Source organism: Haliotis rubra, unplaced genomic scaffold (assembly GCF_003918875.1).
Source record: "Haliotis rubra isolate DU_JTF1 unplaced genomic scaffold, ASM391887v1 Scf63, whole genome shotgun sequence".
Lineage (NCBI taxonomy): Eukaryota > Metazoa > Mollusca > Gastropoda > Lepetellida > Haliotidae > Haliotis > Haliotis rubra.
The window spans coordinates 1,291,899-1,363,987 of record NW_025767335.1 but is presented as its reverse complement, the minus strand read 5'-3'; the positions used below and the strand labels follow the sequence as shown (position 1 = coordinate 1,363,987).

General features: G+C 39.8%; 3 protein-coding genes and 1 long non-coding RNA gene across 7 annotated transcripts; 2 read left to right on the top strand and 2 right to left on the bottom strand.

Moving 5' to 3' along the window:
- The first annotated feature begins 11,716 nt into the window (after positions 1 to 11,716).
- LOC124256501 lies at positions 11,717 to 65,355 on the top strand. The gene is made up of 4 exons (XR_006892935.1): positions 11,717 to 11,777; positions 42,813 to 42,817; positions 57,026 to 57,030; positions 65,285 to 65,355. It is a non-coding gene; the product is annotated as an uncharacterized LOC124256501 (long non-coding RNA).
- LOC124256497 (von Willebrand factor D and EGF domain-containing protein-like) lies at positions 24,469 to 39,918 on the bottom strand. Of its 2 annotated transcripts, none has more exons than XM_046690485.1 (16): positions 39,777 to 39,918; positions 38,424 to 38,640; positions 37,616 to 37,779; positions 36,434 to 36,454; positions 35,994 to 36,247; positions 33,795 to 33,881; positions 30,999 to 31,340; positions 30,427 to 30,512; positions 30,119 to 30,182; positions 28,452 to 28,640; positions 27,255 to 27,502; positions 26,660 to 26,930; positions 26,240 to 26,422; positions 25,794 to 25,977; positions 24,943 to 25,132; positions 24,469 to 24,640 (listed from the first exon to the last, which is right to left on the bottom strand). In XM_046690485.1, the coding sequence occupies exons 1-16, from the start codon at positions 39,838 to 39,840 to the stop codon at positions 24,607 to 24,609; spliced, it is 2,598 nt and encodes an 865-aa protein (XP_046546441.1). In that variant the 5' UTR covers positions 39,841 to 39,918; the 3' UTR covers positions 24,469 to 24,606. The 2 variants fall into 2 exon arrangements, with proteins under 2 accessions (XP_046546441.1, XP_046546442.1); XM_046690486.1 differs by having other exon boundaries at positions 37,616 to 37,777; positions 38,431 to 38,640.
- Positions 47,950 to 54,699, top strand: LOC124256500 (pancreatic secretory granule membrane major glycoprotein GP2-like). Its single transcript, XM_046690490.1, has 4 exons — positions 47,950 to 48,157; positions 48,664 to 48,885; positions 52,485 to 52,649; positions 53,707 to 54,699. Exons 1-4 carry the CDS (start codon positions 48,100 to 48,102, stop codon positions 53,880 to 53,882), a joined length of 621 nt encoding a protein of 206 aa, XP_046546446.1. The 5' UTR covers positions 47,950 to 48,099; the 3' UTR covers positions 53,883 to 54,699.
- On the bottom strand, positions 60,558 to 70,851 carry LOC124256498. Of its 3 annotated transcripts, none has more exons than XM_046690487.1 (7): positions 70,591 to 70,851; positions 65,295 to 65,558; positions 63,894 to 63,969; positions 63,327 to 63,443; positions 62,705 to 62,776; positions 62,143 to 62,314; positions 60,558 to 61,583 (listed from the first exon to the last, which is right to left on the bottom strand). In XM_046690487.1, the coding sequence occupies exons 1-7, from the start codon at positions 70,718 to 70,720 to the stop codon at positions 61,290 to 61,292; spliced, it is 1,125 nt and encodes a 374-aa protein (XP_046546443.1). In that variant the 5' UTR covers positions 70,721 to 70,851; the 3' UTR covers positions 60,558 to 61,289. The 3 variants fall into 3 exon arrangements, with proteins under 3 accessions (XP_046546443.1, XP_046546445.1, XP_046546444.1); XM_046690489.1 differs by having other exon boundaries at positions 65,295 to 65,534; positions 70,591 to 70,850; XM_046690488.1 differs by having other exon boundaries at positions 65,295 to 65,537; positions 70,591 to 70,848.
- Positions 70,852 to 72,089: the final 1,238 nt, after the last annotated feature.

The window sequence follows — 72,089 nt, the reverse complement described above, 5'->3', positions numbered from 1 at the left end:
CTGATCGATCAAATTACAGACCATTCTCTTTAACGAGTTGTGTCTACAAAACCATGGAACGAATGGTAAACAATAGATTAACTTGATATCTTGAAACCAATAACCTTATAAGCAATATTCAATGTGGTTTCAGGAAAAATCGTAGTACCATTGATCATTTGGTACGTTTAGAATCCTTTGTTAAAAATGCAATAGTAAATAAACAGCATGCAGTATCGATATTCTTTGATCTCGAGAAAGCGTACAATACCACCTGGAAGCATGGCATTTTAAAGGATTTACATGATTTTGGTTTGAGGGGTCGTTTACCTCTTTTTATATCACAGTTTTTAAGAGAAAAGGCAATTTCAAGTCTGAGTGGGTTCTACCCTGTCTGACCATTATAATCAGGATCAGGGTGTCCCACAAGGAAGTGTTTTGTCTGTAACATTGTTTAGTATTAAGATAAATAGTTTATCCAAGGTTTTTAAAACGATTCAATCGATGGATCACTTTTTGTGGATGATTTTAATATTTCTTGTCGTGGTAAGAATATGCATACCATTGAACGGCAACTGCAGTTGTGTTTAAACAAAATAAATAACTGGTGTCTTGAAAACGGCTTTAAATTTTCTAAATCTAAAACTAATTGTATACATTATTGTAGAAAATATAAACCTCATAAAGACCCAGAACTGTTTTTAAATGGCACTCCCATCAAAGTTGTAAAAGAAGCCAAGTTCTTGAGTCTGATTTTCGACTCCCATTTAACGTTTCTTCCGCATATCAAATCCCTAGAAACTAAATGTCTGAAGGCACTCGATTTATTGAAAGTCGTTTCTAATTCAAAGTGGGGAGGGGATCAAGCTACTCACCTCCACCTATACAGATCACTTGTCCGCTCGAAGCTTGATTATGGCTCCATCGTATATGGTGGAGCCTGCAAAAGCAACCTGAAACTATTAGATTCAGTCCACCATCAAGGTCTGAGACTTTGTCTTGGGTCCTTCAGAACTTCTGTTGACAGTCTTTACGTCGAGGCCGATGGACCTTCTCTTACCCAACGCCGTATAAAATTATCTTTACAATATATTACCAAACTATATTCTAACGAGACTAACCCTGCATATAACTGTGTATTTAATCCTTTTTATGAGGATTTGTACAACAAAAAGTCTTCTCTTGTTCTGCCTCTTGGACACAGAGTTAAACCATTCATTTCTGCTGCCGGCATTGAGCTGGAAAATATAGCTCCTTCCCGACTTCTTTCTTCTCCTCCTTGGCAACTGGTTAGGCCACAAGTCGACCTAACTCTGACAAAGTTTAAGAAATCTGAAACTAATGAATTACAATATAAACAAGAATATAATCAATTAAAAAACAAATATAATACACACAAATCCTTATTTACAGATGGATCAAAGGATGGTGGCGCGGTGGCATGTGCCACTGTCATTGGATCCCGAACAATATCTTCTCGACTACCAAATAACAGCTCTATTTTCACAGCAGAAGCTAACGCAATATTTACAGCTCTTAAATATATTAATAAACACCGTAAAATATTAACAATACATAATCTTTTCTGATTCTCTTTCGTGTCTTCAGGCTATTAAAAATCTTTCTTGTAAACATCCACTTTTATTAGAAATTATTGAATTGTATAATGAGCATGCGACACGCCAATGCGACATCGTCTTTTGTTGGTTACCCAGCCACGTTGGCATTTCTGGGAACACAACGGCCGATCTTGCTGCCAAGGCAGCACTCAACACAAATCTATGACACCACTTCTGATCCCATACTTTGATTACAAAGCTAGCATTAGAACTTATATCCGTGATCTGATGTAGAAGAAGTTAGAAACCCAAGTTGGTATTAACAAATTACATGAAATAAAACCCTATATTTGTTACAGCTACTTGGGTTGTCAGTCCAGATTTGAAGAGGTCATCATGCGACGCTGTCGTATTGGCCATACTAGATATACTCATGTATATCTATTGAAAAGCTAGGATCCTCTGTTTTGTATCCCTTGTGATGAGAGAACCACGGGCAAGCATGTCCTGCTTGACTGTGTTGAATTCTCCATCATAAGGGATAAATATTTCAATGTAAAAACAATGAAGGATCTTTTTAAAACTGTTATTTTTCATTTAATTATTGGCTTTTTAAAAGAAATTGATTTAATAGATGAATTTTGAATAATCTGTTCTGTACATTTATGTATTTTAATTATTGGTAGTTTTGATTAGTAACTTAGATTGTTAGTGGGTGTACCCTCAAAGGGGGTTGACGTAGCGTAAAATTATTGTCCTCCTGAGAGGGTACGTATGTCCCAAAAACTTTCAAAGTAAACTTTTCACGTACCAAGTTTTTAAACGTAGTATTTTTGTTCATTTGTTCAGCGGATGAAGGGATGATGTAAATCCAGCTAGGGACCATGCAGGTAGCAAAGGTACTGCAAGTCCCCATGGACCCCAGTATGGTGATCTACCTTCTGTTGTTGGTGATCTATAGCCTATTTTTATATTGTGTTGTCCCCTCTGGTTAAAATGTTTTAGACTCTATATCTAGTTTTACATGTATATCTGTGATACTCTAGTTGTTTAACTGCCCTTCGTCGGCAGGTTTTTATAATATCTATATATATATAGATATATATATATATATTCTATTTCAATGTCAAATATTCTCGTCACGATATAGCTGAAATATTGCTGAGGTGACGTTAAATAATAACTCACTCATTCACTCACTCTGGCAGTATTGGCCCGGACGTTATCATGCTGGAAAATGTTGATCCGGTGACGTGCGAAATGTGGGAAGACGTGGGGTCTGAGAGCTTGGTCGATGTAGCGCACCGCTGTGATGCCGCCAGGACCCACTCTCTTGTTCAGGCCTAATCCACCCCATACCATGATGCTTGCACCTCCCCATGAGTCTCTTTCCATGACACATTGGTCTGAGTAACGCTGGCCACGTCGTCGCCATATTCTTGTTCTGCCATCTGCAGTTGATACGCAGTACCGACTCTCATCTGTGAACAGAACAGTTCTCCATTGCCTGTATCGCCAGTTCGCTCAACATGGCGGTCTTGTCGACTTGTTGTCACTCTTGGTCTGCCAGTACGGGGGCGATCATTTGTGGTGTTGGTGCGCCAGAAACGTTGCTGCAGCCTGTAGATGGTCCGAACGTTGACCTGGAAATGATTGGCAACGGCTTGTGCAGTGTGGCCAGCTTCAAGTCTCCCAAGCGCCTGGTTCCTCTGAGCTGTCGCGAATCGCGGCATCCTGCTGACGTTGTAATGTGAATGTTTCAACCAGGTTTTTGTTTGTTTGTTTGTTTGTTGTTGGGGGTTTGGGGGTTGGAGGGGTGCATTTTATCGGGCTGGTCCTTGTGAACAGCACGTGCAGCCTGAGTTGCATGAAAAACATGGAGAACACCGTACCATCTCCGAGATCAGGTTGCGTTTTTGAGACCATTTCATGGGTTCAATTCTGAGTTTGGGAAGGAATGTCTTTGCTCAGGTAAAGCTGGAGATGTTGCCAACAATATACAATAAAAACATTAAATGAGTTAACAGTTATCCGTTTCTGCGAAGGAAAATTCCAAACTGACGTTTCTTTTGCTGCTTAGTATATATGTGCCAACAGCGGAGGCAGTCATCTTTCATCCTCCAAATCTTGTCCTAAATAAAAGATGCCATCTAAAATACTTAAATTAAAATATGAAGCAAATATTTCTCTCCCGGAAGCTAGAAAGCCGGTACTCGCCCAGACTCAATTTATGCCCTCTACCACGATCACATACTCTGCTGCTGTCTCAAGACAACCAGAAACAGTTTCTACTGAGAAAAACCAGTTTTGGTGCATCAGACCGTTTTGACAACATCTGCCGCTCACTCGCATGGTGTGGGTTGCCATGGGGTCAGAGCTAGCGGTGGTTCACGGCAATCTTTCAGCAAATCGCTACATCGACCAAATCCTGCGACCTCACCTCCTCCCACGTTTCAAACGCCAGAGGGAGCTGTTTTCAAGAACAACGCTCGACCCCATACAGCTCGTGTTACAGGTGCCTCTCTCGCTAATGCAAAGGTCAATGTTCTTCCCTGGCCTTCCAAATCGCCTGACCTAACACCTGAAACCGATCGAGCAACCAAACTTCATCGCGTAAACGTCACCATCGTCCTCAGGTACTTGCAGAACTTGCCAGCGCGTTCCAGGAGGAATGGCGAAGAATTACCCAAGCAAAAATCCGCGACTTGTGCCATCTTTTCTATGGCGGTGTCGAGCAGTGACGGCTGCAAGGGTCGGTGTCACCAGGTACTGACGTGAATAGGGCTGGGAAGGGTACTCGGGTACTCGAATCCAGGTCGGGTATAGCTGGAATCGAATACTATTTCTAGGAATCGAGTACCCGGAAAAGGAGAAGGGCACATAATAACTTGTCTTTTTCATTATTGACGTAACACACATTTACATCATTGGTATTGTCTGATTAATGGAGGTCATTATCAACGACTGTATATACCTCAGCTTGAGCAGTGAGGAGTCAAGTTACAGTAGCAGCGGTAACGAAACGTCCTGTGTTTTAACGAGGAATGCATGTCATTGTGTTACTCTCTATATTTGTTAAATAGACGTAAATTAAATAGCCTAAGTTCAGTTTCAGTGTCTTATTGCCATCCTTTCAAGGTTTGTATAAAAAATCCGTCACCTCGTGATTGAATATTCAGAAAGTTGACAGAAGCGCTGTATTCCTTACATTTCCGGGTACTCGATTCTGATTCGGGTAAGTACATGCGGGTACTCGATTCCATTTTTTCATACCTGTCCCAGCACTAGACCGGAACGCCTCCTTGTGCGCACACATGTGCAGTGAGTGAACTGAATTAATGCTGACAATGACAACAATACATATATTTATCCGTGTGTCGCATTTTAGTGATTTATGTTCAAGCTTAATCGATTTTATGTACACTTAAATCTATACGGTTAATACATTACACATTTCCTTATTTTTGGCATGTGCATTTTCGAAGAGTATATTTATAATGATATCTTATAGGTATATAATCGTCGAATGTACACCATATTAGAAGACATGTAGCTTCGTATAAAAAATACATTCAAGCTTCATTTATAAGCATAATATTCAATTTATAGCACCAGCGACAAACCCTTTAAAGAGTATTGAGAAATTTCCATTGAAAGCAAGTCCACCGTACGATTCAGACAATATCATTTGGTTTTGTTTGGATGCATCTTTATCCAATAGTGACGGTGTCAGTTGTTAACGAATAGGTGAGCACCAAACAAAACATGCAAAAGTATTTACATACATAGAACACATTTGCTACATAAAGGAAACACACTGGGAGCAGGTCTCATATCAACGATGTCGAAAAAAAGGGGAGGAACACGTGTCATCTTATCTTCAGACATCGATTCTATGTTGTGGACATGTTTAGATGTTTTGAACTTTTTGGCAGTAATTTAACGCTATTCTATAAAGAATATATGTCAATTGATATGTATTATTAAACAATGAACGATCGTGTACTATCTATGTGATCATGTAAACTGCAAATTCAATTCTGATAATAATTCCAAAACAGTCCAAATGAATTTCAGTTCTGTTACATCGACAGTTTAGATTAGCAACTTAGATTGTCAGTGGCTGTACCCTCAAAGGGGGTTAAAGTACTGTAAAATTATTGTCCTCCTGAGAGGGTACGTAAGTCCCAATACATTCGAAGTAAATTTAAACCTACTACCATTTTAATCGTAGAATATATGTTCGTTTTATTTGTGGCTAGATTTTCTAAAATTGCTAATAGCTGAAGGGATGGTGTAAATCAAGCTAGGGTCCATGCAGGAAGCAAATGTACTGTAAGTTCCCATGGTCTCTAGTATGGTGATCTACCTTCAGCTGTTGGCGATCTATGGCCTATTTTTATATTGTGATGTCACCTATAGTTAAAATATTTTAGATTTAATTACTACTTTTACATGTATATCTGGGATATTCTAGTTGTTTTACTGTCCTTCGTAGGCAGGTTGTATAATATACATATATTCCATTTCAATGTAAAACGTTCACGTCACGATATGGCTGAAATATTGCCGATGTGACGTTAAATATTAACTCACTCACTCACTCACTCACTCACTCACTCACTCACTCACTCACTCACTCTGGCAGTATGAGCCCGAACGTTATCATGCTGGAAAATGTTGTTCCGGTGACGTGCTCTGTTACATCGTGCATCTATATTCTGTTATATAATTGAATACCCTCCCAACAATGGCAATGTAGTCGTTTGTTAAGTATCCATATTTTGTTAAGGTTTGTCTATTTGACAACAATCACAAAAATTAAAATGGAACAATCATGTGTTGTAAATGTATATTTCAAACCTCCCTAGTGTTATGATGAACTTGTTGGGACACGCATTTTATCTATTAGATACCTCATAGTTCTATTTTAACGTGGGATTCCTTGTCCAGTCTATCGACGTTAACCCCAATTTCACCTCACCTCACCTCACCTTGAACAACTGTTTTGAGGCAATGTTCAGTGAAGATCCGGGTGCCAATTAAATAAGGTTTCTAACTGATCGAGCAAACTCATATTTCAGTCGCCATATTATTTTATCATGATGAGTATTTCACAGTTGCAATGACTCAAAATTGAATGTTTTGCATATTTGAAATGTCAGCTTCAAAATTTGTCATGAAAACTGATATTCCTTATCACACTTTCATTTTGTGCATTCCTCATGAGATCAAATACGTGCATATGGCTAAAATGAGTGACAATACACATCTTTTAACAGGGAAATGACAATGTAAACATGGGTGAGCTTGGGTGAGCTTGATCTGTGTCGAAAGCCCCAAGTGATGCAGACGTTTCTCTGTTTAGTGAAGACTTTGAGAGCGGATAGGGTTGCATAGAAACATGATCTGAGTGGATCGGGATTCGAACCCCCGATCGCTGGTTTCTGGCGTCTCAGACGATTGGAGTACCCGTGCCCTCAAGCTTGAACAAATACCTGAGCCAAGCTGACTTTTTTTTGTAAAAGATTGAGTTGAATATATGCCGAAACAAGCTCCAGGAAACCTATAACATCAGCCATTTCAAATTATGCCAGCATCAGCACTACATTGTCATAACCACATCGTTTGGGCGTTGGAGTTCTGATTTGTGCTCAGCCTCCGGTACAAACCGGAAGTGATCTCACACTTTTGTCCTTAAAACTGCTTCTGGCCATTATATCAAAATGCAGTGCTATGTGTCTTTATGTAATATATTAACGTAGTTGACATCTGCCTGGAAACGGAAGGTCTTTTCTTCATAGTTCTGTTTATGAAAACGTGATCTAAATGTTCGTAGCCCTTGCTCCTTCATGGCCATGACACTTGTATAACAGTTTATGTATTCAGATCTGTTTGGATGTCACTCAACAGAAAACTGTCTGACTATGAAGAACAGACCAGACTCCGAGATGTCTTTCACTGCCGGCCACTCGCTTGTTTCTATGTCAATCTTAAGTACATCCAGGTGTCTCTTAAAAGAAAAACAAGCACGTTTCAGATTACAATCATAGCATTATTTCCAACCTCCAAGCGATAGACTTGAGAATGAAAACACCTAATAAGTATGAAGAAAACATGCAAGATGATTTCATTACCTACATTTATCACATAATCGATTGCGTTATCGATGCTTAAAACCAATCAACTGAGCAAAAACATCACCCTTCAGGAACGAATTGTGAGCCCCATACATCGATGCAATTCATGTATTATTGTTCAATAAGTTATGAGGTTATACGTTATAAGTGCATAACGTCACGCATATTTCCCTCGAATGCTTTGCATAAGTGCGACTAACGGGGTCGAGTGATCAGGCTAGCCGACTTTGTTGGCACATGCCATCGTATGTCAGTTACGTAGATCGATGCTCATGAGGTTGATCACTAGATTATTTATAGATTGTTGAATGTGGCGTTAAACAACAAAAAACAACCGATCCCTTTTTTTTATCTCGACCTTCTGAAAAAGCTGCCGTGGGCTGGAGTTGTTGCCCTTGGGCGTCCAGAGCTGCGGTGACCGACATTTAGGTGTTTGTATCGGTCCGACGGTTTGCTTATGACAAACTGACAACCATTCAGCGTTTTAGCTAAAAGGTCTCACGTGTACCTACGTGCAACATGGCGGTGCAACGTAAACGTTCAGCATACAGTCGTTAGTGACATGGCAAATCTGGCATATAACCCCTTCCACTTGTTTGGGAGCTTGGTGTCTTGCCACTTGACTGACATAAATCACTTACGGTCGATAACTGTCATATGGAGTTGTAAATATTTCGCATTACCAGCGGTTCGACACAAATGTAAATGCCGACTAAAGATGCAGTATGCCGGGAGCAAACTTTTATTTCGAAACAAACGGACGTTCGACATATGAAGGTTCCACACATCGGTGTTTACTTTACTTTCCAGATTGATCTGAAGACAAAATATCCCCCTGTTGTTATGGATGGTGTTCACTGTTGTAACAACAGTTATCTCCCCTAGATCAGAGATCAGTATTGTAGCAGTCAAGTTTGGAATTTACATGTATCTCCTAGCATCTCCATGATGGTCTTGAGGCGTCTGATCTTCCATGTCGTTGTCTTTTTAACGTATATGTCCTTAGTAGGAACATAAGTGTCGCTGAAAGTGGACATTCTCGCTTCTGTCGAAGGGCTCTAGCCCGATAATAAACAAATGATTTGTCGTTAAATTTAAAGACGTTCTTTCAGCAAGGGCGGATACAGGATTTTGAGAAAGGGCGGCGCACACTTTTTTCACTTTCATCCGTTTTCACGAGAGATTCAATGGTCATTTAATAAACTGTTTGGACAAAAGGGGGCTGCGCACCCTGCACCCACCCTCTGGATTCGCCTATGTACAGTAGCAACCCCCTCGCTGAATACGTGACATTTAAAGACGTTTTGGAAAGTCAGCATCTCGTGTCCAATACTAAACAAATAGTTTGTCATTGACATGAAAGGCATTCTTACCGTAGCAAACCCCCTTTCTGAATAACACGTTTCGGAAAGTCCGCAGAATGACTTACACATAGAACATGTAGTTTGCACAGACGTTCAGAACTCATTTTATAATTAGAGTGAATGAGAGGATGAGTTCATAAAACTGCGAGAAACAACGCTTGTAGTCCCAATGTTACTTTAATTTGTGCTGCAAACCTATTTTCCTAAAACTGAGCTCCTGATCGGGATAATTGATTGACAATATGTGAATTACTATTCTACATAAACCTTCGAAGAGGTATCATATCCATTGACCATTTTATGAAACTCTGAGAAAAAAATGTTTATCATATCAGTGATGTTGTTTTACAAGTTAAGAAATAGACCACAAAAATAAACATTTAAGGTAATACAAGTGAGTGAGTGAGTATGGTTTTACGCCGCTTTTAGCAATATTCCAGCAATATTACGGCGGGTGACACCAGAGATGGGCTTCACACATTGTACCCATGTGGGGAATCGAGCCCGGGTCTTCGGCTTGACGAGCGAACGATTTAACCACTAGGCTACCCCCACCGCCCCTAACGTTATACAAAGAAAGCTAAGCCAACATATTATTTCATGGCATGGGTATGGGTAGATCTTTACATTCCATTCTCATTTACAAATCATCTTTACAAAAATATACTCATGATATAGTCACAATTGTACAAGCGACATTTCTTGTGGATGGCAAATAGAAAATCTCACCCAAGTGTCTACTGATATCAATTATATCAACACGAGTTGATAAAGTTACAAATATCCGAGGCTTGCCGAGGATATTTTTACCTTTATCAACGAGTGTTGATATAATTGATATCAGTAGACACGAGGGTGAGATTCTATTTATCATTAAAACTCATTCTTCATTTGTTTTCAATGAAAAATGTACATCTCTCAACACTGTACTTCCATTAGACTTGCAGTGCAGCGATGTCATAGCATTGTGACGTCATCAAGTTGGTGCACACACTGTGCCATCTATCCGAGTGATCTGATTGGTTGAAAAGCGGGGGAAGCCCCTTCGTACGGGATTCCTTGTCTATTTTTAGTAACCCAAGTTAATATCGTATTTATTAGAAAGCTCTTTTGTAGTCAATCATGTGACGGTATTTTGACCAATCGTGGTACAGGAAAAATACTACCTATATAATAAAGGGTTTTATCGCGTTTAAATATACACTCTTCAAAAAAAGAAACGCAAAATGAAATTCAAGAATGATACTTACAATTTTGTACACATATGTAAACTCAAACATTTTTTTAGGGTTGCACATTGTTTCTGGAATGTTTTAGAAGATCATGCTTGACCAAACGCAACCAAAAATGATTTTGAACGGTTTTATCAATCAGGATTGTCATGATGTGCGTGGATGTCATGCGGCACGAATATCAGGCACAATGATTGTTTCTCACGTGCAAAGCATGAGTACAGCATGTGACTATAAAAGACCCAAATGAATCTCACAATTTCATCCACGATCTTTACAAGTACTGTACACGACAATGGGACGTCTCAACGCTGCCGATCGAAATCAGGCAATTGGACGATTGCAAGCTGGCGAATCAAAGAGTGAGGTGGCAAGGATCTTCAACGTTCATCCCAGCACAATAACTCGATTGTGGGATCGATTTCGTCAAACAAATTCGACAAATGACCGTCCAAGATCAGGAAGACCTAGAGTCACCACACCTACCCAAGATCGATACATCTGGGTAACCCACCAACGTGACCGCCATCGTACTGCCCGGGACACAGCACAAGAACAGTTTGGAGCCCGAAGAGTGTCCGATCAGACAATCAGGAACCGTCTCCGAGAAGTAGGAATACGTGCCAAACGTCCAAAAGTTGCCCCCTCCTTGACACGACTACATCGACGTCGACGAGTGAGATGGTGTAACACGGTGCTGCCATGGACCCTGGCAAACATGGACCCTGGCAAACTGGAGATCGGAACTTGTGCTTGTCCAAGGCAATCTGACGGCCAATCGATACGTCGACCAGATTCTCCGTCCGCACGTTCTTTACTTTGTTGACCGTCAACGGCAGCTCTTCCAGCAGGACAACGCAAGGCCCCACACAACACGTGCCACGGTGGACTACCTGGCCATTAACAACATCAATACCCTCCCCTGGCCCTCCAGATCCCCGGATCTAAACCCAATCGAACACCTTTGGGATCAGATCGATAGACGGGTACGTCGACGTCGTATTCCACCACAGAATCTTCAACAGTTGTTCCACATGCTGCAGGAGGAATGGAGAAGGATTCCACAACAAAACATCCAACAACTGATTCGATCTGTACCCAGGAGGTGTCGGGCAGTGGTAGCATCTGGAGGTGGTCATACGAGGTACTGACTTCAACACTACCTGGTGGACAGCAGTAATGACTGTGATGACTGTTATTCTCATGAAATATGGACAAGATAGCAATGCATTGCTCCACAAAATTTCACTCATGTATCTTTGTTTTCCGCTGATCTACACGTCCTTGAATAACACCAAATTTTCATTGATATTTGGGGTTTGCGTTTCTTTTTTTGAAGAGTGTATAATCATTCATTTTTAAGAATGCGTTCTCCATTCCTCTCCTTTCTACAGAACAACAATAACGTTTTGTGTCACCAACGTGTCGCCCTTTACCTACCACTTCAAGAGAGACGAGGCTTGCCACCACGCTGTAATCCGTAAAGGATCCTTGACATTTTGCGTCTGTAACGACAGTCAAAATATGTTGATAAATATGAACGTTTTCAGTGATCTCCTAATCCAGATTCTACTCAAGTAGCATTTATTCCTCGAAAGAACATATGAAGCATACATATAAGTTCATGGTGCCAAGTTGCTTTGACTAATAATATCTGTTTTCCATTTGCACTTATAAAATTAGGTATTAAAACACTTAGCCTTCTATGGTCAATAGCCAGATGAAGAGCTAAAGGACTATATTCATCATGCTTGAAGCCACAATATACTCGTGATCTTCATTACTGTTGAAAATTCAAACTAAATTCTAACCCAACTTCTCAAGTTGCTTTGACATTATACATCAGTAGTGCTGTTGGTTCTTTATCAAACTAATTATATATACACTCAAACACCGTTGTGTCGGAGTTGAAGGGACATTCGTTAATGACAACTGTAAAAATGAACTGCATTGTCGCTTTAACGTTAAACACCCTTAGTGCACACTTTGCGCTTGTTTCATTAATTTGATGTACGTCGTTTTGTCAAAGTTGAAGGGACCCTCACAAATATTTCGAGTTATCCGAGGTTCGAAAAGGCACAATGAGCACTGTAGAAAGAACACGCAAGCGTTTACTTCGAGACAACTTTACGTTCGACACGAAGGTGTTTGCCTGCACTTATTGATGTCTGTAGTTTATTTGTTACTGGATGAAGTATGTAAGGACAAACTTTATGGATGAACAGCTTCTTTATTCGGATCCATAAAGATCCATTCGGATCCATAAAGTTTGTTTTTATGTGATTCACCAACCTCTAAACATGCAACTCAAAGAAGTGGGATGAAGTATGTCTTATATGATTAATACAATGACAGATGACCTAATTTATGAATATTATTAGAATTAATATGAAGACATTTCTGTCAACAGTGTGTCAATATTGGCTCCCCTGATTCGCTTGATGTTAAGAAATGCCGTGTATCATCGACAAGAAATACAACATTACAATGTCTGTAATACATTAGAATAGAGTCGATGTTGTTATTGCTGCATGATAAGTCTGTGTGAGCTCGTGTTGCAATCAGCTAAGTATATTTCGCAAACGCAAAGTGACTCAGCTCATAGGGTCTGGGTTTGTCCAGACACATGTTGTGCCTCATTAGTGTCGACAGTATCTTTACCACGTGTGTCCTCCAGTTGATTATGAAGTCCTTCAACACGTCATTCAACTTCCTTCCCATCCATTTCCATCTGTATTGTGATAAAGGCTGTCTCAAGACTTTTCACAGATTCCAAAACCTCGTTAAGTGTGTTTCCTAGCTGTAGATTCCTGGCACTGTCTTCCACTGTCGGCCATCTCTGTGATTTCTCTGTGCCTGGCGTGTTAATAAAAGCACAGATATATACTGAGTAAAAAAAGAAACTTCACATTTTTTCTTCAGGGCACTATAAAAGAAAAAGAGATGGTAAGATGGTTAAATTGTTATTATTTCATTGCTGAGATCTGTGTGATGTACTCGATACACTGACAGTGCCATAATCAGTTCCATTAGGTTACACAGCCGTTCCAAAACATGGGTATACAGAATGTCAAGTCACAAGAATAAAAATGCGAAATTTTTCAGTTCAATATCGTGTATGGTTCCTAAGACCACGAAGCCTTCTCCCAAGTGCATCCCAAACGTGCTCTACTGGATTAAGGTCAGGGGACCTCGATGGCCAGTCCATGACGTTGATTCCAGCGGTTTGAAGGAAATTTCGTGTCAACATCGCGGTATGCGGCCGAGCATTATCATGCTGGAACTGTAGACCTGGGCCATGAGCCGCCATGAAAGGAACGAGTTCAGGGGTGAGCACCTGGTCGCGGTGAGCAGCAGCTGTGAGGTTTCCGAGGATGACCAGAAGTCGGGAACGGTTGTTCCCACAGAAAGCACCCCACACCATGCAACTTCCGCCCCCGAATCTGTCGACTTCCTGTACACAAGAATGGGCATACCGTTCACGACGTCGTCTCCAGACTCTATGCCTGCTGTCCGCGAATCTGAGGGTAAACCTGGATTCATCGCTAAAGACGACTCGATTCCAGTCTCTCTGGGTCCATCGGAGATGACGTTGGGCCCACAGCAGACGTTGACGTTGATGAAACGGCGTCAATATTGGCCCACGATATGGACGTCGAGAATGGAGATTGGCAGCCCACAACCGATTTCGAATGGTCTGTGAGGACAGTCGACCTCTAAACATCTCAGCCCTGGTTCGTGTAGCCGGCAGAAATCTGTCACGTAGGTGAGGTAGGACGATTTGACGGTCTTCTGCTCGTGACGTCACACGTGGACGACCCGACCTTGGGCGATCAGAAGTGGTGCCAGTTTGTTGTAGACGACCTCGCAAGTCATACACAGTACGACGGCTGCATCCCATTGCTCTTGCGACGTCAATAACTAATCTTCCCGCTTGCAACATGCCAACGGCACGTTCACGTTGCACATTTGACAATCGTGGCATTTCAAGTACCGTTAGAACTGTGGTTTAAAAGTGTTTTTTCAATTCTTGATGCCAATGCAAACACGTGCATATGACGGAAACTTCGATGCGAAGATCACGTGATCGACTGCACGTGCAAAACCTGATTTGGCACCAACATCATTTGCACGACGAATGGATGGGTTTGAGTGGGTTTTGCTAACGTTTTTTCTAGAGTCGAAAGATAGGGATCCCATTTCGGATACATAGATGTATCATCAGAGAAAACTTATTCATTATTTTTCAAATTACATTTTGTGAAGTTTCTTTTTTGACTCAGTATATTTACTAACTTGACCCCCGTACGTACGGATTAGTAAATTAAAGGAAACATCTTTAAAATTCATTTAGAACTTACGTCCAACAAGAAATATTGATTGATAAAACGCATCACGTGAAGCCCATAGCAACTGAACTGTAATTTTTTTTTTATAAATCGCTGTGGATATCACTGTAAAATAAGTTAATCCTGCGATACTTTTCTCCAATTAACAAAACTATCGACCTCCTTGTTACATACCAAATCCAACAGAATTGTAAGCAAAACTTCGTCAGCTGTAGGCTAATAAGGCGTGGCCTTAGTGAAATAATAATATTGCACTTGTGAAATCTTCAGATACGAAATTTGTGTACAGAATAGAATTTGGGTTTAAAATGCAAATAACGGTAGCTTGTACATATGCGCTCGTGGGTTTCACTAAACTGATCCAACGTGTGCATCGTCACCAAAAACCAACAACCACGTCCTCGCAACTTTGCATCTCCCCCTGATACATATTTTAAGACATTTACGTAACTTAAATCGTCATATTTATTTTGTATTTTATGATCAGCTCTGTGATTTAAAAAGGTCGATGAAAAAATAGTTACTGTGATAGTCTACTTTCTGCCGAAGATCCAGCAGATGGAGTTAGATTACTGCAGCAGGTTCTTGTTTCAATTGCAAGTATTTTTGCAGTTATTATTTTCATTCAGTGTTTTTGCATGAGTAGAATATTCTTCACACACCACTTGAACAGCTTGTCGAGATATTGTTCGTGTTTCTTGATCTCATAGTGACAATGTCACAGTTAAAGGTCGCCTGCCCCGTTAATATATTGATCAATAGTTTAATTTTGACACACTTAACAAGACATTTGTGGATAACTATCAAATAGTGATCATACCAAGTGTTCTCGAAATTTTGCCCCTCATGCACATGCAAAACTAGTCAACTGTTCACCTGAAAAACCGTGGGAAGACATGACACCAGTTAGAATAGGGAATTCCATCAGACAGCATTTGTGTCACTGATGGTCAAATGCGGAAATCTTCACCATACGTCTACCGATCGAACAGTTTTCTGAAACCTTTACTAGGGTCTCGCATGTAACATATGTTATATTTGGAATTACACTTTCTTGGTAAAGTACAAATATACTACTTTTGTTGGGTTGAGTCCCATCCGGGATTCGAACCCACACCCTCAGAGTCAGGCACCTAATCTACCTAGGACGTAACATAAACCGGATGGCGGTTGGCCCCAAATGGCTAATGCAATATAAAGTGTTTAATGTTTTAAAAGCTTTACACACATGTTACCAGGATGTGTGTTTCGTCCTGGTGTGCGGTTTGTTGCGCCATTAGTTATTTGAGTTGTGGCATGAGACAGGGATGCGTGCTGTCACCAATGCTGTAACTAGTTTAATTTTCGTACAAATGGTTTGCTACGTATTACAATATTGTAATATTATGTATAACATTCTCGCTACGCTTTTCGTTCAGACTGATGATGCAGTTACTCTTTCGACAACTGCACCGAATTACTTGTTTTATAATTAATTTTCGATTTGTATTAAATATTGACACGGAAAAGTAACAAGACGTATATGTTTTAAAAAAAACATGCATAGGACAGATGAAGTCTGTTTTACTGTCGTGATAATGTGATAATGTTATCACAGCACCTTGCTCTGAACTTACTTCCTTATCGCAGTCATTCTTACTGTTAATTTCCTTCAGACAGGTTGGAGATACCTTGACCCCTCTTCCAATATCTACCCCCGTCGCATGCTTCACTTGATAACATTAAGCAACTGTTCCATAAATGTACACATGGGCGTTAACCCATTAACCCACTGTCTAATCCAATATGAGTCAAACAGACATGTTGGTCATTAATCGGTTAATGCCACTGCCTAGCTGGAACATTAAATAAATATTTTTGTAAAAGGGTTGCCATGGTAGCAACATTTGTCTATATAAACAACTATATTTTACCCCATTCTCAAGAAAGTGCTGCACATGACACTTGGAAGCAGACAGGGAGGCAGGAAGTCAGATTCATTTTCATTTGAAGAATATGAGTCACCAATCCATGCTGTTAGCATCTGATTGCCACATGCCGTCAGATTTTCAGTTAGCAACTTTATAGCATCTGATTGCCACATGCCGCCAGATTTTCAGTTAGCATCTTTATAGCATCTGATTGCCACATGCCGTCAGATTTTCAGTTAGCATCTTTATAGCATCTGATTGCCACATGCCGTCAAATTTCAGTTAGCAACTTTATAGCATCTGATTGCCACATGCCGTCAGATTTTCAGTTAGCAACTTTATAGCATCTGAATGCCACATGCCGTCAGATTTTCAGTAAGCAACTTTATAGCATCTGATTGCCACATGCCGTCAGATTTTCAGTTAGCAACTTTATAGCATCTGAATGCCACATGCCGTCAGATTTTCAGTAAGCAACTTTATAGCATCTGATTGCCACATGCCGTCAGATTTTCAGTTAGCAACTTTATAGCATCTGAATGCCACATGCCGTCAGATTTTCAGTAAGCAACTTTATAGCATCTGATTGCCACATGCTGTCAGATTTTCAGTTAGCAACTTTATAGCATCTGATTGCCACATGCCGTCAGAGCACCTTTGTAAGCATGACATTGTACAATTTTGATCCACATAGCGAAACCCACATTTATGAAAAAAGTTTTTGTAATGTCCAAATTATAAAGGTTGGCCTTGAATGTTCACAAACAGTATCACTGTTCTCAGTTGTGTACTTTCAACAGAAAGTTGAACGATATATGATGTTATTATCATTCTGGTCTCTTATTGAGCATGTTGAGGTGGAGCTAACGTTTTAAGTGCCTCATTAATGTGAAATTTGATGTACATATAATTCGGAAATATGTTTGTTTTAGGCGATGACCAATGCATCATTCTACATATTGTGGTGTTGGCAAATACTTAGTTCCCTACCAAGCCACGTGAAGAGGCTACACTTAAAATTGGATGCACTTGTTTTCTTAAAATATGAATATAAGTATGAATATTAGTATGAACCATCCATAACTGACAAGAACATTCGATGCAATCTGAATCATGATATTTTACATGAACTAAGGAGAACAAACGTTGGCGGGTTAACAAGAAAACTCATCTGAAGATCTGACTCATTATGTGAAGACAGCAAGTGAAACATAGAGGCAAGGTTGTCACAGTGTTTCAGCGCTGCAGTGGGTATGAGGCAGATGATATTATGGCATATTCCTTACCTTCATTTGAAACCGTATGACTGATTTTGTTCTTCAGTGCAATCCGATCCCTTATAGAAAGATAATTACAGAAGCAGTCACTGCGGCACCTACAGGTGCAATGACTATTGTTTCAGTTCGGAGAGTCATGATTACTGAGTGGGCCTCACAACAAGACCGACACAACACTGTACCATTCACATGTTACATCTATTTGAGCATGCGTTGACTCATGACCCGTAATACTGTTCTCCAGTTGTGCAATCGCTTACTTTTATTACATCCTGTTAAAACACAAAGCTTTGTAGGGTGTATAACATAATGCATAGCTTAGTGAAAAATTGTCAGCTATAGTACAGTATTTCAATTTTATTTTTAGTTAATATTTCTAACATATCTTAGAGATCCTCAGTTGATCTAAAATTATAAATCTTAAGTTGTTCCCGACGACCTGGGAGTCGGTTTACACGTCAATACATTCCACTGCATTTCGTCTCGTAACCTACTTTTTCAGAACATATTACACTATTATATGCGTGTTTAAACTGAAAAACGAAAGGTGTTCCTCTTGGAAATGCATCTAGAATATTTACTCACCAATCAAATAAGTGTATATAGGACATGTCCTTTGTGTGTTGTAAATGTCTGTGTATTGTGCATGTTAAATGTAAAATTGGGAGTGGAACATTTTTAATCAAACAAATTGTGATTTCACTTGAGAAAAACAAATTGCTCTCCGGGCGACTGTTCACTATTAACAAAGTTAATACTTTAGTAATTCGTTGATGAGAAAACTAAACCTGTTTTCAGAATGGGGTAAATGCATAATTTAACTGAGAAAACAATTCACCGTTTGAGAATTGCCACTTTTATTAAACATGAACAAGAATCCTTTATTCCACCTTTATGGCGGCAGTCTGTAAATAATCGAGTCTGGACCAAACGATCCAGTGATAAACAGCATGAGCACCGATCTACGCAACTGGGATACGATGACACGTGTCAACCGAGTCAGTGAGTCTAACCATCCGCTTCAGTTAGTCGCCTCTTAGGACATGGGTAACTGAAGATGAATTCTTACCTAGATCTTCAGGGGTCCCAGTCATCAAGACAAACTGTTGCAAATTCAGGGACGTCGATTGAGAACCCTTCGGTCCAGAACATCTCATCTCAAGCATAAAATAATTGAGAGTGTGACGTCACTGTAATCTTTAGGGGCATTTGATGGTGTCGCTCATTGACTTTCGATACTGGTGTTGTCATCGGAAGATTGTTTCTATGTATTTGAGAAGGCCCTATGGAAGACCCGATCCTTTAGTCACCTCTTACGACAAGCATGGGTTACTGAATCCGTGAAGGTCATGGGTTAGAATGTGCCTTTAGTAACACATGCTTGTCGTAAGAGGCGAGTAACGGGATCGGGTGGTCAGGCTCGCTGACTTGGTTGACTAATGTCATCGGTTCCCAATTACGCAGACTTTCTGGTCCAGACTCGATTATTTACAGACCGCCGCCATATAGCTGGAATATTGCTGAGTGCGGCGTAAAACTAAACTCACTCACTTATGGGTTACTGAGAAGGAGATCAATTCTAACCAGGATCTTCACGGGTTAATGTGAATGTGACATTGCTGAGGTTACGTTCACTATCGAGGGAGCACTGCCCTTCTTCGCCACAATCTTCTCGTTTTCCAGGAGCCCGAAACTGCCGCTTGGGATGTTGCGGTGTTACGAGGATGAACTGTAATCAAATTACACCCTGCATGATCTGATGACATGAAATTTGCATATTATGCATATGCGATGGAGGATAAAGCAGTGGCGTCTGTGTACCGTGCCTGTAGATGTGGGGATGATTCGTAAGGATGTGTGGACCCTTGCAAACGTTTCACATCGTGCATTCAGTCAGAGAGGTGAGGTGAGGTGAAATTGGGTTTAACGTCGTGCTTGAGAATATTTCGCTCATATGACGACGTGCATGCGTGTGTATGTGTATGTGCGGCTGCTTGTACTAGCCCAAACTGAAGCTGGTTTTATAGTGCTAACCCACTGAGATACCACGCCGCAGTGAAGCATGAATACCCCACTCAGACACATTATACTGCCTCCGAGCCGACCAGTCCTTGTTGTACCCATTAATCCCGAGCGCCAGACAGGGACCAACAAGTACCATATTTTAACGTCTTTTTGGTATGACGCGGTCGGGGATCAAACCCGCGACCTTCCGCTCTCCGGGCGGACGCTCTAACCACTACACCACGGAGGCGGTCCATTCAGAGAGTGTATTTTGGTTCTGAGTGAATTTGTAAACAGACGAATATTCACTTAGTAGCTCAGGGGCTGGGAACGGATCTTTGTCGAATGAATCATCACGTTTACTAGAGAAAAATGTCCCTGTCGTCAGTCGATCAATGAAACCACTTGTCAAATTCATCTCACAATGGACAGAAACTGACGATATCGTTTCAGGCATGTTTGCAAGACGATACATGACACTTGTTCCATCTCTCGAGTAAATGTTCGTACATGTTCGTACAAGAGGAAACCGCACCGGCAATATTCACAGGTATCACTGATTTGTTTTGAGTCAGTTTGAATTCATGACTAAGAAAGACTGTCAACACCACCAGCTAATGGAGTCTTTGGCGGCTTCGATAAGTTCATTGCATTTATAGGCATGTAGACAAAGGAGTATCGCGAAGGAAATTTAAACAATTTATTCAGTGTGATAGAAGACGAATTTACTAACAAATACTTCTTGTCAAAGGTAGTAACGTAAAATGTTGAAGTTGTTACATTCAATAATATTAATAAAAAATAATCAGAGCTTATCTGGAAAATATTTAAGCAAAAGGTAGTGAGCGAATCCTAGATATGTCATATTACCATTTTAAGCAATTCACTTTACCTAGCACGTCATTAGCCTATTTCATTGTGTATGTATGACATAGCACGTTACATAGAAATACAGTGGCCTTAAATGTTTGAAAATACACATTTTCTTTTCAATCCAACTGTTTGCTAAAGATTTCTTTGAAGCACCAAAGCCTCATTGTTAATTGGAAGCATCAGTGTGAGCCGGGCTTTATAATGGAATACAATAGAATCTGTGTGGGAGAACTGTTATTTACTGGCCACCAGATTCACCATGAAAGCAGAGCCCCTTGGCGTGTCTCCGATGTTGTTCTTTTTTCTGAAATAGCAGAAGGATCAATATCTTAACAATCTTAACAGCCATGATTTTGTGAGTGTAATTGGTTTTGCTTTTCACGGCATCTCAGTCTTATCACGGCGTGTAAGTGATCATGATCTTAGAATGGTGTCCATCGCTTCCCTTAAGTTCACAAGAACCGGTGTGGTGCTGACAAATCTAGACATATTCTCAGAGTAGATCTGCAAGCGCACGATCAGAATCTGACATAACGTCAGCGAGTGAGTTTAGTTTTACGCCGCACTCACCAATATTCCAGCTACATGGCGGCGGTCTGTAAATAATCGAGTCTGGGTCAGACAATCCAGTGATCAACTGCATGAGCATCGATGCGCACAATTTGGATATGATGACATGTGTCAACCAAATCAGCGAGACAGACCACCTGATCCGTGTGTCGCTTCTTACGACAAGCATGGATTACTGAAGATCAATTCTAACCCGGACCTTTGCGGGTTCTGACATAACGAATCGTGGGACCTGAGACAAATGGGCCGCCCATGCCCCACTTACAAGTCATAGCGTGCTATTTATGCGTACATGTTATTATATAAGATTGTATAACTGAATCATGCATATCAAGTTTAAAGGGAACTTCATATAATTACTGGAATGAGCTAGTGCAGAACCAAACACTCACTTTCCGTATTTGCAGAAGCAAAACCCTGCAATGGCACCCGCAGCTAAGAGGAAGCCACCAATCACTGCTCCTATTATCCACAGTGGAAAGGGTGTAGAGGTGTCTGTGGTAGTCGCTGTACATGCAGCATCTATGTTACAGAGATATATTAACAAGTCAGCTGTCAGAGATTTAATGAGTTAAAGTGCCGATAATCCGTCTAGATCATCGTCTCGAGGTACATATAATCCTAAAGACCACTTAAATTATCACAGAAGGATCTAAATGCAAAGTCCACCGTACGACCTCGACTATATCGTGAGTATGTGTTTACAAATCAGGATCAAATAGGGACGCTTAACGCCGCATCAGAAAAGATGACTGTATCCTGTCCCACCGATGGCGACCGTCATATGCAAATCAAGTGTTCCAGAACAAACACGGGAATATATGTTACGGTACAGTGTAATCTGTCTATTACGGACTGGCCTGGGACCGACTCATTTGTCATGATTGTAAAGCACGCTTTAATAATAAAATAAGAATAGTTTTGCCGGGACCCAGCAGAGAGTAGTCCGGATTATGGAGAAAACCGGATTACAGAGAGGCCGGATTTGACAGATTCCACTGTAATTTATTTTCCGAAAAGCAGACACATAAGGCTGGTGCTGCTAGAATATTGCTCAACATGAAAGTTGACCATAATTTGGAAAGTCACCCCGCTAGTCATATCTCAAACTCTCCAGTGATATATTTTGCACGCTATCAGTGACAGAATGTAGAAATAGCACGTTGCTCACCATGTGCGTTCAACACTAGGGCTGCGCAATATAACCGGTTTACTGGTATTTACCGGTTCAGACATGAAACCGATACGTATTGCGATACGCTGATCGAAAACCGGTTTTTTGACTTGCATTCGTAAAACTTCGTAACACTCGGAAATCTTCGGATATTTCTTTTTTTCATTTGTGCCAAATATTATTCATATTTTTATTTTTAATCATGAATAAAAGTTGTTATTAAAGCTTAATCAAGCATAGTGATTTTGTTGTGTATTTGCTCTATCAATCAAGCATTACCTCGATTGTAAGTAGTTTTTTGTTTAAAAATACTTCATGCAATACATATCGCAATACATGCTTTCGCATCGCAATATATCGCAATATGAAAATTCTCTGCAATACCCACCCCTACCCAACACTTACTAAATGTCATATATTTCAGTATGGAAATCTTTCATTATCGTTTTCAATTTAGGAACATGTGGTCGCTCAGTTGTTTTGTAATTTGGTCCCTTGATGAGAGCATACTCATTAGCATGATGCCATTTCATAAAGTCATTTCGAACTGTACCATTAGATACGCATTTTGCAGCTGAACCGACAGTTTTAGCCCCAGCAAAGACATTTTGGGTATGCATAGTATTCTCTATGATGCAGCAATGCAAGGGCGTGTGGTGTCAGCTAATGAATCATCTATAGGAACTGCTAAACGGTGATGATATTAAAAGGAGAATACCAGTGAACTGCAATAATTAGCTCGGTGAAAGATAAAGTCATCAGAAACATATTCCCAAATTTTCAATTAAAAATTATGTGTAATTATGTTTTAATCGCGAAAACAGTTTCTGTAAATCTCAGCTTCGGCCATTATTCATATTTCGCTGCAACCCACGTGACCTTTCCGCTCGTGACCTCAAATGTGCCTGGAGTCCGCCATATTGCCAAAGGCCAAGCGCTACAGTAGTACAAATTGTGTTGTTTCTGTCGTTCTTTTAAATGGCACGATGGTGTATTGCGTTGCCTGGGGATGCACGGCATCATCGAACATGGGAAAGAACCACCATTTCTTCCGTTTTCCAAGTGAAATGTCAGATTTCGGCAGGAGAAATGCGCCGATCATTCCGATGCTTTTAATTTTCGTAAATATGTAATTCATACGTCATATGTTTACACACGTCTTTAAATCTGTAGATCGGCTACTGGAATGCCACAAACGAGGCAGAGTTTACTATGTATTTCCTGCCTCAACAATAATCATCTCCAGCTACAAATTAATCTTGGTTGTTGCATGTTTAAGCATAAATGTATTAAATGAGCGTTCTTAATATTAATGTACGTCTTATCTTACCGCTTTTCAGTCTCCACTTTCGGACTGAACTGGAAGCATCACAAACGTAGCATGGGTTGTCAGGGTGACTGTCGCCATGGCTGACACACACTCCTTTGGCTATGCATGACTGGCTCTGAAATTATCCGAGATCTTCACGATTCACTATTTACCCTCGATCGGGTACAAAGATTACCACTAGAAACACTGGTCATCATTACAGATGAACATTCTTCTAAAACTGCAAATTTGTAACTTTTCAACAGCAAGGCTTGCTAAACAGTAAAACAATATATAGTAATAAACTAATCCCTATAAGCTGGCAATTTCAGCTTTTTCACTATACACGTTCGAATTGCTATATCATATATGTTTACAGAAATCTACTCCAAAACATACAACTGCGACTATAGACGTCCCATGCATGATACCAACAATACACGAATCAACATATCACGTAGCAGTAATTGACAAGCAGAATGCTAACCACATGACACGGAAACAGTTCCATGATGAAGTACATGTACAAACTGGGACTCAAATTCCTGATTAAATCTACACCTTAAGTTACGAGATGTGTCAGATCAGTACAGTCTGTTCTTACATCGAAAATATTCACAGGAAACTCACCGTGAAAACGCAAACAACAGCTTTTCCAGTCACATTGCAGGACTGACACAGGGAGTTGTAAAGTACCAGGACGCTATCATCGCTGAAGACATCACCATAGTTAGCTACAGATATTCTGAACCCAGAACCTAACTCGGCTTCAGGGGTTTGAACGCTGAGGGAGCGCTTCTTTCGTTGTTTTGGAAAGATACAAATGACTTCTGTAAAGCTCTCGACTTCGGGTTTGGAGTAGCTGACTATGCCGGTCTTTTGTGTTCCATCAGCACGTATCTGGGATAAAATTTATTCTAAATGACATAAATGAGGAGCCAATTTTTGGGTGGATACGTCTGATTACAAGATTGCAATTACGAAATGACAATAAACGCTTGGAGGGCTGAAGGAGGGCTAGTGCCATTGTTTGCTAACGTCGATAAAAACTAAAGTCCAGGGGCTCATTTCACGAAGCAGCCTTTACTAAGGTTAGCCTTAACTCCCATTCTTTAACATTGCACTAAGGTTACCTTAGTGACTTACGATCACCTTAGTGCTTTGTGAAAGGAGGCCCTGCTCAATACAGCAACTGTGCTTACAGTGAAGGGTACAAATCGACACCGAATTTGTCCATATTCGTCAAAATATGGCCCAAACAGCGACGTCTCATTGCAGATGTCTGACGCCAGATCGCAGTGCCCGTCACCGCTGATGCCACTGATGACGGGAGGTTGGGTCTTGTCAACGGAACAGTCATCTCCCCCAGGCCCTCGTTACAGGAGCATCGACCTAATATACACGCATAAGTGATGACATGTTACTTTCTTGTTTCAAAATACAAAAACAATATTGATGCAATAGACATATATGTTTTAGAAATGCAGTAAAACCGTTCGTTTCGTTTTGTTTGTGCTGCGCTCTGCGGTATACAAGACAAATGACTGTAGAACATTTCACGCAAAAGTTGAACCAAAGAATTAGGCAAAACGATACATCGCTGTTCTGTCTACAAAACAATCATCCATTGCCTACGGAAACTTTCCAAGTCAATTTCGCTCAACCATACTTTTTTTTAAATTTCGGCTGAATATTCCTACCATCGCCAGCGGCTAAAGGGATGGTGTAAATCTAGCTAGGCTCCATGCAGGTGGCAAAGGTAATGTAAGTCCCCATGGTTTCTATTATGATGATCTACCTTCCGTTGTTGGCGATCTATAGCCCGTGTTTTATATAATTGTACAGTCTGCTTTAATTAAAATGTTTTAGTTTTCCATGCTAGTTTTATATCCATATCTGTGATACTCTAGTTATTTTACAGTCCGCCGATGACTGGTTATTTACCTACGTGTATTTATTGTGTATGCCCAACATTTCTCGTCACTATATGGCTGAAATATTGCCGAGGTGACGTTAAATTGTAACTCATTCACTCACTCCATTGCCTACGTACCATTTTGACATATCCCTTTACCAGAGCAATCGTTAGTACATGTCATGGCCGACAAAGTGCTTAGGAAGGATGGTACACCAGATGCTGTCTTTGTTTGAAACGTTGAATTCATCTCCACTTCGTGAATGCATTCAGATTTGGCTGCTTCGAGCGAATGGCTTGCGAAGTCTACAGCATTGATTGCCTTTGAGAAACAGGAATGAGTGAATGAATGTCAAATTGTCAATTCTACACCACAGTCAACAATATTATTTCATGTCTTGTCTGAAAAATACAAAGTATTGGCACAATGCATGTGCATTCTGACACACACCACATCAGTCTAATTATCTGATCTTCACTAGAAACTCTTACGAAATGCGTGGTACCAGTTCGCAAAACTCCGGTCAGATCAAGGTTGGGAGTATATAATCGAAAGGCAAAGATAGCGTTTATAGAATACCTACAGTTATATCCATGATGCAGTTGTTTTCGTGTTCTCGTATCATATCAGACAAGCTGTCCACAGTTCTGCAAGCAGCTATTGGAGAGGAATTGTTGAACAGTTCATGACAGTAGGTTGTGGCTGCTGCTGTTGTCCATGTTGTCACTGCTGCTGTTGTCCATGTTGTCACTGCTGCAGTGTCCTCCTTTTAACACATATATAGTGGACTAATCAGAAAGAACAATGTCTGTTCCATAAATTTATCCTCAGAATAGACAATAATGAATTCCTGAACAAACAGCTGTTGTGTTGTCCGCAAACATTACAATATCAGCTCATTTTCCCGATCTATGATTCATGTACTAATTTGGATTGTCGTTAACACTTAAATGCAAATTCCAGAATTCCAAAATATGTGTCAGATAGAATCTAATCTCCTTACCGCATCTCTTTTTTCAACGTAAATCTGACGATGAACAGCGGACCGCTTTTTTCTGTTGGTTTCAACTGCGCATTGCCTGAAGGACGAGGGTAGCGGCAGAAAGAGTTCGTTGAAGTTACACACATCTTTGTTCAATTCCGATGAACATGTTACTGTTTCCATCAGTTTTTGCGGGAACCTGTTGTGATAGACACATGTGCAAAGCATCATGGGAGACGTCCATTGTTTCAGTCTATGGAAATCGTCATGGTTGAAAAGATTCACATCGGCCCTGAAATACAATCACATGTAACGGATATTGCACAAGCATTACGTTGTCAGAAAGAGTCTGGTTTTATGGCGCTTTTAAAAATAATCCAGCAATACCACGATTGAGATGAAGGGGAGGGGGTTGGGTGGTGTATAGATATCAATAATTGGCCTCACACATAGTGCATGCTGGAATTCCGTGAGGTGAACAGGTAAATCTCATTAAATGCTAGGCTACACAACCGCCCGCAATTTTTTGTAACATTTGATTACATAACATGGATAATTATGTACAAACCTGGAAACATATATTTGCCTTCTAATCTAGTATTATTTCAGAATTTACCTCCAACTGGACGTGAAGCTGTCAAATCTGTCTGCGCTGTTTCCATTTGCACATGCATGTTTGGCTTTGGGGTCCGTTTCGAAGGTTCCATCGCGTTTCTTGAAATCATCTTCACATTTATTGGTAAAAGTTCCGCACAGTCCAGCCACCTTTCCAAGATCGTTATATGAAGGATACATGGTAATATCGAAGAACTTGGACGTAGGAATAATGTTGATATCCAGATAGGATCCAGTTGGCAAATATATCTGTAAAATATATACGTTACAGGTATGAATACTATTTATAATGATAAAAATATGTATATCAGCTTGTGAATTATTTCGCTTGAATATAAATTGTCGCGATAACAATGCAATGTTTGTATGTTAAACTCAACATTCCAGTTATCTAAGCCAAACTGAAGCAGGACTTAAAGCCCAAGACAAGAAGTCAGTATTGACAATATAACAAATACCCACGCTATCAGGCTATGATAACATGTTCTCAACCAGTCACTAAGGCTGAACAACCCGGATGCATTTTGTCGCCTCTAACAAACAGCAATGCATTTTCAAACGCAAACTCAAAACCATAGGCCCCCACTGCAGATCAGAAAATTGATAAACCAAGCCGCGGTTTACTATCCAGCCCCCTTTCGATATAGTATGTAACGATTCATCACAGAAATACGGGTACATGATCGAAAACCGACCGACGCGCACATATCAAAGAATATATCGTATTTTAAAGGTCTCAACGGTATCAAAAGCTTTTGTCCATATTTTCGATGTGTAAGTTGGGGAATGTACATATGGTTTCCGCGGGGATACATTTGTTGTCTTTTAAATTGCCAAAGACTGAGCTGCTGTGCCGGAAGTATCCGGTTTTCTGACCCGCAGTGGGGTGGGGGGTGGTGGGGGGCTATGCTCAAACCCCATCTTTTCCCTCATACCTGTTAGCGCTTTGAGCACGCAATACATGGTGTTTAAGCGCAATACAAGCAGACAATATTATCATTAATGTATACTAGGGAATTATTTCAAGATTGAATTAACATGAGGTCTAAAATGTACAGGTATAATTTATAGTGAGAAAACAATGACGTTACACTCATATTACTGTTAGAATCCAGCATGTGACTGTTACCATGAACAACAGAATGCAAAGAAAGGTGTATTAAAAAAAATTGTGAACATTAGATGGATGTACACAGACCTTGTAGTGGGAGCCACTCTTTAAGACTTTGATGAGGTCTTTACCATCCTTGCAGGACACGAAGTCAATACTCCAGTCTGGTCTGTTACATTTATCGATATGGAATATGGTCTGTCCAGCTCGAACTGCTATACCACAGGGGCATTGGACGGTGTGCGATGGAAAACAGACAGACACTTGCATTTGAACCTGTAAAATATAATCGCATGATTATCATTGTCTCTATAGATGTAAAAAGATAATGCAAAAGCTGTTTAAATTATATTATACAGGAGCGGACATTCAATAAATAAGGTGTCAGAGTCAAAACTATTGACATTTCATACCTTCAATCAGACAACCAGATTAGCTGTGCAAAAGGGTCATCTGACTGAGATTTGCATTAGTCATTGAATAGATAGATATTGTTCGATGACTGGTCAAAGTGCCTTCCGCCCATCACGTTATTTAGCACGAAAAGACATCTATCCACGTTCGAGGGCGCGAACGCCTACTACGCTTTTTCCCTACTACGTTTGACCATTTTTTTTCTGTTGTTTCTTTGTTCAAAATTGTAGCATCTGTACATAATGTTCTGAACTAAACTTTATAATATGATCAGACGAATACGTATGTAAGCAAAACTGTTTTGTTCAGTTCTAGTGTTAATATACAATAGTTATATTATTAAATTAAGTTGACAGTCCAGAAATTGAACGTGAAATCAAAAACATGATATCTTCAGGTTTGTTCAATATTTTGGAGTCATATGGATTGAATACAATCCTTTTTCTAATTAGGTCGTTTGTTCGTTAATTATCATTAGGTATTGCACAATATGCCTTCAGTTTATTGGGTTCCGGTAGTCTAGCCCTGGATTGCTTATTTTATTTATTAATGGTTGTTGTAATCATATGGACAGTTTTCCCAGAAAGTATTCTGGAGATACTTTCGCTCGGTCAGATACCATAGGAAGGACACTTGTTTCGTATAATTCGTATGTAAAGAGACCTCGTGAAGTATTCTCTATGTATCATTCTGGTACCAGTCATCTGTCAGATGGGCTGCCCGCAATCTTTGCGTCATTAATTGAGGTGTGCATTTTAGGGCTGTGGTAAGGGTATACGACACTCAAAAGAGTGTTATATCAATACTTTGATGTACAAAAAGTAATCTGTAAAGAATTCCCCGGGCTATCTACGGCCCTTGTCTTGAGACGGTCCATGAACGACGTCGGGGATGCATGTTCCATCTTTGCAGCCGAATCAGCTATCCACTCACCCAAATAGGTGTAGCTCTGTGAAGCTCATCTCAGTTTGAGATGCACGTTGACCGCAGTTTCGTAACACAGCCGTTCTGACGAAACGGCCTTTTTGCGCTAGTTAATGTCCTTGGACGATCAGATCGACGTCTGTCATCAACGTTATTTTACGTGATTCATTCCTGATTGAGAGTCTAGAATACTAGAGTTAGCACGTAGTCTTGTGGAGCACTGGTGTTTAGCAGTCTTCTTTGTGAGTTTAGTTTTACGACGCACTTAGCAATATGGCGGCGGTGTGTAAATAATCGAGTCTGGACAAGATTATCCAGTGATCAACAGCATGAGCATCGATCTACGCAATTGGGATACGATTACATGTGTCAACCAAGTCAGGGAGCCTGACCACCCGATCCCGTCAGTGGCTTACCTCCAATTCCAGTTCATCGTGTTTATATAATACAAACACCCCAGGCTGATGAAATTCATAATACCTGAAAAAAATGATGAATGTTTTCATCTTTAGACTTAAAATGTTTATGTAACGCTATCATGGTAACATTAGTTCTCTCTTTTAATATTCCATCTGGAACATTTAAAGTTAACTTCAGGTACAGTTTCTTGATGGCAATGTATTCAATCTGCGATCACGACCAAACTCGACCACCAATATTGTTATCTCCATAAACATGTATGCTGAGAAATACCCTGGACCCACTGAATCAATGTGTTCCTCACCTTCCGTCAAAGGTTCTCATGTGTGGATCCTGCACAGCATGGCAGATGCTTAGCTTGTTGACAACAACATCCTTTTCGACTTGAACCTTTAAAAATAAAACTTCGAATCTATTGTAAGTGAGATATTAGATTATAAGTTAACGACATAATGGCAATATTCAAGCAATATTATGGCAGAGCAAACTAGATATAAAATGCTGTTTAAAATGCTTGTTTGATGTTTATCGTCCCACTCGGATATACAAAGGCGGTCAGTAAATAATCCAGTCTGGACAAGACAATCCAGACGTCATGCGCATTGACACACGCAAATGAAATACCATGAAGATCATCAACCAGATCCGTGAAGATCCGGGTTAAAACTGACCTACAGTAATCCATGCTTGTCGTAAGAGACGACTAACAGGATCCGGTGGTCAGGCTCGCTGGTTTGGTTGACACATGTCATCATAGATCGATGCTCATGCTGTTGATCTCTGGATTGTCTGGTTCAGACTCGAATACTTACAGACCGCCGCCATACAGCTGGAATATTGCTGAGTGCGGCGTAAACCTAAAGTAGCATTACATACCGTCACGCTTCCAATATCGTAGTTCGACCAGAAAGGATGAGTTATCACGAGGTTATCTGTCTTCAAGTACAACTTTATCAACACTGTTTTGGCATTGTAGCCCGTGGTCAATTTCCCTTGAATTTCTAGATGACGAACTGTGCGCCACGAAGACCCCTTGACGGTTAGCCCACACTGAGTCCTGATGAAGGCAGATGGGTCACACGCCCCTGGTTGGTTCCTGGCTACCACAAATACTTCCATGGAACAGTCATGCAGTGGTCCACATCCAAGTGGGGCAGTTAAGGTGAGGTTCAACATCACAGTTTCTCCTTCTTTCACAGCGACAGTGCCACTTGGAATCTATAGGATAATATACTTGTGTATCCCGTTGCGTGCTATGGCTTATAAAACATTATCAGTTTTGTTCAATTGAATGGACACATGCATGACAAATACTTGAAATTCACTATACAGAGTTGCGTCCCTTTGGCGTGTCAGAACCCAATGGTCATCCGTTCGAGTCCCACGCTATGTTTCTGTGGGTGTGCTGAGACCATCGCCAGATTATTAACCAGACGACCTGCATCAACTTTGGTTTCCCCAACATCCGCTGGATTAACATGTGTAAATAAAAGCAGTTGAAAACGTTGCCTTTTCACTAACTAAAATAAATTATGTGTATGTGACAGATAACTCTGGATCCTATCCTTGGATATAAACATTTGTACAACGATCTTGAAAAAGTGGCTGAGCTGTATGAAACCATTAGAATAATTGTGTGGATATTAAGGAAAAGGATGAGGACTGTGGTTAACGCCTAAGACCTGCATACTTCAAACTTTCGAGGTCATTCTGACACGCCACCATTGTTAGTGTAATCATGTTCAAAGCGTCGCTTAACCTAAGCCACCGGCCCACATATACTAACATCCGATGTGCGAACTTCATACCGGTGTAGCAGCCCAGAATAACCCCCCACCAGATTATACCCCGGGGTAAACTATAGGCTAGCCCAGTTTATACCCCGGGGGTATATTCTGGACCAGGCCAAAGTATACCCCTCCAGCCCAGACTATACCCCTAAAAAATTATGTTGACAATTCACTCAATATGAGTGTGTGACTCGGGCAATAGTCTTGGTGTCATTTAAAGGAATTTGTTGGTGCATTTCATTTACATTACTGCATAATCCAAAATATATTAAGTATTTGTTGAGTGCCTCTCTACAATATGATATTTTCGACTTTGCATAACCCAGCCATGCTGATATATCAAGGTTAGTAGTTAGTTATTTGCTTTATTTAGCGTCGGACACACAACTAAGGTATTTCGGCAACGGGGTAGTACAACATGAACAGATTAACTACGGGCACACTCTACTCATCAATCTTATTAGAGCTGTACCATTATGGAGGTGGGTGTTGTCTTAATTAATACCCTACTCCACTGTCTAACAACTGGCTGTCTAACTAATGGGAGATAGCCTGTGTGAGAAGGGGCTGGTGATGGTGTTAGTAGGGGCTGGTGATGGTGTGAGTAGGGGCTGGTGATGGTGTGAGTAGGGGCTGGTATTTATTTATTAATATGAACAAGTGACTCTGGAGACTGATCTCACTGATCGGAAGATCAACAGACTTGACAGCACCCCGACGGACATACAGAACCAAAGGCGATGGCAACTGCTACTTCCACTGCATCAGTTACAGCCTGACAGGATCTGAAGACAGTCACAGCACTTTCCGAGATCGAGTGGTTCAGCATATGAACAATGACATTAATGATGAACCAAAATGTCAAAGAGTTCATCACTAATTCAGGAATTTGACGAGATGGAGTGGGGGCAACAGATGCAGAAGTTATGTCAACAGCCAGTCTGTTAAAATGTGACATTTATATTTACAGTGCAGTTGGTCAGTCAATGCAATGGCTGATGTACCCTGCCAGCTTCAGTTTGAAAACTCACACTGATTATGCTTTGTATCTGGAAATGTATCGGATCCATTTCAATGTTGTAACCAGTGTTTAATTGTGTGAGAGAGTGAGTAGTTTAGTTTTACGCCGCACTCAGTTTCCAGCTATATGGCGGCGGTCTGTAACAATCGAGTCTGACCAGACAATCCAGTGATCAACAGCATGAGCATCAATTGTTTGACATGTCTGTCAGCGAAACTATCCCGTTAATCGCCCTCCTTACGCAAGATAGTCGCCTTTTATGGCAAGCATAAGACCTATTCTACCCCGGATCTTCACGGGTCTAATTGTGTTCAATAAAGTTATAGTAGTATAATCCCTGTAGGGTATAATCTGGGCTAGGGGTATACTATGGCCTAGTTCAGAATATACCCTATTAGGCAGGGCTATGTACCTGGGGGATAGTCTGGGCTAGTCCAGTTTAACCCCGGGTAGCCTGGGACAGGGGTATACTCTGGCCTGTTACACCGGGTTTCTTATTATTCGTGTGGTCGTCAGTATCCAGCAGGCATCATATATCCAATCTAAACAATTTCCTTTCGGATAAATAACAGAATGAACTGCAAGTATACTTTGGACACTTGTTCTTAAGAAAAGAGCACAAAATCTGCGAGGCGTTTTCAGTTATATTTAAAGACAAATGCCTTCTCTCCCATAACCTTAGTCATATGTCGACTCTAACAACCGACCTGAATTATTCAAGTCTATGTCAGATCAAAGCAGAGGTTGACACAAGGGCACTATCAATAAACTCACCGAGCATGTCAGTGGCCATCTGAACTTTCTCGTCTCTTGCAACGTACGACTGAAAATAGCGTGATTTGCAACAAGAGTTAAATATACCTTGATACCGATGAATTTTTCGTCGCTTAAGATACGTCCGCCAGCGGGGAACCCTTCACCCAGAGAAGCCGTTACCGCACACTGAACCTGAAAGTTATCTAGGATATTAATCACGTAAGTACACGTACTTCGTGATTCCAAACTGGATTGAATCTTGTTTATAATATCCCCTTTTACACACAATGTGGGGCGGTAGGGTAGCCTTGTGCTTAAAGCGTTTGCTTGTCACGCCAAAAACCCGGGTTCGATTCCCCACATGGGTATATGTGTGAAGCCCATTACCGGTGTCCCCCGCCGTGATATTGCTGGAATATTGCTAAAAGCGGCGTAAAACCAAACTCACTAACTCACTCTTGATCAATATATCACAGCCTGAATTTGTACCTAATTTATGCGAATGCACTAGTTGTAACAATGATAAAACGATCAATTTATATAACAATAACGTGACAAAAACATCCTTAAAGCACATACCAAAGTTGGTTTCCCATCTAAACTAAACGGCAAATGAAAGTATAGGTGGAGTTTGATGAGTGGTAAAACAAAAACACAACAAATCAAATTGGCGAAGCGTGTGTATATCGTGAAAGAAGGGTTAATGATCATTATTAGGCCACAAAATGATTGGAATACAGGCAACACATAACATGTGGGCGCTAGTTGAAGAATGGTGGGTCCAACAACTCATTTTTCAGCGATGTCTTAAAGAGCCACACATGATTGTCAATCATTGTCCAAGTTTACACAACAAACAGAACATATCTCAATACCGTGTATGACCCCACGTGCATCAATGCATGCCATGACGCGTCGTCTCATTGATGACGTCAGGCGTCTGATGAGGGGTGGTGGGATTCTCTGCCACTCTTCTCACAGGGCACGTTCCATCTCATCTCGTCACTGGGTGTTGTTGACGATTCCTTAACCGTTCGCCCAGATGGTCCCACAGATGCTCTATGGGGTTCATGTCGGGTGAACAGGCAGGCCAAGGGAGAACATGAACATTGTGGCGGTTGAGGAAGTCCTGTGTCAATCTTGCTGTGTGGGGTCTGGCGTTGTCACGTTGAAACATTATCCCCTGTGGCTGGTTCCGCAAGAATGGAAGCACAACTGGGCGCAGAACTTGCTCTCTGTACTGAACATCATTCAGGTTCCCTTGCACAATGACCAGGTCAGTCTTCTGTTCCCCACAGATGCCTCCCCAGACCATAACACCTCCCCTCCGAACGGATGGACCTCTCGGATGCATGGTGGAGCTAAACGTTCACCTCTTCGGAGATAAACTCGTTGTCTGCCGTCGTTCTGGAACAACTGGAAACGACTCTCGTCAGAAAACAGTACTCAGCGCCATTCTCGCACTTGCCAGATTCGAACTTGCCTCGCCCATTGTACCCTTCGGTGTCGATGTTGTGCTGTCAGGAACATACCTCGGAAGGGACGGTAGGCTGTGATTCCTGCAGCACGAATTCGTCGGAGTACTGTGCGTTGGCTGATGAGATGTCCCAGCGCTGTTGCAGCCGTCGCCGTCGCCGTGACGAACCTGTTGCGTAAGTGAATTGTTCGAATTCGGCGATCTTCCTGGGTGTTGTGACACGTGGTCTTCCCGTTCTGGGTCTGTCTACAGTCCTTCCTGTCTGTCGGTAACGTTGCAGAAGCCTGGATACCGTTAAAGGCGTGAACCCGTACCTTCGTGCAATCTGGACCTGTGTTGCCCCATCTGGTGCATACCAATCGCCCTCTCTCGCTCCTCTCTTGTCAGTCTAGGGCATATCGATTGTGTGCTTTTGCCAACTGTGTTGTCAACCTATGGTTTCACCTTATTTATACGCCAATTCGGCACGCATCTCCCTCTGCAGCCTTTGCGTGTTTTACCATTTTCTGGTGAAGCGTGGCACCACCGTCATAATGTGTTTGGGAGATGCGATTTTGCATCCTTGTGCTTAGGGGACAACTGTCTGAATGCATACTTTCAACCGGCTATCAACACTTTCACAGTGAATTGACATTTTCCGACCTATACTTTCTTTTGCAGCTTAGTTTATAACGGTTTCTGAGAAAATCTGTCCCCATCATCTCGGACGGACGGTGCTCAAACCTACATCTCCTGCCACTTCGTGGCGGGGAGTAATAATAGGATAAACAGTGGCATTAAACCCCCAAAGACGCCGCAAGAGTTATTTGCATAACGAAAGGACATACCTGAAATCCAGGAGTAATGAAACCATTGGTGATTAAGATGTCTTCCGTAAGAGCTGAGTGATCAACGAACGTATTCGACCAATGTTTAGGAGGGAAGGAATGTATTAATCCGCCGTTAACATACCACAAGACATGGTACAACAAGTCATCATGAGATTTCGCAAACGTGCATGTGAACTTGAAGTGGTCCTTCTTGCCTGCGTCGGTTTCCACGTCAACTTGCACAGTGGGCTTAACCTTGAACGATGTTTTTGCTGATGGAAAAAGCAAAGTCAACGCAAGAGGTACAGAGTCAAACGTATGTGTTGTTTCGTAATTACAAATTGCTACACTCAGTAATGCTCCAGCCAAATAATCGTGTATGAACCAGAAAACCCTAACCTAATGATTGTTAACGTGAAATTGAGATCGTCAAAAGAAACTTCTAAAGATATACATACGTTTTGTGGGGTCTGTCAGATCTGAAACATTGACAAGTAAATACATGTTATAAAAAAACCCAGATGTATATAGAGATGCACACTGTACCTTCGTCTCGAAATACAATCATATTTAATGCTTCAGTTTTAGTGTTGGTGATTTAGAACCACATTATATCAAAAATATCAGTTTAGCGTGAGTATTATTTTTCACCGCCTTTAGCAAAATTCCAGCAATATCACGGCGGGGACACCAGAAATGGGCTTCACGCATTGAACCCATGTGGGGAATCGATTCGGCGTGACGAGCGGACGCTTCAACCACTAGGCTACCCAATGTCCCAATAAATTACAATACTTTTCCCACTTCTGTCTTGTTTCTGACAAATGTTACGCTTCATACGGTTCCCACCTTCCTTACAAATTAGCAAATAACGAATCTTTTTTTCAGTTTTCACGGGAGTTTTTGCTTTATTGTCTGTTTAATCAATGTTATGAGTTCGGGTAGCACAATTTATTAGTATACGTGTTTGCCAGTTCATGAATGAAGCTGAGCATCGTTGGAAAGCTCTTCTCTCATGTGACCCGGAGCAGGACTATGGAAACTTGCTCTTGTGGTGTATCAGCTTTCACAGCAGATATTGCTTGTGCACGCTTCCCACCGAAGCTTTCCAGGCTCATCAGCTCATTTTACACTGAATGTGAGGCATATATTCTGTGAGGCAGTTGTCTTCCACAGTAGAACAGGTCTGCATACTTGTCACTACGCCTTTTTGGAACACTATTTGCAATCATACACTTGACGTACCTCAGCCTTATTTTGACAGACAACCAGTCATTGGATGTGAGTTTAACAGATGGGTGTTTACCATTGTCACCAGACTGACGAAGAGAATTTATCAGAACAGCAACTGTTGACACACCGCAAGGCTGCTATCTACAGTCTGTGTCCAATGGTTGTACAGCCCTGAGTTTTTGACCATCTTCTAGAGAGCAAACACGTGTAGTAGCAGCTGCCAACTAACTTACCGTCAACTATGTTCTCCCCAGATCGACGGAAGCCAACAAAAAGTGTCCAAATGTTACAGAATAAATTTTGTTATTTACTTCATAATAGGCAACTGAGTATATTGGAAAAGCAACTGAGGTGCTTCATGAGAAAAAACGCTGATATATTTTTTGAATTGTTAAAATGGTACTCACCAACACAATATGCAGCTTCAAACACAGGCGGTTTCTTCAGTTGATAAATACGAAGCGTACCACAATCCTTTACATCTATCCTGAATGTCATGGAGCATCGATCCGGGCCGTCTTTCATGCACACCTCAACTGTCTTGTTCATACCTCCACGAGGGAGCGTGTCTGCATTAAAATAATCAATTAAGTAATTGGAAACACAGTAAACGCAGAAAAGACGGTGTGTGATTCATTCCTCTGAAATGAAATGAAACAGTAAAGGTAAACACGAATTTAATTGTATCATATGGTGTTTATTGTTACTGATGCGATGAACCAGTACGATAAGATAGAAGAGCTACTCTCTATCTCCACACATCAACAGGTTTCCAATGAGAGGATTATTCTAGCGACAATTATAAGTGCAAATACGAGGCAATATGTGAACGTAACGTTTAAATCAAACACTTAGGTCTCAATATATAACATAATAATATGGCATATGATGGAAACATGAACCATTAACTCTTAATTAACCCGTGAAGATCCGGGTTAGAATTGATCTTCAGTAACCCATTCTTGTCGTAAGAGGCGACTAACGGGATGGGGTGGTCAGGCTCGCTGACTTGGTTGACACATGTCATCGTATCCACAATGCGTAGATCGATGCTCATGCTGTTGATCATTGGATTGTCTGGTACAGACTCGATTATTTACTTACCGCCGCCATATAGTTGGAATATTGCTGAGTGCGGCGTAAAACTAATCTCACTCACTCAGCTCTTAAATGCTTTCACAATTGTGCTATGGATTCAATGAAGCAATAATAGCTTCATTACCTCGAACCCATAAAGGGTATGTAGTCCCGCAACGTCCATCACCAGGTGGGGGAACACTTAACACCAGATCGTACCCTTCTTCGCCGAACCAATCATTACTTGCATCAATGTAGAAGTCGTTCAGCGAATCATCAGCCGTGGGGAGAGTATAATTGGTACTTCTCTTCTCGAGATAGGGAAACGAAATGTAGCTTTTACAGGGATCGGAACCTAAAATACAAAATATATCAATAAAGCATGATGAAATAAGATAAAACTAAACTAAATAGTATTGTGAATGTTCGTTCAAGAAGGGGCGGTATTTTCTGAATGATGTTGCTGTTATTGCTAAAAGCGGCGTAAACCAAACTCAGAAGGTCCGGGTTAGAATGAACCTTCAGTAACCTATGCTTGTCGTAAGAGGCGACGAACGGGATCGGGTGGGTTGACACTTCTCATCGGTTCCCAATTACGCAGATCGATGCTCATGCTGTTGATCACTGGATTGTCTGGTACAGACTCGATTATTTACAGACCGCCGCCATATAGCTGGAATATTGCTGAGTGCGGCGTAAAATTAAACTCACTCACTCGTTCAAGACAACATTGCAACATTTGCCCTGCACACTGTTTCATCAAACATTCAAGAAAAAGTAGCCTGCTAAAGTCCGTTTGATTTCATTTGAGATCGATGAATTGCTCACTAACACAAAATCTAATAAATGCAACAAAACCAAATTTTGCACTGTCATTATTTACCGGTATTATTGACGAGGGGTTACCATTTGCTGGTAGAACAGCCACACTTGTTGATTACCGGCTGTTCTACCAGCAAGTCTGGTCGATTTCATGTGACTGCAAATTTTGGTTTTGTTGCATTTATTAGATTTGGTTGCGCTGTTGGTTGAGTGCGGTAAAAGGCAATATTAATGTGGGTTATTATACGTATTTGCATCCTGGTACAAGAACATATTCAGCTCTTGATTTATCCGTTTGAGATTCAAACCCACTGAATTAATTTCAATGCTCATCCCACGACGACTTCTATGGAACTAACCATTTTCCTACAATACTAAAACCTGTGAAAACAATCTGATGCTCCCCCATCATCAACATGGAATTATAAAATGTTAACTGACATGTTTATGAAACGCTGTTTTGTAACAGACTTACACCTAAACAGAACTGACGTTCCTGATGCTATACACATATGGCAATCACAGTTCAGCTTTGACTGCAAACAAGCTATGACAGCAATTTGAATGATTAATAAATCTATACGCTAAAGCACGGCGTACTTTCAAACAAAGTAACTGCCTCTCCTCTCTCTCTCTCTCTCTGGCTATAATTTCGCTAAAGTTACGTACCATTTGATAGCCCGATGAAGAGGAACAAAAGCCCACAGACACCTGCAATGAAACCTGACGCCATGTCAAAGCCGCATATCTAGACAGAAACCAAAGTATATATACATATATATTGGTTCTTATCTCATACTTATGCTCGCTTTGATTGAATAGATTCGAAACATTTTTTTATGTCCATGCTTACCTTTTGGGTATTGATTGCAGGCGGAGCCTCTTATACGTTGTTATTTATATGAATGACCATTACTTGGTTACACTGTTGTGTAATTTCAAGTTCGTAATTACAGCTGCCTGTCGATAGTTTCTAAACTATTACAAATCATCAATCCTGCTTAATCCACCATCAAGCTAAAATGGCGAGTATAAAAAAGATTACTATCCCATGAAGATATACACCTGGAAAAATGTTAGGCACCCCTAAATATGTTGACCGCTAACAGAACGACGTTCAAGTTCAGCTTGTGTATGATGATACGGGTGTCCTCCCATTAGTCATAAGTCCCACTAATCATACGGGTTAAAACAACATATGGTTATGGTTGACTGCACTAACAACTACCTTTGTAATACATTTGTAAAAATAAAGTGGAATGATCCAAGAAACAAAAATACAGCTTCATATCAGTGAACTTGATTAATCTGTCTTCAGCATGGTATACATATCTGTACACATAAACACCAACAACTACCTTTGTAATACCTTTGTAAAAATGCTGTCTTCACCATGGTATACATACATGATCTGTACACTTAAATGGTACCATTTACACATTATTCCTTATTTAAATAACTTAAATAACATAAATTCACAGTTCGCAAAGCTCAGTTGGGCAGAGGTAGCCAACAGCATCCAGAAATTGAACAGAGTTTTTCTGACCTGTTTCAAGTTGGTCCCACAATCGGACGAGTCTGTTTTCCTTCTCGCGATACACTCGATTTCTTCCCTGGATGGCAGATTCAGACGTCTCGATCTGCTTGATCAGCTCAACAAAGAGATAGATGTTTGGATGATGGTGTGGCAGAGTCTTGTTCAGGCGGTAGTGGAAGCCTTCAAGATTGTTGTTCGTTCGAGGCCCAACAACTACCTTTGCGGTGGTGATTCCATAGAGGGATGGGGTATCTTGCATCAGCATCAACCCAAGTTGTCACAATGTAGTCAATAAATCTATGGGCGTTTTATATGTTTTCATTACAAAAGACTGTGGCATTGTTAGTGTTAGAGATTCAACTAACCTCAAGCTCTCAAATGAGCGGGCTAGCCCATTTTGTGCAAAAGGTATATGCCTGTTGTTGTTTTAATTAATCCCCCATTTGCTGTGTGACTACTGGGAGTAGGACTAATGGGACATGACCTTGATACGTATGATAATGATGTTTTATTGAAGAAAATATTGCAAGTGTACCTGGTGGAAAGTGTACCTGTGGAGCGTGTCCAGAAGAAAACTCACGAATTTTCACAAGTAACACGTTTCACAAGTTTGTTCATGTGCAACAAGTCGGTATATTTTTTCATGGGTTACAATTTCCAATCATTTTTCTGCCACTACGGTACGTAGTGATGCTCAGAGATGGCAAGTTGTTGGTACACATAACCCCGGTATGTCTTATGAAGCAGTTGGTCGGGAATGAATATCCATTACACAGTTGTCGGTCGTTTGGTCATAAAATACAGGGAAACCAATCAGGTGAAGGATTTACCCCGTTCTTGACGACCCAGGGTGACGTCAAATCGTGAAGACAGGACAATATTGAGACTCACTCGAAGACAATGACTCACTCGCCACAACCACTGTTCTCAAGCACCATTTCGCCGGATCGGAATCGCATAAGGAGAGCCTTAGGTCATCAAACGTCTTCCCCTGGGCGATCATCACCTACCAGTACGTTTGGCTTGGTGTTTACCATGGCAGTGCTGGAATCTGAGGACGTGGCGAAGAAAACATTGGTCTGATGAAAACCAATTCCGTCTTCATGTATGGACGCTTGATAATTTGGAAGCAATATAGAACAAACGTTTCGATACAGATTCTTGTACCGTTGTCAAGCATAATGCTTGACAACGGTACAAGAATCTGTATCGAAACGTCACACTCACGAATAAAAAGAAGTTGTTATCCATAAAGTTTGTTCTATATTGTACTTCCCAACTTCTAAAATGCCACTCAAAGAAGTAATTTGGAAGCAGCTAAGAACTTTCAACCCACTGTTGCATTTAAAGAAGAAGGTTCCCCGTCATTGTGCGGGGATGTGTTTCCTGATGAGTAAACTTGCCTTGGTGACAAAACGTGGGCATATGCATGTGACGGGTGATCAGTATATCTGGAAGTGCTGGATACTGTTGTTGCCCCCATTTTGATAATCACCCTCTTGCTACTAGAGTCATACTGGACCTGTATTTATGGATGACACAGCTGGGCCACGCCGTTCTCGTACAGTGACAATTTTCATTCTTAGCAATGCCGTGACCCAGACCCGAGCTCCCTGGAGCACATTTGGGACTTTATCGGACGACGGATACCTGCACAAATCTGCGTGAGTTGGAACGTTGCAACTGATACTGACGGGGTTATGCGACGTTTAGATACAGACAGACATTTAGATCCAGAGATAAAGTTATTTAAAAACATATATCTTCCAAAATAATATCATTTAATCCAAAAGGAACCCATTACGGTTTATATTTTCAGGGCTGGGAATGAGGCAATCTAGACATGCCAAAGTCTCTTTTGTATATTTTTTTAGGGTCTGAACCACACTACTCCGGCCATTGACGATAACTTACGTAAACTGACGTAAAAGATTCATCACTGTGACGTCGCATTAACGTTGCCGATTTCTAATTCATGACATTAGCACGTTGACAAGTAACATCGGCCACAAATTTATGTTGGGTACTTTATGTCGGGCTGGTATGATTGGCTGACAGAGGACATAATTAGTTGTCATTAATTAAAATAAGCATGTCCAGCTCTACGTCCTGTTGTGTTACCGTTCTTGTACAGCAGCCCTGGAATCCTGTTTCAGCTGCACATACAGATCCGGTGTTATCACTATTTCATAGTGAACCCATAAACACACGCTCGTGATATCGTCGGAATTGTACCAGTCTGTCATATCATTTTCTCTACAGCCTATCCGCTCCTTGCAATACTAAAGCCCTAAATGAAGCAAGTCTAGATTTCTCCAGGTTCAGGAATCTCTGGTTTATCTGGGGCTCCTTTCCAATATAAATGGGTTTATTTGTTACAATCAAAATATATACTACTCAAACTTTGCTAGGGATCACAAAAATTCGCAAATTTACTTAACCGTAGATTTATAATTTGAAATCCATTTAAAACTGGATAAATAATGATATGGTAACACATCTTTAGGAAAACAGCCACTTTAAGCTAACCGTATGCACTTGATACATGAGTAACCATAAAATTGGTTTTCATGGCACCAATCAACCATTTTGCAAATCATGGCACGGGTCATTGATAAGTACACAACACCTGTCAATAGCAGGTATGGGATCCACCACATGAAATGACATACTGAAAATTTGGATCCATGCTTACAATAGGCTTAGATATTTAAACCAAATTTGACCCCACATCATAGTTTTCTGTTGAATCAATGATTTGATCCTTAGCAAAGTGTGAATAGTATATATTGAGAGACTAAGCGTTAGTCTAGAATTGTACGATCGAGCAGCTATTGTCTCTGGATTTGGAGAGGCTTTGTGGCTTTTATTAGCAACAATCATTATTCAAACACACTCTATTGGCCTCCAGCAAACTAGTCTAATCTCAGAGAGGATTATAGGGACCTTACAATATTGATGATCTTAAATCCACACGAACCTATAATTGATAAATTTTCCTTGGTATAAACAACACGGGCATTTTACAGTTATGTTTTCGTGCAGTTACAAATACGTTGTCCCTGATTACGCCAAGATGTTATCTCTACCAGGAAGATCACTGCACTCCGTGGAGATTGCGAGTACGAATACATATCCTCAGAAACCTATAACCGTAATGATATTTAACGGATTTGTGAGTCAAGCTCGGGGACTTAGTTCAGTACTTGCCATCGTATCACATTCGCGCGGATCATTGAGGGTGCCAATCCCCAAATCCCCCGAATCGCGAATATCATCCAATTTCTTCACTCTGAATTTCACGTACTCAGACATGAATCCCGATTAAAAATCAACACAAATATCTGCAGAGTATATCAGAATTCACCCTACAATGGCCCCAACAGACGAAAACCTATATATTACATTTTTATGTCATAAACGGACGCGTTTTTAATTAAATCTATGAAATATAAAAATAGTTCTTTTACGGACTGATTCAATGCCTATTTCTGGTGTTCCTGGAATATTGGAATATTGCTAAAAGCGGCGTAAAACCATGCTCACTCACTCCAATAAACGTCATAAGACGACTCTTACACATATAAACATGTACGTGTAACACAGTTTACTCACGTATAGATTACTGATGAATGTAAGATCTTGACACTCTTTTTTGTTGGCTGAAAATGTATGCAATTATCATGAATTTGCCTTGGTTGATTATATGGTCGGGCATTGGTTTGAGCAGACTGACAGACAGATTTTGTATTCACATCTCATCTTAATATAAAAATACAAACATAGAATGTACTTTAAAGTACAGCGAGCCACCCAAAATGGGTTATGATAGACGACGTAGAACGAAATTACATGAGATAGTTACATAAAATAGAATTATATTGCTTATCACAAAGTGCACTAAAAGTACATAAGATAATTATATATACATATATTGTAAAGGTATTTGTTAAAGATGAATTGTATAAATGGATTATAAACTGTAGGACATAAAAGGGAAATATACCATAATGATGCATACATAGGATGTTTCCAAACTATAAAATATTTAGTTAGAATATAAGAAATCTGTACGGGTAGTTAAAATAGCTTTGCAGGTCTTAGCACTGATTAAAATCACTTTGGGTGGACTTCTGTGGTGCTTCCAAAAGGTTTTGTTTTGGACGAGTTGATTTCATTTCCAGATTAGAGGGGCGGTGGGGTAGCCTGGTGGTTAAAGTGTCCGCTCGTCACGCCGAAGGCCCGGGTTCGATTCCCAACATGGGTACAGTGTGTGAAGCCCATTTCTGGTGTCCCCAGCCGTGATGTTTCTAGCGGCATAAAACGATGCTCAGTCAGTAAACGTATAATAATCATGGTAGTGATTGGCCATGTCGTTCTATTCCTGATGCGTAAACGTATAGTAATGAGCGAGGTAGTGATTGGCCATGTCGTTCTATTCCTGATGCGTAAACGTATAATAATGAGCGAGGTAGTGATTGGCCATGTCGTTCTATTCCTGATGCGTAAACGTATAATAATGAGCGAGGTAGTGATTGGCCATGTCGTTCTATTCCTGATGCGTAAACGTATAATAATGAGCGAGTCTTTGATGGGCAATGCCATATTCGAAAATATGATTGCAGTTAAGTGACAAGAGACTGAATAATTGTGTACATGTATGTGAGTTTACGAAAAGCAAACATGTCATTGATTTATAACCTCTGAATCGGCCTCAAGTCAAAGAAAGTATGCTGCAAAATGAATATTTACCATGGATGGCCAGTTTGCACTTTTATCATTGCCATTGCATAGTTGCCTAAATCACACAGATAAATCAAGGCTGAAAGATGAACTGATCGATAACGACTTATCATATTACATGATGGAAACGTGAATGTGGATAAAGCAAACTGAATTAACCCATTGTCGAATAATGACGCAAAGAAAATATCACATACATGTATATGTGTATAACAGTTAAACGCTGAATGTAAATGCCGTCCATTTTGGTAGGCTGGCGAGGAGGGTTTCGGGAAGGGGGCAAATCAGCATATTTTGTTCACATGCTATTCCTCTATCCCCATGTAACCTAAATAAGCGATCGCCCAAAGACTGCGTTGCCAATAGTTGTGCTGCTATTTAGAGACACTAAACTAAGAATCTGTTATCATTTTTATGACTATGAATGTGAGAAAACACCTGCCTACATGAAGACGAGTGTCTGAAGCGACACAGCGTCACCTGCTGAAAATGAACGTTGCTGTGGAAATAATGCCGTGAAAATGCAAACCAATCTCATACAAGTGCTACATCAGTGAATATTTCAAATGTTTTCCCCATTTGTTTGTTAAGAGTCGACAGTTCACATTCAGGATCCAGTCTGTGGTCAGCAGCGTTTCATGTTACCCTTGCCATTGGTTGCCAGGTCAGTCAGATTGCCATTGGCCTTTTTCAAGCAGAATCAGAAAAGCGTCGCTTTTAGTGATAGTATTTCCATTACTCAACATTACTTAACTAAAGGTACAGTCGAGCACCGTTGTGCCGAACTCTGATAACTCGATATCTCGGTTGCCTCGATATAACATCTCTGTCCCGGCAAAATCCTTCATAATTTATCATTATTTAAGCTCTTTTAACTCGATACGGATGTCTCGATATTTCGGATATCTCGATATAATTTCATGGTCCCAACAAGCAAAATTACCCTTTTAACTCGATATTTGCAAAGAACTCGATATTCACCTACCTTTCATGGGCAAGTATCCCTCTGATCTGAGGTTGTAGTTTAATTTCTGAGATGACGTGTCAGAGTATTGTAGGGTTGCCTAGGACGTACGTTTGCATCACGACATAATTCCTTCGCGATACTGGACATGGTACGAGTCCAAGAATCCAAATGTGTTAACAGAATAAAATGATTGTGTTAGCGGCCTGAATGTATTATATTGTACCACTATAGTCGCTCATGACATCGATCATTGGAGGTGAGGTGAGGTGAAATTGGGTTTAACGTCGTGCTTGAGAATATCTCGCTCATATGACGACGTGCATGCGTGTGTATGTGTAGCTGCTTGTACTAGCCCAGACTTAAGCTGGTTTAATAGTGCTAGCCCACTGAGATACCATGCTGCAGTGAAGCATGAATACCCCACTCAGACACATTATACTGACTCCGAGCCGAACAGTCCTTGTCGTACTCATTAATGCCGGCAGGGACCAACAAGTACCATATTTGAACGTCTTTTGGTATGACGCGGCCGGGGATCGAACCCGCGACCTTCCGCTCTCTGGGCGGACGCTCTAACCACTACACCACGGAGGCGGTCCATCGACCATTGGAATCTACACCCATGGAATATTACTCATTAGAACTTCATGATACTATAATTGATAACAATCAGAATAGGTGAGAAACAGAGTGAAGAAAAGGAACATAAGAAGAAATAGCTAGATAAGATTTCAATGCATTTTCATACAGATGTTCATGTTCTTAAGATTAAATGTTTCGTAAGCTGCATTCGTTATATCGGGGGTGGAGGTGTAGCCTAATGGTTAAAGCGTTGGCTCGTCACGCCGAAGACCCGGGTTCGAATCCCCACATGGGTACAATGTGTGAAGCCCATTTCTGGTATCCCCGCCGTGATGTTGCTGGAATATTGCTAAAAGCGGCGTAAAACCAAACTCAGTCAGTCAGTCGTTATTACGGTAAATAGTCCATGCATAACTACACGACTCTGTGGTATGATAAAATGGGGAGAAAATCTCCTGGTTGCTCTATTTGCTCTTTGTAACCGGCTGTGATCTGTTTAGGTCCATTGAGCAGGAACCTCGTTCACCATCCCCTGCCAAAGAAACAAAGACAGACTGGAACGATTTTCGTGTAGATGGATGCAAATGTAGTAAACATCATAAATGGCCACACAACTTAGTGAAAATTGTTTCGTGGATCAATTAATAAAGTTTTCCAGTGAATATTATGTGTTGAAAATAATTGTTTTTCAAGGCAAACCAGGTGCAAAAACATTATACCACCTTATACTTGATTTATTGTTTGAAATGTAATAGTGTCGCTGTCAAATGGGTTTTTCTTTTTAGAAAAACGTTCATCATTTGAACATTTCAAAGCATTAACCTTTATTTCAGATCAACACGAACGTCTTAACGCTTATAAAAGAGTAATGCAATAAAACTTGTTGATAACCTTCTAGTGTTCGCACTTCTTGGTCGTATGGATCGCTTTATGTGCTGTGGGTATTAGAGACGAAATGTGAAATAATCAATACATGTTACACCTGTATAGCTAAAATTCATAAAGTCGGGATTTCATATTGATTACCCGTCCAGCGAGCGACGGTACGATATCTTGTTCAAATAGAAACGAACTACCTTCTGAGGCCAAACAGGTTAAAAACAGACCCAACAACCTGAGAATGTCATAACTGTAACAGCTACAGATTGATATAATTTCTCAACATGGTACCACAGAAGAACGTGCTCTGTGCACTGATGATTTTCATCAGTGGCACCCTGGGTAAGTCTCTTTGAACAACTCTTGTATAACATCTTGCTACATCAACAGTCTTGAGCATTACTGTATTTTGTTCTGGAGAGTGACCATTGGAAATCCACGAAGTATTTTTGGAAAGAAAATAAGTCTGATCCTGGAAATCATATATGAAATCATATGTCCTCAGATTTTACGAACAAAATAGAAAAGTAGATCACTAAACATACTGAATATGCTGACAAATAAAGTGTTTATAAATTACTTGGCTCTTCTTCTTTAAGAAATGGCTAGTAGGTCTTGAAGTGCTTGTGAATAAACTTTTGTCGAATATGTTTTAAATACTGAAGGCCATTGTTTTCAGACATTCTCACCCACGAAAGTGGTCCTGAGTAACCGCCTGGCCGTGAAACTGTTAGGTGATGTTTTATTGATCTCGCCTTTTCAAAACGACAATTGTAGGCAGCCAGGAAAGACAGAAGGAGTAATAGTCAGCACACACCTTGAGTAAATATAATGTTCAAACACTGCAGCACAGTCTCCGGACGACCCTTGCCACATCTACAATGACGTTATCAGCCATGGCGGCAGAAGTCCAAGATGTCCTTATGAGAAGACAGATGAAAAATGTGATGAGTTCCTCACGCCCTCATGGTTTAGAGTTAAAGTCGGTGAAGATAATGAATTCCCACGGATGACATCGTACTGCCCTGAACCGTACAGCTGTGGTGCAAATTACCCCATCTGGCTGAACGGTTAGTTGACACGTTTTTTCTTATACATATGTATATTTCGTTTCCCAAAACAGTTTTTTAACAGTGGAAAATGAAAGTATGGGAATGCTTTTATTGTGCTTACTACGAGCATTAACATATTCATAGCTGTCTGCCATCGGCGCCGAACCTCGCCAATTTACGTCTGCGACAATAATAATTGTACCTGATACAACAAAACTAGAAATACCAAAATAGTTTTCACCATATTTTGTTTTCGGTAACAGTATTTACCATTTTCATATTTTGCAAATAGTAGCGTACAGTATATTTTATACACATATCAACAAATAATTGCAGTTATATATTTGGATGTCCCAGTAGCTACTATTTTCTTCTTGTGGGGTGTGGGAAAAGGAAACCTAAAGTGATTTTGTAATGGTCTTTGGTCATAGTCATTGCTGGTGCTTGATCTTTTGAACTGTGCAAGGAACGTCCGTATCGACGGTGGAGTGGGAGGGTAGGAATGTAGTAGTAGTACGTCCCTGACATAATGTTAATGAAGTAATGTTTTCATACACGGTAAATATGTGTATCACTTCTAAATGCCATTCAAAGACCTAACATAAAGCTCACTTAACACGCTTAAATATAACTTGTATTAATTCGAGACTGTGTGGGTGAAGTTAGAGGTGGACGCATGAAATTAGGGCAAATCTATGGCGACGCCAAACCAAGAATATATCTAAAAATGTGAAAATAAATATCCTCAGTCATGCTGACGAGTTCCAAACAAATTCGCATGACTTTTATACAGATGTTTTATTCTCATGGGGAAATTATTATATCAATAGTAAAAGACAGAACATCAAGGATGAAGAAGATATTTCTCACACAACCACTGTGGCACAATGGCAATTTACGTATCGGCAACAAGCCAATATGCTAGAGACACTATGAAAAGGCAGGAATAAATACTATAAACGATTTGGTAGACGACAAAGGAAACATACTAAAATTTGAACAGTTTAAAAATATGTATAACCGGAAAACAACTTTTTAGAATATGCTGTGATTTCGAAAATGATTTATAATAAAATATAATTGCATCTTAATAAATACCACACTACATAACAAATCCTGCATGTCTTTTATTCCTTACCTTATACAAGATTTAGTTAACTGATTTGATATTAGAGGTACATATATGGATCTTCGATATGTTTTCTATATCATACCTGAATCATGGAAATTGACTATAAACCAATACAGAAACTATTCATAACAATAATATGGATAATCACTTTCTTCATAAACATTTTATGGATTTGAAAAAAGGTTCACGATTATTTTATGATAAACTCTTATCTGACAATATTAAACTTCATATTTGCCTAAAATGGGAAAACTTATTTTATGATATTGATTTTGATTGGCGTATGATTTTTAATATTTGCTGAAGGAATTTGAAAGATGTGAAACTTTTAGACTTTCAAAAAGTGTGTTGTAACCCAAACCTTCTGGAAGGAACTTAAAAATTGGATAATCCAAAACATACAGAAATTTGAAATAACAAGACCTTGGTTTGGTTTCGAAGTTGGGGTAATAAGCCATTACTAAATCATATAATCTTATCTGCTAAATATATATATATATATACTTGCACTTTGAAGAAAATAATTCCAAAAGTTAATAATTTTTTTAAATTTTGAAAGACATTTATACGGTTGAAAATTTCATATCCCCAAGGAACAATAAATTTGATAAATTTTCAGACAAATGGTTTCCTTTATTCTCAATGTTTAACTTCTGACTTAATCTTTAATCAAAGGGGAATAACTTTACTGGATTATATTCTCTCTATGCTATCAGTTGATCTAACATTTTTGTTGAACCCAATGAACTTTGATCATGTATTTGTACATTTATTGCTTTACTTTATATGCTTGTACTCAATTATGGGAACAAATAAGAAGATTTTTAAAAAGAGATTTAGTTAACCCAGGCAGAGGATGCAGAATATTTATGATACACTACAGGCAACTAGAATTCAAAATCATAACAACAAATACAGAAGTAAATGGGATTTAGAAGTAAACGAATGTATATCTGATAATGATTGGAGATATGTCCATAAAATACCTTTCGGGGCGCTTGTTAATGTAAAACATCAATGGTTTCAATACAGTATTATTCACAGGTGTATATCAACTAACGAACTACTATCAAACATGAAATTGATTGAAACCAGTGCTTGTACTTTCTATAAAACAAGTGTCGAAACCATAATACACATATTCTATGAATGGGATATTGTCAAAGAGATTTGGAATAATGTTATTATGTGGGTTCAGCATAAAACAGGCGCTCTCCTTCCCTTAGATAAGAAAAAGGTATTATTTGGATACCCTGAGAAAAGAAATGATGTGCTCTATCGCATCATTATTATCACAAAATATAATATTTTCAAATCAAGACTAGCAAATAGACATCCAAATATTTCACATATTAAAAAAGATGTCGAAATTTCATAAAGATGTAGATAACTACAACTGAAAGATAAATTGTAATGTACCATCATTTCTACAATTTTGGTCTTCATGCCATATGCTTTTTAGTTGAGATGTTATCTATTAAAATAGTTTACTTCATACTCTCTCTACATTTGGACGATCAATATAAAAATTCCAGGAAGTGTCTGGAAATAGTGGACTCTTTCACTGTACATTGACTTTGTTCGAAAGAAAATGAAATATAAAATATATATATATTTTTAAAATGTGTGATCGGCAATAAAGCCTCATTTGCGCGAACATCGGCAGAGACAATGAATTTGTTGAGACAAACAGTTTAGACCAGCCAATGACTTTCTCGATGAGAAACTGAAATTAGATGAAAAGATGCATTCCAGACCAAAGACCACAAAGATATTTCCACTGGCAGATTTACAACACATTCCAACACAATTCCATGCCACCAAAAATTTTATCATGCTCCTTTACCGAGTATGGTATGAATTGGAAATCCAAGTCATCACTGTGGTCATAGAATTTCACTATTGAATTCATTCCTCTTCACAATCGACCACGAGGGCTTGTAACGTCACCAAAAACTAGCATGAAGGCAAATATAATAAATATTATAAATATATAAAAGGTTTAAAGGTGATACTACCTCGTCACTGACTATATGCTAACCTTGATGCTAGCTCTTGTCGTTACAAGCCCATGTGTAATCCTGTCAGTGACCGCTTTGTAGTTTACTATTTTCTGATTGGCTGCGAGTAATGTGGGCGAAGTTGAACTTGACATTGAACTTATTAACACTTGTGGCTTGCTTGTGGTTATTTGCTTAAAACGACGCCTTTCATTTCGTAATGTTGCAGTTTGTTGTTGGTGTTGTTTTGTTAAAGGTTAATTAAAGTGTAGTTGTCTTTCCTATTTGTAGGAATTGACCTCAATATGTTTTGCGTTTACGGAGGTATAATATCCTACGTTTATGTCATTTTAATACACCACAATGTAACTTTAATATACCTTCAAGAAACATTTTATACAAACGTCAAATGTCACTACATGTGTATCGTAAATAAACCAGTAAGTAATTCATGTATTCTGACCATGTCCATTCACATTTACTAGGAACTCACCCGACTGTCGAGGAAGGCATTGTGAACAGGGCGGCATGTTTGAGATACGCTGATAACTGCTGTGAGAAGAAGTCGTACATTCAGATCAAGAATTGCACAGAATACTTTGTGTACTTTTTGTCAAAGGCTTCCACATGTCCAGGTCGTTACTGTTTTGGTAGGTACATCGTATTTTTCAATCAAGTAACCGACGCGTGACGATCCGGGCTAGAATTGATCTTCAGCAACCCATGCTTGTCGTAAGAGGCGACTAACGGGATCGGGTAGTCAGGCTCGCAGACTTGACATATGTCATCGTATCCCAATTGCGTAGATCTATGATCATGCTGTTGATCACTGGATTATCTGGTCCACATTCAATTATTTACAGACTGCTGCCATATAGCTGGAGTACTGCTGAGTGCATGTAAAACTACTCACTCACTAACCCAATAAACGTTCCCTGAGAGGGTACATCAGCCCCATTTCATTCAAAGTATTTTTCATTCTGTGAATTTTAATAGTAGCATGTTTGTTCTTGTCATGTATGGCCAGTTTTCTCAACAATTGCCAACACCTGAAGGTATGATGTAAATCCAGCCAGGGTGCATGTAGGTAGCAAAAGTACGTTAAGTCCCCATGGACCCTTGTGTGGTGATCTACTTTCAGTTGCTGGCGATTCTTAGACCGTTTTTATATTGTATTGCTCTCTTTAATAATGTCTTTTTATGATTACCTGCTAGCTGTACCTTATCTGTGATACTCTAGTATTATACTGTTCATCGTCGACATGTGTTTTTTTAATTTCTATATTTTTATCTTTAGTATTGTAAATGGTTACTTTCGTGACGATATGACTGAAGTATTGCCGATAAATATCAACTTACTCACTCACTCCAATAAACGTTCATACTTGTCTTGAAACCTGAACGCTAACATTCGAGAATTCCTTCCTGACAAATGATTTCAGTGACGATGCCTTTACACATGTTGTATTGTGACAGACAAAAATAGCTTCGGGTGAGTTGGGTTTTACGCCGCTTTTAGCAATATTCCAGCAATATCACGACGGGGACACCAGAAATGTGCATCACTCATTGTACCCATGTGGGGAATAGAGTCCGGGGTAACAGCTTCGAGCTCATGGTACCGATATCAAATATCGAAAACTCGCAACGAAGCATTTCAATTTACTTTAATTCTTCAAATGTTATTTGACGAATTCAAATTTTCAGATTCGGATGTTCCATGTCCAACTCCTCCCATGACAGCATCTTCCATGACAACATCTTCAATAACAACATCTTCCATGACATCCACAACTGTCAACTCTACCGCTGCTGTATCATTGTTTTTACACAGTCGCGTGCTAACGTGTGTCCTGTCTGTGCAGGCACTTCTCATTTTCTGATGAACAAACGAAAAACTGTTCAAACCTGGCATCTGGTACTATTACACTGTGTTGGAACAATGAACAGTATCAGACTGTGATGATTATTTAACTTACTAATAGTGATCCATTCTATGGTGCATTTGCACATCGATACGTAACATAATTTTACCACGACTTCAGTAAATATTGGATTGTGATTGGCTAAAGTCATTCAGAGGTATATACTCACGTTACATCTCTGATTTTCCAAGATAGTGTGTTTATCTCCTAATTACACATAAATCATCATAGTACATAAACAAACGACGAATAGCCCTGACATACACACTTCGTTAGTTAAATAAACTATTGTGTCATCATATCTTAAGCTTATTAGACATCCATTTTAAGTCGTGGCCATGTTCTGATTATTGAGCGTTTATTCCTCTAATTACACCATATTTTACATGTTTATGTAAAACTCTATTAGTTATCTCTATTTATATACAATCAACAATCTTGTTAGTTTTATGATATCATGTAAATGTCAAATTATTAAATGGATTAAACGTATCTGTAATAATGTTGCAAATGTATTCAATTCTATTTATTGTATATCTGTATTATCTATATGTTTAAAACTATTCAAACAATGGCAATACAATACTGTTGAATACTGATATTTTTGTTAGATTAGACTGTTTGTCTACAATCAGAAAATTTATCCTAATCCTAAATTGTGTATGGGGACGATGTTTTGCCATGATGTCATTGAGCGCTGATACGGGAGATGGGTGTAATGCGTTTCTGGTGAATAAAATTGATTTGATAACTCTAAATCAAATTCTAATAAGTATTCTATTTCTTTATATTCCTAACCTATAATAAATACGGTACACTGGTCACACATTGCATGAATGGGAAGCTTCACCGGTAGGCGAGGTCGGTATGTTGACATTGTTAGGCCGGTATGTTGACATTGTTAGGCCGGTATGTTGACATTGTTATGGCCGATCAGTCGCTTAGTCTATCTGCTACACACTAGCTATGAATGAACCTGCTTCGACATATTTTTCCAATGAAACATTTTCCTCGTCTTTAAAATGTTCAGTTAAAATATGGTATCTCTTCGAATGAAGGGTGAAGATCGTAAACATGAAATACGTTGCTTGCCTCTACATGTCTTATCTATTTCTTCTCTTTCCAAACAGCTTGTCTAACTTCCATGGTGTACAACATGTACACCGTACGGCATGGATTCGATCCAGCTAGAAGTACATTTTGCCTACATTACCCGGTGAATATAATGTTGACACAACCCGTCTCTATTGTGGTATGATGTACTTTCAACACACACCCTGTATTCATCAGGCGGCTTAGTTAAATAAACTATTGTGTCATCATATCTTAAGCTTATTAGACATCCATTTTAAGTCGTGGCCATGTTCTGATTATTGAGCGTTTATTCCTCTAATTACACCATATTTTACATGTTTATGTAAAATTCTCTATTAGTTATCTCTATTTATATACAATCAACAATTTTGTTAGTTTTATGATATCATGTAAATGTCAAATTATGAAATGGATTAAACGTATCTGTTATAATGTTGCAAATGTATTCAATTCTATTTATTGTATATCTGTATTATCTATATTTTTAAATCTATTCAAATAATGGCAATGCAATACTGTTGAATATTGATATGTTAGTTAGATCAGACTGTTTGTCTACAATCACAAAACTAAATATCCTAATAAATTTGATAACTCTAAATCAAATTCTAATTAATATTCTATTTCTTTATATAGGAATTAGGATATAGAATATTAATCGATTCAATCTTAGGAATTTCGTTTGAAACTGACCTCGGTAACCTGAGGTTTCAAATGATAAAATGTACAAGAGTCATTTCTGAATAACTCTCTAATTGAATTCTTATATATAGTCTGTTTGCAGTGAAAACGTATCGATGAATTTCAAACACAGTGAAATTAAGATTGCGAATCCTCATAACTCTACCTTGCCAATAGAACATTAAAATCTCAAAATTTTATTCAACTTAGGATAAAAGTTGTTTAACAAACGATCATAGTTTCAAATCGCTATTATTGGTTTGTATTACATTAAATGAAACCCCGAGAACAAGAAGGGTTAGTTTCTACAGCAGTCTAAGTTAACGCTTATCACGCGCCGCACATGCATTTGTTTCACTGTTCCAACTACTGCGCGTACCCCCCTTGTAATGTTCTACCCCGGATCTTCACGGATAGTACTCTGTTAACTAATTTGGGAAGCAAAGAAGTTGCCGTCAAAGTCATGTTGTGGCTACATGGTGCCAAGACTTCAGTAAATTGTTCATGCTTGATGTATTTTGCTTGGTGAAGTGCTACTAGAATTGCTAATAGTTCTGCTGAGTTGCTGTGGGTGTAATTTGTGTAGCGTTGCTTGGTGGTAATTGTGGTGGTGTGACATTATAAGTTGTTCGCTCACGATCGCGAGGGGTCATGGGTTGATGTCGGCCTACCCTCTATGTTTCTTTATGTTCCCCGAACCAGAAAAGAACATCAACAAACATCAACCCTGAGCTCTCCCTACATCCTTGTCACAAATCGTGATATAGCTAATGAAATCAATGATGGTTTGTAAAATAACTTTTCTATTTTGGAGAAAGACAATATGGCAAAATTCTGCCGAGTTGGTGTGTTTTTCCTATTAACTTTCGCGTTGGTTTGAGTCATTTACGATTATTTGTTTTGAGTTAGAGTGCAATTCATTGGGGAGACTTTGACTCAAACGGACTATGACATAGAAAATGTTACTCCCTTGTAAGCGGGGTACATTGAAAATAATAGAAGAGCGCTCAGCCAATCAGAAAATGACATTTATGTGTGAGGCAAGAACAATTGTCCCCGTGATGTTGTCAGTGTTTGTTGAAGCATATGCATATGGGTGTGGTTTGGCTATTGTTGCTCTACGTTGTTGAGGGAGCATTTATCTGCAGGGGTTAGTTTTGGGTGGTGTAAGCTTTGTAAGTGGGTTAAGTAGGGTGCATGGTTTGGGTTAAAATTACCTGAGCGTTATTGTTTTTTCAGTGTCTCGTATTTGTTTGAAAATTCTTTATATATAGGGTTATGTTGCGCCAGTAGTAATAGGTTATCTGTTGTCTTCTGAAAGGGAGGGATGGTGTGCCAGAGGGGAGAAGTAAAGCATTGAATGGGAGCCACGTCTTGATCCCAAGGTATTTATTAACGGATTTATACTGTAGTGAAGTTAATTTAGCATAGTTAGTTGAAGTGAAGCGCAACAGTGAAGCGGCATGGGTCTGGTTACACTGGTGTTTTGAAGATATTAAGGAGGATTTGTTTGTCAGCTCCTCCGTCTGACCCATTAGTAGCTCTCATTCAACTGAAAGTTTCGGACCTGTGAAAATCCGGGTCATTATTATTGATCTTTAGTAACCCATGCTTGTCGTAAGAGGCGACTAACGGGATCGGGTTGTCAGACTCGCTGACTTGGTTGACACATATCATCGTATCCCAACTGCGTAGATCGATGCTCATGATGTTCATCACTGGATTGTCTGGTCTAGACTCGATTATTTACAAACCGCCACCATACAGCTGGAATATTGCTGGGCGCGGCCTAAAACTATACTCACCCTCTAACTTGTCCCGCCCTCGTTGTTTGTTGGGTGGGGTCGTTGGAGCATTATGGTGAAGTGTTGAAATAGGTGTTTGCTTGAATGAGCTGTAAGGGAACGTCCTGGCAACCAGAGGTCAGGGTTATTTGATAGGCCGGTGTTTGTGTTACTGTGTGTCCTTCAGTTTAGCAGTAGGCGGCCCTTGTACACTCGTCAACCTCATGTTTTTTGTGAGCTACATATGGTTCACATGGACGGATGGGTGAAGGCCTTTGTGACATATAGGGCATTGTGTTTTTCCTGAGTGCGTGTACCTTGTATCCAGGTTCACCGTGGGGATTCAGGGTTGGGGAGAGGGGTGGAAGGGGGTTGTTTGCAGTTTGGATGTATTGGTTAATGTCGTCTGTGTGTCGATGTAAATTATAAAAAACATACTCTCAACCCACCCCCCATCCCCAGCTATCCATGAAGCTCCGGGTTAGAATTGGTCTTCAGCAACTAACCAATGCTTGTCACTTGTCACTGGATTGTCTGGTCCAGAGTGCGGCGTGAAACAACAACCAACATCGATACGTAAACATTATACAATAATGATTATTGTACATTAACAAACGACGAATCACCTATTCTCACGAAATATGCACCATTTCTAATTGTATGTGTCCCCGTATAAAAAAGATACCTTTTGACTGATTTAACCTGTTCATTTCATGTTTAAGATAGGCGACAGGCTTGGTAGGTACCCGAGACATAGAAAGTGTTATGGTATGTTATTTTATGTGTGACTTAGGGTAAAACGTTAGTCAAAATCACCAAAATGTGCATATCACCAATGATAGTATAACATTTTGAGTAAATATTTCAAAGTAAATATTCATCTTGTGTGAACAAAACAGATTATATTTTTTACTTAAGGTATTGCCCCGTTCATCCATACCCAGAACACATCTTTATATGGTTTAGCCTTTTTAGATTTTTTGTTCAATATGGTGTCTCCGTTAAAGTGTAATCCATGTTACCTCATGGAAATGACCATATAATTATTTTTAGAATTATGTGTAATTATGAGATAGTATGCCTTATTTACAGTTTTATATTGGGATAATACAATATCAATCTCATAGCCACTGAATTTCAGCCGATTTCCCACCATGATACTTTACATGTTTCAAGTTGTAGAGATGTTTTAAGGATGTAATCTACGTGACCACCATAAGATAAAAACTGTACACCCAGTGTCACCATAAGGGTTTTAAAAGGAATGGACCTATTCAGTAGTAATAACTAAGTGAAGGAGATGCTGTTCTATTAAACTTTAAACGTTTGGTGGGTGCTAAGGGACGTTTGTGTAATCTACGTGATGTAATCTACGTGACCTCATTTCCAAAGGAGCATATTTCTTTTCGCGACTACTACTCAGGTAGGACAGTTTTATGGGTCTAAAGTTATGGCATGAACTCTTCTTAACATTAAATGTTCATTTACTTTTAATTGGCTTATCATTGTAGGTAACGCGAGGTAACGTAGGTAACAGGTAACATGATTACAGTTTGGATGAATATTCGCTGTGCTTCTGTACAGTCTGTACTTTAAATATTGAATGAAACGAAGAAACTGTTAATCACTTTTGCATCTTTTAATGTCACAGTAATAGTATAGAAATGTTTCACCAGTAATTTTTCTAAATTTCTATTTTCATGTGGCAGTGATACGGTAAAGTAGATTACAAGATTGTAAGTTGTACAATGGTCAAGTTTTGTTGTATATAAAATATAATACAGAAAACAACTTATGCGATATATATTTCCAGTAACACCTAGTTAAACAAAACGTATGTATAGTAAGTTTGATGATCAATTTATGCAAATTCGTTTTCGCTCATTTCAGTAACGTAGATTACAATGACAGTAACGTTTATTACAAAGTTGTGATCTACAGCGGCATTGTAAACATGATAATTCTGTGTGACACTTACCACAACTAGTTCTAAGCAAAGCCTTGGTATCTGTCGTCAAAAGGACCATGTGTCACAATTTGCATCAAGTTAATCTTGGGATTTCTGTTTTGCAGTTGGTGTTATACTGATGGTGTCACGTAGATTATAAATTGAAATTTTGGTACCCAATCATGATTGATGATCTTCGTTCTTTCCTTGACAATTGACTTTTGATAGTTTGATTTTTCTGAACAATAAATGATGTTCTAACAATAAAATGACTTATCATCAAAAACAAAGAACTTTAGTTTTTTTACCAGTTCCAGTCAGTTATCAGTTGGTGCACATTTCGTGAGAATAAGTGGAATAGTCCTTACATATACACGTACACGTAGGCAGTGGAATGAATAGAAGGAAGAACTAGGTCATCTTATCTCAAAATTGTTAGACATCCATATCACGTCGTGGACATGTTTAGATTATTGAACGTTTATGCAGTAATTGTCCGATATTTTACATTTCCTTGCTTTCTTGTTGTTTAACGCCGCACTCAGCAATATGCCAGCTGTATAGAAGCTGTCTGTGAATAATCGAATCTGGATCAGACAATCCTGTGATCAACATCAATCGTGAACACACAATACATAAGTCTACCCAATTAGGATACGGTAACATGTGTCAACCAGGTCAGCGGGCCTAACCACCCGATCCTGTTAGTCGCCTCTTACGACAAGCATGGGTTACTGAACACCAATTCGAACCCGGATCTTCATAGGAATTCAGATCTTCACGGAAACTCGGATCTTCACGGGAACTCGTGTTGGAACAAGCATGCGTTCTAAACGTAAATTCTAAACCTCCCTAATGAAATCATGAAATTGTTGGGACACGCATTTTATGAAAATTCCATTTTCTCATATAATTCCTCGTACTTCATACACCAATCTGTCGACAGTCATCACAGGAATAATGTCCTATTGGTAGCATGCCCACTGCCATCAGTAAATCGTCAGTTAATGTTGGACATTAGTTCCTGGCTTTGTAACACCCTCACTAACTACTTTGAGACCATGCACAGTGAAGAGCCGGGTCCAAATTAAATAAAGAACTTTCTAACTGATCGGGCAGACACAGTTTTCGGTCTCCGTATTACTTTATTACGTATTTCACAGTTACAACATCTCAAAGGTGAATGTTTTGCACATTTGAAATGTCAGCTTTAACATTTGTCATGAAAACTGGAACTTTCATTTTGTGCATTCTGCATGAGATCTAATACGTACATATGGCTAAAATGAGTGACAGTGTACATCTGTTAACAGGCAAATGAAAATGTAAACATGAGCAATGGGTGAGCGTGATCTGTGAGGAAAGCCCCAAGTGATGTAGACGTTTCTCTGTTTGGTGAAACCCGTGTGTGCGGATAAGGTTGCGCGCAAGCATAGAAACATGATCTGAGCAGACCGGGATTCGAACACCCGATCGCAAGTTTCTGGCGTCTCCGATGACTGGACTACCCATGCCCTCAACCATGAACAAATCCCTGACTAAAGCTGAATATGTGGTAAAAGGTAGAGGCTGAAACACGCTCCAGCTTACCTTTATAGTCAGCCATTTCAACGTATGTTGGCATCACCGCTACATTGTCAATATTGCTGCTTGTAGGTTAAACGAAGAAAGTACGGTTTTCCGTTTATGTTTTTCCATAATTTAGCCACAATCGTTTTGGCGTTGACTGCAGTTCTGATACGTGCTCAGGCTCTGGTTCAGCTTTAGCTCCTGGTGCTGCTCCTACACACACAGCGTATGATCCCATCTGGTTATCACCTTTAAAACTGCTTCTGGCCATTACATCAAAATGCAGTGCTATGTGCCTTTATGTAATATATTCACGTAGTTGACATCTGCCTGGAAACGGAAGGTCTTTTCTTCATAGTTCTGTTTATGAAAGAGTGATCTAAATGTTCGTAGCCCTTGCTCCTTCATGGCCATGACACTTGTATAACAGTTAATGTATTCAGATCTATTTGGATGTGTTGGAAACAGGTGCCACTCGACAGAAAACTGTCTGACTTTGGAGAAAAGACCAGATTCCGCAATGTCTTTCACTGCCGGCCACTCGCTTGTTTCTATGTCAATCTTTAGTACATCCAGGTGTCTCTGGAAAGAAGAAACAAGTTTCAGATTACAAGTATTATTTCCACAATCCACCCTCCCAGCGATCCACACGAGAATAAAAACATTTAATAATATGAGGAAAACATGCTCTGTATTTTCATTACTAATATGTTTCTTACACTTTATCAAAAATAGGGGATATTTGATTTTGAGGGGATATCTTTACAGGGTCGCTGATTTGGTTGACACATGTCATCGCATCCCAGCTGCGTAGATCGATGCTCATGATGTTGATCACTAGATTGTCTGGTCGAGACTCGATTATTTACAAACCGCCGCCATACAGCTGGAATATTGCTGGGCGCGACGTAAAACGAAACTCACTTTTTCTCACTCCTAAGTTGTCCCGCCCGCCGTTGGAGCATGATGATGAAGTGTTTACATGTATACGCAAACACACCAGTCCAATGTATCAGACTCAAATCTACATATTCCAGCGAGGCAGTATTTACGTCACGTTGTACTATCGTTAATCTCAGTTATCTCCCCTTGACTTTTATCAGTATTATTTCAGTCAGTTTTGTAATTTACATGTACGTACATTTGTATGTCCAAGCATCTCCATGATAGTCTTGAGGCGTCTGATCTTCCATGTTGTTTTCGTTTTGACGTATCTGTCCTTAGGTGGGACATATGTATCGCTGTCTTTGTACGACAGCGCCAGGTCATGGAAGTGGACATTCTGGCTTCTGTCGAAGGACTTTAGTCCGATGCTAAACGAATGGTTTATCATTGAAATGAAAGACATTCTTACCCAAATAAACCACCTTACTGAATACGTGGCATTTAAAGAAGTTTCAGTAGGTAAACAGGATGACTTAGATATCAAGCATGTTTGCACAGGGGTGTTTTAGGTTTGAGATTTGGCTTTACCAACCATTAACATACGTGTTAACAAAATGTGTTATGTCCTGATACTTAAGTTCTACATTAACGTCTCTTTCATATCAACTGTCCTTTTCCCTGTTTACACAAATATTTTGATGGGATTGACTTCATTTCTTCTATTTAATCATTGCGTTTCGTTTACTATTGTAACTATGGTAATACATGGACATGGGTGTAGCAAGGTGTCACGGGCTATTCTAATTCATTATTCTTACCTTGGATCAAAAGAATGAACTTCACAGCCAAGAGCTCCCATTGCGTCATCAAACGACCAGTCTTTCCAGATCCTACAAATAATTACAATACCTGCTAATTACCATAATGCAACATATTTGAACTTCGAAGTCGTGCCTATGAAAAGCTGCATGCTTCTAATTAAACATTTTTAGGTATTAACAAAATTTACGTATAGTTTGTTGGGTTCTTGGAGATGTTTTTTTTTAGTTGTCTTCTTTTTTGTGTTTTTTTGTTTTAAGTTTGTTTTGTGTTTGTTTGATTTTGTTTTTGTTTTTGTTCTGTTTTTTTGTGTGTGTTTTTTGGGGGTGTTGTCGGTTTTTGGGGGTTCTTTGGCTTTGGGGGTGAGGGTTGGGGATTGGGGGTAAGTGTTTGTTGTTTTGTTTTGTTGTTGTTGATTTGGTTGTCGGTGTTGTTTTATTGTGGGGGGGGGGGGGGATGAGGAGGAAGGTTGATCATTAATTCACATAAAGCCAGAAATGTAAATATGAACAGATGCGTAGAGATGGCCATACGTCTCATAGAATGTACAAAAGCTACATTCGTCTAACACGTACTCTAGTTCAGGTTTAGACAGTTGTGTCAATATCAGTTTCTACTGACCCAAAGGAATAGACCAGACACGGTGGTTTGACCTCAAAGTTGTTGTCATTACAAATGCGCCAGCTGCCTCTCATCTCCATCTTGCCACACGTGTACTCCGGGGGTTTCTCCCAGTCCCTGTAGAAAGCAGATACAGTACCTGTCAATGACTCCACACTCATCTGTTTCACATAATACTGTAGGTAAGAAGTATTACTCTAACAGTGCTATATGATTTATTGTTATTACATTTAGTCTTTAAAGTTTCACATTTGAAAAAGGAGATCAAAGGCAACTCATTTAAATTCGAGTGAACGTGAGGGTGAATTCATAGTTCGCGCTTTACATCATATATATGAACTGCAAGAAACATACAAACCGTCTTGGAGTCAAAATTACGCATTCACAATGTATGCTACAGGTCTTTTTCATCCCATACATTTTGCATCACCGAAACGTTCGAACTGATTAGCCAATGGGGATATCTTTTAACTTGGAGAATACATATTTAATCGCATCAATGACGTTGTTTACATGCCAACAACTAGTCCACATAAGATAAAGATGTCAGAACATTTAAGAATTTACCACTTCAAGAGAGACGAGGCTTGCCACCATTCTGTAATCCGTAAAGGATCCTTGGCACTTTGCGTCTGTACCGACACTGGAAATAGATATGTTGATAAATATATTTATTTTTACTGATCTGTTAATCCTCCTCAAGCAACAGTTTTCGTAAAGAAAAGCACACACTCAAATTCATGCAGTAATATCTGACATCTGTGTGGCATGTTGCATGTGTAATCGCAGCAAACTCGGACAATTATTTTAATACACGTGCCACAATGTTGAGGTATGCACTCATGATAACAACAATGAATCTTATCCTTTAACCATTCGTAATACTGGTGTTCATCGGGGAAGTTGCTTTCTTTCCTTATACTTTGATTGGCATTCAAGAAGTTGAATACAATTTAATGGATATGCAATTTCTTTTATTCTGTACACAGGCGACCTTTCCACAGATTCATAGACTTGCTTGACAATGACATTAGAAGTACATAGATGTTAAGGAAGCTGTAACATTGTGATTATCAAACTTCTAAACCAGCGTATCAAACAATTGGGCATAGTATACTATTCACACTTGGCTAAGGATCAAATCATGGATTCAACAGAAAACTATGATGTGGGGTCAAATTGGATTTTTAATATCTAAGCTTATTGTAAGGATGGATCCTAGGTTTCAGTTTGTCATTTCATCTTATACCTGCTATTGACAGGTGTTGTGTACTTGTCAATGACTCGTGCCATGATTTGCAAAATGGTTGATTGGTGCCATGAAAACCATTTTTATGGTTACTCATGTATCAAGTGCATAAGGTTAGATTAAAGTGGTTGTTTGCCTGAAGAGGGGTTACCATATTATTATTTATCCAATTTCAAATTATGAATCTACGCTTAAGCAAAGTTGGGATTTTTTGTGATCCTTAGCAAAGTGTGAGTAGTATATGTTAATCAGCTGACTATTATATCTGAGTGTTGTCATACTTTATACAAAGAAAAATCGAGATTACCGGATCGAATGAATGCCTATTGAATGCAAACACTATCAAAGACATGCACCTTCCAGGTGAAACAGATCGTATTTACATTTGGCCAGTAACTACGATCACTCTACAGGTAACACGACTTTTAATAGTGAACCGTTCTTGTTTGAAACAGATTTAAAGACATTCCAGCTAGTATGAGGTACAGTCATGACAACGTGTGGGTACATGTGTACACTCACGACAAACGAAAGCGTGAATCATTAGTAATAAGCAATGTCTTATACAATGTCTAAATGTGTGTGTGCGTTTGTGTGCGCGCGTGTGTGTATCCTCTTTCTGTCTGTCTGTGTGTATCTCTCTCGGACTGTGTGTGCACGCGTGCGTGCGTGTGTGTGTTCATCTAGTATGTCGAGTCGGTTTGTCCAGACATTTGTACCTTTCCCAGATTCATCTTTAGTGTCCACATTATCTTGACCGTCGCCCAGTTGATTATGAAGTCCTTCAACCCGTCGTTCAAGTTGCATTTCCCTCTCTTCCATTCCCTTCCGCATTGTCTTAAAAGCTGTCTTCAGACTTTTCACTGATTCCAAAAGTTCGGTTAGTGTGTTCTTTGGTACCTGCAGGTACCTGTTGTTTGCAGTGTCTCCCATTCCCAGGTTCTGCGTTTTCTCTCTTTCTACTGAAAGTAAAAGTTTTATACCTGAAAGTATACTTTTATATTTATTAACTCGACCGTACTTGATTCATCAGTAAACAAAAGAAAAGTCTTCAAAATTCATTCCGAACTTATATACCTTCCAGCTAGAAATACTGTTAAACACATTGCATCGTATGTAGCCTATTGCAATTCTACAACAGGTAATAGTCTTCTATAAACATTGTAATTTACATAGATGTTACGGTAAAATACTGTTTCTCCTGCATCACTTTCAACTGTGAAATTATAACGCGTGACCCTAATGGAATTATGATATTACATTCGTGAATCTTCAGTTACGAAATCTGTGCACAGACTTGAACTGGTTTCAAAAATCCAAACACAGGTAACTTGTTCATATGCGCTCGTCGGTTTCACTAAACTGCTGAGGATCCAAAGCTTACATTGTCACCTGCAACAAACAAGTCTCCAACATCGAAACTTTACAACTCGTTAACTATCTAATTTTATCTTGACACATATTTAAAGACAGCCCAACTCATTGTATTAGGGACAATAATCATTTAGGTCAATGATCCGGTATATGGAAAGTAATAAGTGAGAATATCATCCCTAAAGACGACACAAGGCTGCGCGGTGATATTTAGTTACACATGACATTAAAGTATGTGAACATTGGTGTCGATGTCATATTAAACTGATCAACGTTTTTTTGCACCACAGGCACATGAGACGAATTTGCATACTGGTGAAACACGTGTAAGACAAGCCATGGGGAGAAGGGATTAGAATCTATGATTAGCGTTTTATGGCATGTTTATCGCTGCACATCTTCAAAGACCGTTTAACCTTGACTTGAACGGTAAGCCAAACTTAAGTCAGTACAGACATGAGACTTTGCAGCAACTCAGGAAAACCATAGCAACATGTATTTGTCATAAAATAAAACTTTATTTTTTATCATCGGAAGATATAATCAATATTGTGGTCAAAAACAGAGAACGGCTCTCGTTGCTTTATTTTACAATCAAGCTTGTATTGTTTTCTTGATGCAAGTGATACCCCAGAATACCTGTGGTATCAGACCGCACAAGTTGATGTTTGGTTTGTTGTTTAACGCCACACTCAGCAATATTCCAGCTATATGGCGGCGGTCTGTAAATAATCGAGTCTGGACCAGACAATCCAGTGATCAACAGCATCAGCAACTGGGATATAATAACATGAGTCAACCAAGTCAGCGAGCCTGACCACCCGATCCCGTTAGGATAGCAACAAGCATGGGTTGCTGAAGACCAATTCGAACCCGAATCTTCACGGGTTACGTCCATGTGTGTAGATCAAAGAGAGTAATCCCACATATTACATGTGTTATAAATAGCTACTAAGCATGCAGTAGATTCAGTTTGACATTCAGGGTAATCTGCGGAAAGCAGCTCTCTGATTGAAAGAGTTTAGTGTATTTACGGAGAATTCAGTTTGTGAAATATATGTCTGCCAAAACCTTGTGGCATGCCAAAAGAAAGCATAATCGGGTTAAAGTTTCATGATATGCCTTGAAGGTATTATTTATTATCAAAAGAACGTATGAATGAGGGATAATTGATGCATGATTGAATGCAAATGAATGAAATACTCATATCGTGTGTGAAATACATTGTTAAAAGTTGAACTTATGTGAACAATATCTTCACCATATATGAAGCCAACTAATTTATCCATCATATTCCATTTCAATTGTCCTAGGAACCATTTTAATGTCTACTTTGGATTCGAGGAAATTGAGGCAGAAATCATCATTTGAAAATTTGAACTCGCAGGCAAACTTATATGTCCATTTGTAATTGTATTGGTATGACAGATGTACCGGTAGCCTTATTTCATGAACATATATATACATATACACAGATATTCTTTCACGTCTAGGTTTTCTGTTTATATGTCGAATATGCAACGAATCCTCATCCTCTGCAGTAGTCTTGGTTTTTTTATCTAGAAATGTTTTCGGGAACTGCGGGATCCCCGTGCATTCAAACTCAGAGAGGATCTGAGTTCACGCAGAAACAACTCCGTGGCGAGCTGTCCCTGTATTATAGTATTGCAAAATTATGTAAATACATAAAGTTATGCATGTAAGTACCGAAAAAATATTTTCCAGCCTCCTTTTGTAAATGTAAAAAATATGTATATTTCAATGGATAACCATATTCTATCATGTATACAGTGTAAAATGATGACGAGGGGCATATAGCCCAAGTCTCTACTGAATAAACAATCGAATCGAATTATTTACACCCAAGACCTCCGGTCCAAACTTGAAAGAAAATAGAGACCCGTCTGGGCAGTTCAGACATTTAACAATATACAGATTTTTACACGCATGTCTGATTTAGTTTACTGGAGGCTCCGAATGCCAATCCGCCCTGTTAAGTCAAGCTGATCAAAACCCTGGTTCACACCCATAACCCCTACATGCCACTACCCCTACACTCCAGTACCCCTACAGCTAGTTAAAACAACACCTAGCATTTACCTGTCTGATATAATAGACTAATCCTAAAGAGGGATTAGTGCATGGAGCATAGATGAGATCAAGGGATGCATAAATGTGATTAGTCTTTTGTGGCAAGGAAATTAGTGGTCTCATGATGAAAACAAACCTCAACCCTGAGTAGAAGAAACATACAATTGGAAAAGTGTTGTGATTGCTAAATGTTGTTAAGAAAAGTTGTTATAGTGCACTTTAATGTTACATATATTACAATGTTGAGAAGTTGAGAGAAATAAAACGTGGAGATGATACAGGAAATTGAGATTGTTCCATACAGTATATAAGTGCTGACATGAAACAAACATGGCATCAACATGGCTGGTCTTCGCAATGTTGAGTTTGTTATGTCACGGAGAGGTAGCCGTCAAGTTCTGTTGGATGGATATCTTCACACTAAGAATGTTGAGCGACAGACCTGTGTACACTGGAAGTGTGTGCAGTCAACATGCAAAGGAAGAGTCACAACTGTTGGCGATGTGGTAAGAAATACGACTGAACACAATCACCCACCAGAGGATAGCCAGAAGGTCCGGTTTGTCAGCAACCTGAGGAAGAGAGCCAGGGAGGAGTCAATACCGATGCGCACCATCTACAACAACGAGCTTACCAACCTGACTGATGACGAGACACGTACCATGCCCTCCTTTCCATCTGTTAGCAGTGCCCTGTACCGCCACCGCCAGAAGACGATTCCTGTCTTACCACAGACGAGATCAGAAGTCGACCTCCAAGATCCCTGGACGCAGACAGCAGATGGTAGACCATTCCTCCTGTTTGCGGACGGCCATGACGACAAGATCTTGGCCTTCGGAACACAAGAGAGTCTTGAAGCCTTGCAGTCAGCTGACAACCTCTACATGGATGGAACTTTCACAGCCTGTCCTGCACTGTGGAATCAAGTATACATCATCCATGCAAGACGTGGCAGCTCAACATATCCCCTCATCTTCGCCCTTCTTCCGGACCGCCAGACAACAACCTACTCCAGACTCTTCCGATTGCTCAAGGATGAAGTTCAGCAGAGACTCAACAGACCGCTTGATCCTGCCTGCATCCAGACCGATTTTGAGCTAGCAGCAATCCACGCCATAGAAACAGAATTTCCCACTGCTGACGTGAAGGGCTGTTTCTTCCATTTCTGTCAAGCCATCTGGAGGAAGGTTCAGGATCTTGGACTAGCTGTTGCCTACAAGGAAAACCCCGAAGTCACCAAGTGGATCAGGAGAGCAGCTGGACTACCTCTACTTCCTCAAGCCGCGGTCCAAGACACTTGGATTGAAGCCATGGATGACACTCCTGACGTCCCAAGAGCTGGCGACTTCAACGACTACATCGTGACAACATGGGTCGACGACACTGCCAGATTTTTCTTCACCTGTGGAACCACAACTTGACAGCTGGGCCGAGGACAAACAACAACCTGGAAGGATTCCACAACCGTCTGAATCGAGAAATTCCACACAGGCACCCGAACATCTACAGATTTGTAGAAGTCATCAGGAGAGTCGAACACGCCGAGAGAGTGAGGATTGCTCAGATTGACTTTGGTGCTGCGCCAACAAACAGAAAACGAGTGTACAGAGAGATCGACAACCGTCTGTGCAGACTCAAGGAACAGCTTCAGCGTGGACAGAAATCCCCTCTTCAGTTTCTTGACGCCGTCGGCTACCTGCTCAAGCTTGGATAGACTGTAACACTGACACTTGAACACTTGTGATAATGTAATAATGTGGTCTTTCTCTCATCCTGATATGTTGATATGAAACACTTGTGATAATGTGATCTTTGTTCATCCTTATATGATGATATGAAAACACTGAATGTAAATAGACTGAAAAACTTGACAATTATTGATCTCAATGTGTGATGTATTAAGGTCACACTTTTGATAATGTAATAATTTGGTTTTTCTCTTATCCTGATGTGATATGAGATGAGATGATTAAAACACTGAATGTAAATAGACTGAAAAACTTGACAATTGATCTCAATGATGTGGTACTTTGTGATAACACATGTATTAAAGTCACTTTTAAAATCTGTCTTGTGTCATGTTGTGCATCTTAAGTGGACCAGTCCACTGTATGGAATAGGTAACAGGCAGGAGATTAGTTATGCAACAGACCATAAACTATGTTGTTATAAGCTGTAGGGGTGGCAGTGGCATGTAGGGGTAATGGGAGGTTACCACCCAGTGTCGATGACGTTTCAGATTAGTACTTTACCACCTTGGTGAAACCTGCGAGCATGTTTAAATGTGGTCAGGGCGAACCGGATAACAGGTTTGAGACACACCCTCTTAATGTAGGCCGATAGCTAACATTACGAGCCTTCGATAAAATCTGAAGCGCGTATATATTTTATATGAACCAGGCACGATCACATTTTAGAACCTGACAATTCTATTCATATGAAGATCTCTCCCATTATGTGAAGCAGGCCGTGCTAACAAGCGCGACATGGAGGCAAGAGTCTCACAGTAATAGGTATATGTGGCGGGTAGTAAAAGGATACATTCCTTACCTTCATTTGAAATCATATGACTGATTTCCTTGTTCAGTGCAGTCCGATCCCTTGTAGAAAACAGAAATAAAGACGCAATCAATGCGGCACCTAAAAGAGTTATGGCAACTGCCTTCGTTCGGAGAGCCATGACTGAGTGGATCTTCTGACATCGACTCAATGATTTCTACCTGCCATCCAACACGAACCTCCTGTTTGAGCATGCGTCGACTCAGCCATGGCCCTTTTATATTATCCTTCACCTGACACGAGGTTGGGGGGATGGGGGTGGTAGGATGGGGCGTTCCCGTTTTGCAGGACGCTTTAAGTTCGGGATATAAAATCGCAATAACAATAGGGGAATAACTTATAGTCTGTTTCGATCTAACAAACGGTCCAAGTTTCGGTGTAGGTACTAACACCGTTATCAAGCAAGTGATACAACAATTTGAAGCAAGGAGAATATATATGTCAGGGTAGAGACTGCGATTATATGAAATAACCTATGCAAGCAAGTGCAAGCTTATGCAAGCAAGTATAATAAGTGGGGATAATGTTTTCCTATTATTTGCCAGTTATAATTGAACTTATTTATTGTTATCTTGTTAACTTTATTTGTTAAGTCTGTTTTGGAGTAAGGTATTTTGTTTTGGTTTTTTGAGTGGAGTCCAAATTTGGCAGCTTGGTCTCATGATGTAAATACAGTGTTACAAACCATTTATATTTTTTATTTTGATATTGTTTACAGTGAGGTGTTAAATGTTTGTTATCAAAGTCTCAGTCTCAGGGACATGGCAGATGGGGTAATGACCAGGTTGGGAATTGCCCTACACCTATCCTCCCAAAATGCCGACATGCCAAGACACCTAAAACTACTAAGTTCAATGTTTGCCAGTTAACTGCTCAGTGCTGATTAAATACCTGACCTGCCTTACTTGGACCTGTTGTTATTAAACAATAACAGTTGATCTCTTGATGAAAGAAGTTGACTCCCAAAAAGATGTCCATGACTCCCTCTCATGATACCAGGGAGTCATGATGACTCCTAAATTTTTATGCCTAGGGCAAACACTGATTATGCAATTGATCTTGCTTGTAATCAGTTTTGTAATATATGTATATATCGTAATATGATCTCTCAAGTCACATTTGTATTTTTAGTCCTTAATATATCTGTAGAAGAGGAAACAGTCTAGTGTTATATCTGAATAAAATGCATAGTACTGTTCAGAAAAAGTGTCTTTGCTGTTTACCCACAGATCACTCGGAGTTTCTACCAGTTGAAGACGATTGCAGCCTCTACTAGTAGGATCGGAGTTTCTACCAGTTGAATTGGAAAATGTACTGGTAGAATCTCCGATTCAACCAGTAGAGACTACGATTACAATCTCTACTAGTAGGATCGGAGATTCTACCAGTAGAGACTCCGATCGCAGTCTCTACTGGTAGAGACTCCGATCGCAATCTCTACTGGTAGAATCTCTGATTCTACCAGATCGCAGTCTCTACCCTGACATATA

Coding starts and splice junctions, on each gene's coding strand:
- LOC124256497 (XM_046690485.1), bottom strand. CDS start 39,840: ATGGCGTCAGGTTTCATTGCAGGTGTCTGTGGGCTTTTGTTCCTCTTC. Junction 37,780..38,423: donor TTATGGGTTCGAGGTAATGA/AGCTATTATTGC, acceptor TTATTTTAATGC/AGACACGCTCCCTCGTGGAG. Junction 25,978..26,239: donor ACTGCATCATGGATATAACT/GTAGGTATTCTA, acceptor TGTTTCTCAAAG/GCAATCAATGCTGTAGACTT.
- LOC124256498 (XM_046690487.1), bottom strand. CDS start 70,720: ATGGCTCTCCGAACGAAGGCAGTTGCCATAACTCTTTTAGGTGCCGCA. Junction 62,777..63,326: donor TGTCTGGTCTATTCCTTTGG/GTCAGTAGAAAC, acceptor AATTATTTGTAG/GATCTGGAAAGACTGGTCGT. Junction 62,315..62,704: donor GTTCATTCTTTTGATCCAAG/GTAAGAATAATG, acceptor CCATTCGTTTAG/CATCGGACTAAAGTCCTTCG.
- LOC124256500 (XM_046690490.1), top strand. CDS start 48,100: ATGGTACCACAGAAGAACGTGCTCTGTGCACTGATGATTTTCATCAGT. Junction 48,886..52,484: donor TTACCCCATCTGGCTGAACG/GTTAGTTGACAC, acceptor CACATTTACTAG/GAACTCACCCGACTGTCGAG. Junction 52,650..53,706: donor TCCAGGTCGTTACTGTTTTG/GTAGGTACATCG, acceptor TCAAATTTTCAG/ATTCGGATGTTCCATGTCCA.